Source organism: Canis lupus, chromosome 10 (assembly GCF_048164855.1).
Source record: "Canis lupus baileyi chromosome 10, mCanLup2.hap1, whole genome shotgun sequence".
Classification (NCBI taxonomy): domain Eukaryota; kingdom Metazoa; phylum Chordata; class Mammalia; order Carnivora; family Canidae; genus Canis; species Canis lupus.
In genome coordinates, this window is record NC_132847.1 from 69,227,090 (window position 1) to 69,286,552 (window position 59,463).

Below are 59,463 nucleotides of genomic sequence, written 5' to 3' on the forward strand. Positions count from 1 at the left end.
GGAGTAATAACAGCAAACACTTTTGGTAGTACTTACTGTCAGGCACTGTTCTAAATGCTTTGCAATGTTCACTAATCTTTACAACAACCTACTATTTAGGTGTTACTATTCCTAGTCCACTTTTATAGATGAAGAAATACATGGATTCTTGTTATATTCCTTGCATTAGGGCTGAGATGAAAAAAGTACAGAGAAGGTGAATGGAGAATGGCACCTCAAAGGTGAGAAAGCTTGCTGCACGTCTTGTCCTGGCCTTCGGGAAATGTGGACATGTGGGCACCGCTGTCAGTCTGAGGAAGAGGCATAGCAATATATATATCGCACGAGATGACCGCTAATGTAGTAATCTCTTTGTTTTCGTTGAGCCGAGGTTCATATATTTAGGTACTGCTAGAGTCTGAGTCACACCAGCCAAGCTGATTTGAGGGAACAGGAGACTGTACGGCACAGGTAAAGGCTGCCCCTAAGCTCCCCATGTACTCAGTCCTACCTTTTCTTCTGAACCCTGCAAAGCTGCTCTTAGATTTTTGTCTGTAGATATAGAGACCTCTGGTGCCCTCAGACTCTGAAGACTGGATCACATTTCAGAAACATCCATCTCCTTCCATCTGGCCAAGTCTGTGCCTACCATGTCACTAATTTCTTGAATCTTAACTTCTTTCAAGCACCCCCGCCCCCAGGAGTCTGGACAGAAATGTCAGTGAGGTAGCACTGGGGCCAGAGTTGTAGGAGGTGGGGAGGCGGGTCATGAATCGATTTCCTTGTTCTTCTTTCAGGGGTTGATTGTTAGGCCTGCTCTTCTTAGGTGTGTGAGGGACAGCCACGCCCTGTTCCAAGAGCCCAGTGTTTTACATAGAGATTTGTTTTTGTTTTTGTTTTTAAGACTTTATTTATTTATTTATTTATTTATTTATTATTTGTTTGTTTGTCTGTTTATTTGACAGAGAGAGCACAAGCAGGGGGAGCAGCAGACTGAAGGAGGAGGAGAAGCAGGCTCCCCATTGAGCAAGAAGCCCAATGTGGGATTTGATCCCAGGACCCTGAGATCCCAGGACCTGAGCCCACAGCAGATGCTTAACCGACTGAGCCACCCAGGCATCCCTGAAGAGGTTTTATGAAGCAATCTCTCTCCCATCTCTCTGATTCCCTCAATGGGCAAGATTCTGAAGGTCCCACATTCTTCAGTCTAGCTGAGACCCTCTCCTGAAAATATTAGGACAAGACAAAGGAGAAAGAAGATGGGTTCTCCAATCCTTCCTGTGAAGGTCAGGGAAGCCCAATTATTAAGGCAATAACCTGAGGTACCTGTGACATGCTAAGCACTCTTTAAGGTGTTGGTTAATGTGATGAACAAAATATATTCCTTGACTTCATTGTACTTACATTCTTGAGGGAATGGGTCCAGGCAATAAACAAATACATAGGAGAGGCCCGTCAAAGAAGGTGGAGCAAGAGCACTGCTTGATACTTGGGGTTTGGAGGAGTCCTCTGGAGGGATGACACACAGGTGCCAGAAGGTGGTAGGGGAGTGGGCCACACAGATACCTGGGGCATGAGTATTTCAGACAAAGGGAACAGCAAGGACAAGAGTCCAGAGATGGATTGCTCATGGGGTGTTTGAAGGAAATTGTATGTAACTAATTCAGGCTTAACAGAAACATGGAACATGAAGGTAGTGGTGTCAGGCTGTGGGAATCCTGGCGGCTGGATAATCGTCATCTGTGCTGCTGACTAGATCTTCTCTCCCAGGCCAGGCTCTCCTGAACAACCTGGCACCCCAGTTCTCCGTCTTTACCAAGAGGTTAGCCAGTAATTGTCTATTATTCCAATAACCTAAATAGATCCATCATAAATTTTTTGAAACCAACAGAACAGTGTTTCTGAAATGCTAATTTTTAAGAACAACAGCTAGTATCTCGATGGGCTTGCTTCCAGGAGCATGGTTTGCACAGAAGTTCTGTCCTGGGATGAGAGAATCAGATGAAAAAGTCCTCTGAGCCAAGAGAAGAGATTTGGAATCTTCATCCTTGTCCTTGAAACCCCAAAATAACCTCAGGGTGTCCTGGTTTGATATTTACTCTGGAAGTTTATTTGACATTTATCTAAATTTCCTCCTTTCATGTTCAAGTTAGTCATGATATTTGAAGGACAGCAGTAACAGGACAGCTTGAAAATATCTCCTTAATCCCACAATCATGTGATCAAATGCCCATTTTACTGAAGGCACTTAGCAGGGTTCAGTTAGACAAACTTGTTTATTTGGGGGAAAGGCAGCACGAATAACTATAGTAAATAACAGGGGAGAGGCCATGTATAGAAAAAGGGGCTGGGAAACTGCTTTTCTTAAGAATCAGATGATAAATATTTTAGGCTTTGCAGGCCAAGAGGCAAAATCGAAGACATTATGTAAGTACTAATATAATAATACAGAAGGCACATGTTCACATTTTTGGGTGAAATATAAAAATAAAAAAATAAAAAAAAATAAAAAAAGAAATATAAAAATCTATGGAGTACAATTTATTTTTAATATAGGTCTATTAGAAGAATGGAATGGGGGGCAGATAACATTTTGCTTAATTGAGGTTGAAATTTAGTGTTCTTAATATATTCTTGGCTCATGGGCTATACAAAAAATAGGCAGCAGGAAGGATTTGGCCTTATGGGCCATGGTTTGCCAACCACTGGTATAGAAAGTATGGTTTCAATGTTTAAAGTAGTTCTGAGGTTCTGGCTAACATTATACAGAAGGAAGAGAGAAAAAAAGGGAGAGAGAGCAAGAGATATGTTAGGATTTGTAAAAATACATTGACATTATTTGCAGATAATATGACCATACACCTATAAAACCAACAGAATCCATAAAGTATTAGAAGTGACTTTATTGTAACTAATAAAAATGTCATCAGGGTTGTTAAAGAGATCAGTATTCAAAAGTCAGTAACATTACTCTATAACCATAAAAACTTGTGATAATAACTAATGGTTACAAAAATAAAGAAAAAACAAAACAGACAGCCAAAGTATTCAGAATCAACAGCCAAGAATACACAAGAAGATTACTAAGGAGAAGACTTTAAAACTCTAAGAAAGGACGTAGAAGATGATCTGAATAAATTTACAGACTTGGGGCTCACTTTGTTTTGGCCCACTGGGCCGTGTCAGTCCTCTGACCTTCAAAACCTGCGTTGTTTTAAGCCACTAAACCTGTGGCTATTTGTTACAGCAAAACAGAAAATCAATCCGGGACCCCTTTCTCCTGTCCAACTGGAAGACAAAATAGAGTTTCCTCACTGTATTTTGATGCACAGTTTCTTTGCATGTATTTTTAACTCCTGGAAGGAAACGTGGCACAGATGATCTACTGAGTAATCCTGCTTTGTACTTGTCTGCATTTATATTGTTCTCTGGGCTCTTTGCAGCAGATTTATTTCTCCTCCTTAATTCAATTTGTTTTCAGACCCTAAGAAGGTGTTAAGTGGGCAGTGAGATGATAGTAGGCTCATAAGAAACTAATAAAAAAACAACTTAGAATTTAAATATCATGGTGGAGAATCCCTGGAGGGACATGGCTGTGAGCTCGGCCCTCCAGTTCCTGAACAAAGTTACCAAGAAGCAGTAGCGTAGCTTCTGGTGGTGGCGGATTCCACCCTCCTTCATATATGATTCCTGATTCCATTAGATATTCTAGAAAATTTTTAAATAGGTTTGAAAACTTGATGTCTTTCTCTCTGTGTGTCTTTTCGGTGAAATAATCTGGGTCTACAGCAGCAAGATGATGGAATAGGTGGTCCGAGCCTTCATACCCTAACAAAAACACCTATTTTAGCAACCACTCATGGGAAAGAATATGTTCATGGGAGTTGGGAACTACAACCGGGAGGTTCCAGCATGCAGGTGGAGCAAAATAATCCATGACTAGAAGCCCTGAAGAAATTAAAATGAATAGTTTCACTTCACCTGTCTCATCCCTCACCCCACATGGCACAGCACTGGCATCTCTAGGAGCTCATTAGAAAGCAGAATCTCAGTGAGGGTCACTGTCTCTTTACCTCAAAGTGAAGTGGTTGTAAGTGGCGGCTGTAAAGTGGAAGTATAGTCTTAGGAGGACATAACGCTGTGCTGTAAAAGGTTGCAAGCCGGCTGGCAAAGAAGAAGGCTTTAAGGGCCCACTCCAAACAAGCAAATCCATTGTTTCAGATTGGCTCAAATCAGCCTTCTTTAAATTAAAAAAAGGAGATAGGGTGGGCCACACATAAGTGCCAGTCAGGAAAACCCAGCGTTTCCAAGCTTAAATCTATGCCTAAATAAGATTTTGGGGATCTCGTTATCTATGCAGGAGAAGTCAAGAGCCAAATACAACAGAAGCCTACTAAGTCTTTGAAGAATTTGCATTGCCAAAAAAAAAATATATATATAATCTGGCCTGTAGCAAAAGCATGTGACTCTTTAATCCTCAAATAATTTCTCCAAGCTTTCACAAGCAGAACGTGGGTATGGCTGGGGGATACAGTGGACAAGAAAGAACTTCCCAGAGCCAGGGGCCACAGAGGACAGTGAGCATAAGACCATGTTTCATTCTCTTTGCCTTTACTTATCATAACTCAGCTTAACCACATGGATAAGGACGATGTCCTAGGGCTGAAGACACAAGTTAGGAAGAACAGAATTGCCAGCCAACTTGGAATGCTCACTTCAGATTGTTCATGGGAGAACAAAATTAATTCTGTCTTCATTAAACCATACTGGATTATGGTACGGTCTTTTTTTTTTTTGAACAGTAGGCAAGCTGAATAAACTAATGAAATGTCCCTACCTGAGATATTTATCCTTCCCCACTGCATTGGTTCCTCCAGTGGACTGGAGAAAATGGCAATTCCATCCTCCTAGTTGCTCAAGCCACATTCCTTGGAAGCATCCTGTGTCCTAGTCCCTAAGGAGGCACAGCATTAAACCAGACCCTGCATTTGTGATTTATCTTGGTGCCTCCCAGAATTCTAGGCAGCGCATGCACGGAGTGGATCTGGGTTCTAATCCTAAAATAGGGTAATACTCTTCAACCAAAGATCACCAGGAACATACTTGGAGTTGAACAACCTAGGTTTATTATTGCAGGGAGGAAGAACATGCGCCATGGGGAACCATGAGTGTCTCAGCAAGAGTGTTAGGAAGAGCCCACTACAGGATTTGGGAGGACCTGGGGAAGCTCTAGATTGGATACTGTCAGAAAGTAGGGGCAAGACTGGTAGCTTATCTTAGTAAATCTTATCTATAAGGAGTGGAGATGAGCATGAGGATAAAGGAGTAGAATTCACTCATTTTAGCAGAGAGAGGGGCACGTTTGCAGATTGCGCAATGACCTTGTTTTTATGATCTCGGAGTGACCTTGTCTGATGTTGATGTTTTATGAGATTGTTTATGTCTAACATAACCATCATGGTCTAGCTGTGAGGATCAATCCAGCCTGTGACAAAATTGAAGCCTAGTGGTGGGAGTCAGGCTGGTTCCAGAATAGCAGGGGCTGTCGTTTGTTGTGTGGGTTTTTTTTTTTTCCTTCTCAAATGGATGATGGTATCTCCTTTGTAGGCCTCAAGCAGACAGCTTCTTCCTGTGACCCCATTGGCCATTGTGACCCTTGCTCCCAACCCTGTGTGAGTGACCCAGTTCTGTACTCAGAATCCAGAGGAAAGGGCTGCTCTGGCCTATTTGCTTACATTGTTCCTTTCTTTCCCTTTCCTTCCTTTTCCTTAATTTTCCTTCCCTTTCCAGAAAGACTGCTCTGCTTCTGATCTACAGGCATCTTCACTCCTTGATTTACAGTATTCTTAACATTTATTGATTCATTGGCATAAACTGTCTGGGTTGGAGGGTAGGTTCCAGTGGGAGCTCAAGCTGCCATCTTGACCTGAGAACAGCAGAGGGTCTTTTTGTGCCTTCCTCTTGGCTGACATGTGGCACTACCCAGCCATCTCCCGTAATCATTGTGGCGCTCCTTGCATTGTTATTATTGGCAATGTCTTAAGCATTCTGAAAGGTACGTTAAGCCATGCCCATCTGGGTGTCAGCTGTTCTATCCCTGACAGTGCAAACATTTAAAAGTGAGAGGTCCTAGATTTTCCTTGAGTTCTGGTATCAGGGAGATGGCTACTCCATTTTGGTAGATTTGTTAAATCGCTGTGTTGTACACCTGAAACTAATGTAACATTGTCAACTATATCTTCAATTTTTAAAAAAAATTAGCATGACTGGTTGACATTCTACATACCCTTTTGTCATATTTCAGGCAACCAGACCAGGTGCTTAAGGCTGAGCAATAAGTCTGAACCTAACTTATTCTTCTGACCCGGAGGTAGAGTAAGATGCGGGGAGTTGAATCACATGCCTATAAAGCCTTCCCTCATTAATCTTATGTCCATAATGATGGAGTCATTCTTTTTGTAGGATAACCCAACACTCATATGTAACTTGAACACTCTTGTAAAAGGATTGTAAGTGGAGGAAGATCTTTCATTTTCTTTTCCCCAAAGCCAGTAAGCTCCCCAAAGAAGAAGGTAATAGTATTTGCCTCCTTGATGCCTCCTAACTGTACTAAGTACAGATTGCTCATACTTAACGGAATTTTACTCATTATGTTCGCAGTGGATAACAGCAGTGATTGAAGAATCTCCCCTAAGTGTAGGGAAGGACACTGACCATCTCACAGGATGAATGACATAAAAGAGCTGAAATATGGGGACGTGTCCTGAAACACGTTGAGCTGGTACCAGGCTCAGAAGCACCTCTCGGCACTCCATTGAAAAAGATAATTCTAGGATGGGGCAAACGATGGGCAGGTCACTAAGAACTAGGCAAATCAAAGGGCAAGCAGTACTCATGGGGACAGAGAATTACTATAGAGGAGGGAGAAACTCAGGGACGATTCTGAGAAGCTAAAGAAGGATTATGGGTTCAGAGCCAAGGAGGTCCCCCCCCATTCCTTAACTTGTTGGGGGCCCTGTATCTCTCATATACACAAAGACAAACCACAGGACTGCAGGGCTAATCATTTATTGACCAGGTAGAGGAAAATCTTATTCATGGTGGGGTTCTCCTGTGTTATGACAAGGAGAATCAAAAATTTGTAGAAAATCTTTCATTCTTGGTTGGTTGATGAGTTTTCCTAGACAATTAGGAAAGATCCTGAAGATGCAGACAGAGATAATGTTTTCATAAGTGATAATGATGGAAGTCAGGTAGGAACTGTTACTGGATGGCGTGGGGCCATGGAAGGGAAGATCCTGGAGCCCAAACGAGGAAGCATTCACTCAGCACTAAATAAGCAAATGAAAAAGAGAACACAGAAACATATTAAGCATTTCTTGGATTGAATTGAGGGCAAAAAGAATTTCTATTTCAGAGACAAATGTGAAGAAGGAGATGTCAACCTGTCTTTTAACCTAGGTTACTTGCCAAAATAGCAGAGGGAGGGCAATGAGTAAATGCTTTTTCTCCTGTTGCTGATCTCATCTTAATTTTCCCCAACCTGAATCTATGGGAAAAAAAAGAAAAGAAGCAAGGAAGGATCCTAGGCGTGTTTCTACCATCTTCAGCACAAGGAGTTTTGAAGAGTTTTTGATAAATTGAGAGAGAATGGCAAAGCCAGAGTGGCGCTCCACAATAAATCTAAGGTAGGAAACCAATGAGAAAATTCAGTATATTTTCCAGTTTAGAAGACAGTGGAAGTTCAGACAGCTCTATTCTCAGGTGAGAAGTTAAGGATGTGCAGAGATCAAAGGAAGAAATGTTTGTCATAAACTGGAGCGTAAGATGGCCTCCTGGGCTTGGCGGATAGACCAATAGGTGTGAGTTTCATACTCATGCCCTATTACTCTTTCCCCATTTCAAATTTTAAGCCTTTTAAAAAATTATTTATTTATTTATTTGAGAGAGAGAGAGAGAGAGAGAACAAGTGGGAGGAGGGGCAGAGGGAGAGAGAGAGAGAGAGAGAGAGAGAGAGAGAGGCAGACTCCCTGCTGAGCACAGAGCCTGACGCAGGGCTTGATCCCAGGACTCTAAGATTATGACCTGAACCGAAGGCAGAGGCTTAACCACCCAGTGCCCCTCATATTTTAAGTCTTAATGATTTCTAGCACATTACCAATTACTGAGGCCTCTCACCAGCATTATGTCCACACAGTAACTCTATAGGGTAAACATCATTGTTCCCCTTGTAATTGCTTAGGTTGTTTGTTCAAAAGCTCATGGTAGGGGCCCTTAGGTGGCTCAGTCAGTTAAGCGTCTGCCTTCAGCTCAGGTTATGATCTCAGGGTCCTGGGATTGAGCCCATGTTAGACTCTCTGCTCAGCAGGGAGCCTGCTTCTCCCTCTCCTTCTGTCTGTTACTCTGCTTACTTGTGCTCTCTTTCTGTCAAATAAATAAGTAAAATCTTTAAAACAACAACAACAACAACAACAAAGCTCATGATAGGAATGAGTCCTACACCTAGTTCCTCCAACTCCACATCTCATGTTCTCCCCACAAGTTTCCTCACCAAATTATTTTTATTGCCATCTTTGGATACAAATCCCTAATGCTTTTGGAAGTCATGGATCCCTGGGCCACCCTCTTCACCAGAGATCACCAACCTGGAGACCTGGGCTGCTTCGCTCTGTCGGGCCTGGAGACAGCGATCTGTGGAGGCAGAGCACATGAAGACACTGACCCCGGTTTATTTTCCAGAGAGAAACCAAATGATTTTTCAGGGTAAAACAAAGGGGACTGACTGATCGGGGGTATTGCCTTCTCTTGATTTTTTTTTATCTCAGTAAATGTAGGAATTTAGGAAGGGAAAACCAGAAAGAGCTAAACTTACCAACTTGGGTCAGGTCAAGTATGTTTTCCTTAGGAATTTCCATTCCTTGGCAATATCTCACAAACTTTTCCTTGACTTTTGGACTCACATCTGGTTTTCGGCCTGTGGGAAGAGCAACAGGAACTGCTGTGTCTTGTGTATGTCACTGAGGTTTATGAGGGGTGGCTCCAGATGGATGGGAAAACGGACAGCACTGGTTGGGTGCTTAGGCAGAAGTCTTGGGGATGGGTTATAACCTGTCTTGAATTTGACATCTTGAAGCTAGGCTATAGCTTATGGGACAATGAGAGATGTTATCATTTTCCCATCACCAAGCCTGGGGGATTACCAAAAGTGAACATCTGTCTTCAGGGGAGGAGAGACATTCCAGGATAAAATTGGGAGAACTGCTTGCCTTCCTTCCTTTCCCTCCCTACCCCGTGATGAGTGTCAGCATGAAAATACTCTACCATAGAGCTCCATCAGTTGGAATTCCTGTTCCTGGTTGACATTATTAAGATGAAATATAATATAGTCCTCATAGGCTGTTTCAATTATTCTAAATAAATTGTATCCATCATCTGTGAAGGAAACAGAACACAACTCAGCTTGCTTGGTCTACAAGAAGCAGAGGAAACCCTTTACCTATTCTCACTCACAAAACAAATTCAAGTGTATATCATGGAAGAGATAGAGAGTGATATCTAATGCCTTCATTTACATCTCCCAGGGCTTCATGGGGCAACATCCAAGGGATACTGGTACAATGACTACTGGTGGTAGAAAAATTTAGCTATAGTAGCAATTTTTGCTCTATCATCCTCCCTGAGACCATCTCTGCCAATTATGTGTCTCTGTCCTCTCTATAAACCCCACTGGCATTACATACCCAGTACTATACTCTAAGCAATGTGCTATGTCAATGGCCACTAGACATCATCAGAAAGTGGGCAGGGAACGAGAAGCTGTCTCGTCATTTGTCTTTTGTTTGTCTGTCTATTTTCTTTCCTTGCTGGAGGTACATATAATCAAACTGCCTTCTTTATCTGACGGTATGATGTGCCAGGCTTTGGCTTGTATGCCCAAGATTCTTCCAGATTCGGGATATTATCTATTACATGGCCCCCATTATATCATGTGAGTAAACATTGGTCAGAAATTGGTCAAGATCCTGAAGATATTGGGGTTTAGTAAATTCTTGAAGTTGGAAGTAGAATTTAGAAAGACTTTTTAAATATACTTACGCACAACATCATATTCACCATCCTTTTCTGTTTTGTTACAAATCAGAGAAATTTTAGTACACTTCCCATTCACTCTGTAAAACAGAATAAGCTGATGTCCAAGAGATATTGATGGGCTAGCTCCTTCACCCTCTACCCATGAGTTTCTGATTCCACTTAAGTGTTGAACATTTTGGAGATACAGTTTCCAAAGAGCTTTTATTTACATTATTTCACTTTATGTGATACTTTAAGAAGGGGCCAACTGCTTCTATTACTGTTATTCTGCTAGTACTTCCCACTATTACTATTACTACAACTGTCTAGATAATTAGCTGAGTGCTCACATGTGCCAGCCTCTCACATAAGTGCTCTACAAACATTACCTCACAGGGTCCTTGGAAAAAAAAAAAAAAACCATGAGGGAATTAGTATCATTCTTTTTACCCAAGGGAAAATTGAGGTGGAAACAGATGAAATTTCTTGGTCACACAGCTAGTAAGAGAGAGATTAAAGAGAGAGGCTGTCAATTCCAAATCCAGTGCTCCAAATTTATGCTGTACTGCCATACTACCTACGACTCTGATACCTTCTACTTACCTCCTCTACTCCTATTTTAATTTATTTCTGTCATGATTCTTATCTCTGAATCTGGAAAAGGCCTGGGTTCTCCACGTCCAATTAGTATCAGATAGTGGACTCTGATTTTGAATAGAGACCCAGAATGTATGGGTACACCCTTACGTGTGTGCACACATGCTCATGCACACAGAGTTCCAACACAATATTCAGACTCTCCTTTCCCAAGTGAAGAAGGCCATACTTACTTTGTATGCATTGTAAAGATCAGAGAAGAGTTGCTCAGGACTTCAATGTCTTTCACAAAAACCCTCATGCTGCCATTTTCTTCTATCTTTTCCTTGATATCTGAGGCCAAGAGAATGGAATACCAATCTCCCGAAATCTGCGATAAATCAGCAAAATAATTGGGTAAGAAAAGAGGAGAAGGAACACCACAGGATCACTTGTCTCCTTGAACTTTGCCCTGTAGGTGACCTCATAATGGTGACGTGAACATAGAATTAGAACTCAGGTCAATTGGTACCACATCTAGGGCTCTTTCCACTATCCCTCCAGGGAGAATAGAGGTCCCCAAATGTTGTCGTCTTTTAACATGGTACAATTGCTCTTAGTTAAGAGTCTGAAACCACCCTTTTTGTCTAATATGTCAAGGGACTCCTGCTCTCCAGTAGGGCCATGTTGCTTCAGAATCCTCCAAGCCATCCCCAAGGTCTGAAGTTACTATACCATGCCAACTCTACCTTTGAAATATCGAAGTTTCCTTTCACAACATCGTTTTCTTCCTCGTGGGCATGGACTAGAATCAGCCCCAGACACAGCAACAGCAGCTTCATGTTGCAGGAGATAGCTAGCACCGTTGTCCCCACAGCCACTGGGAGCAAGCCTCTCCCTGACAGGGCTTCATTCCCCAGCTCCTCTGTTTTTATATCTGTTCTGGGTCTAGGGTTTTTTTGTTTTGTTTTATTTTTTTGCAGGGAACACCACTTTTACTCCTCCCATTCCATTAAACAGTTTGTCATTCATTGGTGTGAGGCCAAGGATTGTTCCTGCCCTTTTGAAACTTGGCAATCTCATCTCTCTTTAGATCTACTTAGTGGCCTTAAATTTCCCAAAACATATACTCAAGAAAAATAGTGGGAAAAAAACAGCTGCCTTTTGGAACCAGATTTAACTGAGGGTCTGGCTTGGAATCAGAAAGCCAATTATGCATGGTAGGAATGGACTATCACTGGGAAGTGGAATGTGTAGGGAATCTATGTTCCACCACTCACACAGTGTGCAGAATTGGGCATGCCACTCCATTGTTATTAATTTCTGAAACAAAAGAAACTCTCTACCAAGGTGACAGTACCTTTCACAAAACATTAAAATAGAGTCAGTTAAAATAGGGTGAATAAAATAATGAAGTATGGTTTCTGGTTTTCAGTATATTTTCATTTTTTTCCTTATTCTCTGAACTCGACCAGTGTGGTTTCCCCCTCCCCACAATGAATAGACAGTGTTGAGTCACAGTGTATACCCCACTATACCAGAGGCCCCGTAAGACAGGTGGAGAGGTACAAGATGTCATCTCTTCCTTCAAGTAACCTTCAATGGAGTTGGGGAAATGCTGCATCAACTCATTTCATATGACTCTACAAGCATATGAAATAACCCAACTGAGTCGGACTAAGTTCAAACCACTGTAGGCCAGAAAAGGAGTGATTCTGGGGAGATGGTATCATAGAGAAAGCGCTTAAGAACATGACTTTGGAGTTATGTAGATATGAGCTTCCTTCCTATCTCTGCCATTTTGAAGCCATGGGGACAGATTTAACTTCTCTGAGCCTTAGTTTCCTTTAAAGAGGGATAATTATATGTGCATCATAGATTACTGTAGGGATTCGATAAGATGATACGTGCAGAACCCTCAGCATAATGTCTGGCACATATTGGTCAGAGAATTATTCCTGGATAAGGTGGGACTTGGCCTAGGTCTTGAAAGTCAGGGAGGGTATGAAGATGTGGAGGGCATGTGGGAAGAGCATTCAGGTGAGTAGGATCACATGCCCCCAGCTGGAGCTTGTTAAAAGCTATAGTTCATTTCTGCCTTGTGCCTTGTCCCCTTCTGCATCACCCTGGAAAAAAAAAAAAAAAGAGGTTGGTGACATGGAAGGAGCTGAGCATAAGGCAGTGAACCTAGGAATTGTGGCATTCTACCTATGGCTCGATTTAGAAAAGTCATTCCAAGAGCGCCTGGGTGGGATAGTTGGTAAAGTGTCTTACTCTTGGTTTCTCAGATTATGATCTCAGGGTCCTGATATTGAGCCCTGCATCAGGCTCTGCGCTCAGCTCGGAGTCTGCTTGAAATTCTCTCTCCCTCTCCCTTTACCCCTTCTGCTGTTCTCTCTCTCTCTCTCTCTCAAACAAATAAATATTTTTTTTTTAAAAAAAGCCACTCCAGCCCCTGTGACCATTCCTAATTTATGCTCAACCAATATCCAGGCACTGGTATTTTGAGATCTATATAACTTTAGTCATTATGGGCTGGCTATGGGTTTTCCTGTTCCTGAGATGGAAGAACTGACCTTGAATTGTTGACAAAGGCTGTGTACTTTTCCCCTTCCATTTAATTAACCACAATCAATATCCCAGTAGGCGCTTCTCACTAGAAATTGGCAAATAGATTTTTAAACTTATATGAAAATGCGAAGAGTCTAGAATAGCCAAAACAAATTTGAAAATGATGAACATGTTGGAAAACTAGCATTATTTTATTTCAAGATTTTTTTAATAAAGCTACCATAATAAAGACCATGTTGTATTAGCATGATCAGTACATATGTGAATGACTGATCTTTGACAAAGGATATGATATTTTCAACAAATGGTGCTAGAACAAGCAGCTACCCACGCAGTGAGATGAATTTCAATCCTTATATCATATACAAAAATTAACTCAAAACGGATCATAGACATAAATCTGAAAACCTAAAACCACAAAACTTTGCAAATAAAACAGACAAGAAAATCTCTGTGACCCTACATTTGACAAAGATTTTCTAGATACAACACCAAAGGCATGAGTCATAAAATGGCAATTTCAAAAATAAGATATCATCAAAATTACAGTTGTGTTCTTCAAAAGTCACAAAAGAATGCAAGACAAAGCACAGATTGAGAGAAAATACTTGCAGGGAGAAGAAAGAAAAAATATATATGAAAACAGAAACCAATAGTTATGAAGATGAATAAAAGGAGAAAATACGTGATTTGATTCTATTAAAGACTGACCACTTGGGGCACCTGGGTGGCTCAGCAATTGAGCATCTGCCTTCAGCTCAGGGTGTGATCCCTGGGGTCCTGGGATCGAGTCCCACATTGGGCTTCCCACAGGGAGCCTGCTTCTCCCTCGCCTGTGTCTCTGCCTCTCTCTGTGTATGTCTCTCATGAATAAATAAAATCTTTTTTAAAAGAGAAGATCCTCAATGCAAATAGACATTGAAAAAAAATAAAGATTGACCACTTAATTCTAGGTACAGTGCCAGAATATTTTCCCTCCAGATGAGTGGAGTTTTACCTAAAGAATGCAAGCTTTAATAGACTTCAGTCGTCTCTCAGTCCAGTGGAGAGGGAAAGAGACAGTCCCTGGGAAATAAAGGCTTTATGGGGAAAGAGCTGAGAATTGACTTGTCTGCCAGCCTACGGGCCCCAAGGAAATGGACCCCTTCCTTTCTGCTTAGGGGGCAAATAGCACCTCTGAGGAGCCTCTCTGAGTCAGCACAACAGCAGCAGACAGGCTACGTGTACACCCTGGCCTCTGCCGCTGTACTGGGGAGCTAGCTTTTGCACCTTCTCTTTTATGTGGCCAGCTGAGTACGGTCCTGATTCTAAGGGTATCCAGTCATTCCAGGGCTGAACTGCCAAGGCCCCAAATACCCAATGTACCAATCTTTTAAGACCAGAGAGCTAATATTTAATCATACGGCCACATTTCAAACATGACATCTGGATCCAAACTGCTCTATTACAGTCAGGTTGCTTGAGCAACTTTTATATTTAAGGCTTTTAGACGTCATCAAACTTAGGAACAATCTGGTAAGCAAAGAAAGAAGGTCTTGTTCAAAGTTACATTTGTTCAAGGATGGGATTGTGTCAGAATCCATTTACCAAGGCAAATGGTTATAAGGAGGATGTGGCAGTACAAATATCATCTGTCCAAAGGCTTGATAGATAAAAATAATATTTTAATGTTGGAAATAGAGTAAGAACTCAGTATTAGAGAAGTGCTTTACAAATATTCTTTCATATAATCTTCATAATAGCTCTATATGATAGGTATAGAGAGGTGTGAACAGAGGTGTGAACTAAGATTCAGAGAGCTTAAGTAAATGGACCCAGATCACACAGCCAGTCTGTGGGAGAATCTGTATTTGAACCCCAAGACTGTCTGACCCCGGGGCCCCTGCTTCCATGGCTTCACTTGTTAAAGATGGAAGCTTGATGTTTCTGACATGGAAGACGAATAGAACAGGAACGAGCAATGCTTTAGACCCTCAGGGGTGCCTGCCTGGTAGTTCCTACTGAAGAAGCTGCATGCAGGTTTCTCAGAAATGTGGCACTGTGGGTGTAGCTGCCAAGAGTCTGGCCAAGTGGAGGGCGAGTAGCAACGCTTTTCAGTAAACCAAAAACTTGATAGTCAAATGGGTGGATGGATGATTTGGAAAGACTGTTCTTCCCATAAGGAATTAGGAGACACTTCCATGCCAAAAAGGAAAACTATCCCCTTCCGTTCGTGGCTTCAAGTTAAGAACTGGTCACCAACCACATTAGGACTTCCTCACTCAACACCAAATATAGGGCATTTTTCAAGTGACCCAAGAGAAGTGTGACAGTCTACCAGGTGGTTGAGAAGTGATTGGCCTACATTATGACTCAGTGTGTGGGTAAGAGGCTTATGGAATCCATATATGAATGGATAATAGTCCGCTTATGGCCAGGCAACTTGACTGAAACTAATTGGCTGGCTGGAAATGGATTTAGTGACCTTGTCTTCATCATACTCTTAATTAACTGAACAGGTCACTCATTGAGAAAGCCAGTGGGAACATTCAAGCCATGTTATATAATACCAAGACAACTGGCAATTATCAGTGCCAAGAAGAATAGGAAGAAACACAAGCTGATTTAATTCGTGTGGCAGACTGGGAAGTATTTCTTGGTCCCTGGCACCCAGGGTGGTTATACATTCTGCTGGTACCAACCCAAATCCAGTTCTAAAATATCCATTCCCTTTACGGATGAAAGGTCTCTTGGACCTAACAACATACCATCTGTGTCAGCTGAGTCCTCTGGAAAGCAGATACTGAGACAGATACAGGGGTGTGGAAGGCTTATCAGGGAGTAACATTTGTGAAAGGAAAAAGGAGGAGGCAGGATTACAGGAGGATTAGGAAAAGATGATGTAGATCTGACAAAGTCTCTGTCAGCCCAGTGGGGAGGTCTGAAGGATGTTAGAAGAATCCCGCGTCAGGCAGAAATGAAGGGGATCTGGGGACACCTGGGTGGCTCAGGGGTTGAGCGTTTGCCATCGGCCCAGGGCATGACCTCGGGGTCCCAGGATCGAGTCCCGCATCGGGCTCCCTGCAGGGAGCCTGCTTTTCCCTCTGCCTGAGTCTCTGCCCCTCTCTCTCTGGGTCTCTCATGACTAAATAAATAAAATCTTTAAAAGAAAAAAAAAAGGAATAGGATATTGTACCACATGTTGAGTCATCGACTGGGGTCACTCCAAGAAAACCAGGACCTCAGTTCAAGATCGGAGGCAAATCTGATCAGTGGAGGCTGTCAGCTAACCACACTCCTGCCATGAGCCCTTTCTCGGAGGGGGAATCTGAGCAGTTCATGTCTACGTCTGGCATACGATCCTAATATCCAGAAATAACTAGCTTCCTCAAAAGAGATCCATAGTTCTCTCAGCATCCGGGTGCTGGAACCTATGGGGTGCCTTGGCATCACCTCGTCTGACTACGGTGACCTCCAGAGAGTAATGGCCATTGCTTGACTTGTGCCTTCCAAATTTTAATGCATACTCTTCTTTTAGCCAACTCTCACTGGAACTATACAGGGAAAGCACTGGTAGGAAACACAGTTCTTCAGTCTAACCCAGCTGACACAACACAACCACTATGTGGTCAAGGAGACCACTCTTAGGAGCTGAGTCCTGAGCTGAGACCTGAAGGATGGGACTGTGCCAACCACAGGAAGCATCTATGCAGAAGCGCCTGGCAGGTTCCAGTTTGTACTTGACCTCCTGGCCCTCACCTGGCCACATCTGGCTCTTCTTTCCCCAACCTGCCCTGCATCATTGGGTCACAGCCTGCAGGCTCACCCTGCAGCAAGGCTGAGGGAGGCAAAAATCCGCCCCTCACTTAGGCACATGGAAGGAAGGCTTGTGAAATAGGAAACCTAGAGGGATCCTGAGTGCTTCTCCCCACCCTACCCCCAACACACACTGGGGCAAGTTGTCTGTGATGGTTCCCAGTCAGAGGAGAGAAGACTGGATACCCAGAAATTACCCAATCTGAATCATCTGGGGGAGAGTGTATTAATAATCTTTCTGTTACTTTCAATATGTAAGTATCTGAGGTCTTTGATTAGCTGTTTTCCTCTTTTAAGTTGGTAAAATATTCTACTGAGAGGATGCTAAAAGATTCCTAAAAGCAAAAGCTCTGTCTCTCCAGTTCCCTGAACTGACTCATTTTGTCATTGGTGTGATTTATTCTAATTACGTATCTCCAGAATCGAGATGGAAGTAGATCTTGTCTTATTCTCCTAGTGCTTTTGGCTTGTTTTTAGAAATTAAACAAACAAACAAAAACACTCGGGCATGAACCGTCCAAAGCTGGATTTTTGCCATGCCACATAGCCAGTGTCTTATTTATTCTTTATTCTTTATTTGTCACATTTAGCTCCTGCTTTGTGCTAGGTACTGACCTGGGCATTATGACACAGCAGGGAACCAGCAGAGAAAATCCCTATCCTAATGAACACATAATTGCCCTCTAAAAACCCTGCACAGGTTTACACTTTCAGTCTGGTTTCCAAGTTCCTCAACCAAAAAAAGGATATTACTACCCTCTTTGGCAGAAGAGAGAAGGTGGATCTAAATGATGTTTTGATATTTTGGTTGTTTATATTTTAAAATCAAAGCTACCGTGACATATTTCCAGATACCAACGCAAATGGCAAGAACAAAAAACAAACCAAACATCTGACAACGACAAACACTGGAAGAATTGTCATACGTTGTTGGTGGTGTAAAATGATACAATGGACGTATAGGACGGTGAACGACAAGATGCAAAATTAAGGAACATCACACTTAAATCTGAGAATACGGGAAGAAAAAAAAGGGAACCTAAGAGTCACACACACACACACACACACACACACAAACACACGAAAAGTCACATGCAAAATCAGATGGCATTCTTTTTTTTTTTTTTTCAGATGGCATTCTTAAACAGAAATGCTAGAAGCTCAAAAATGATGGCAAAATCACTTCACACTGATGAAAGTGATTTTTAACCCAGAGTTTACAAAATCCAGCCAAACTATCAGTCAAATGTAGGAATAGGATAAACACCGTCTCACATAAGAGAAGTCGGCCTGGGTTCCAAATTAAAACGAGAGGCAAAATCTCCTTTATTGGGGGGAACCGATCAACCGGCGCAGAAAGGGCAGGGCCCGGGCGGTTGCCGTTGAGGCTGGTGGCCGCCAGGCGGAGACCAAGCACGCGGGAGCGCGGCCCTGACCCCCGCGGCCCTGCCCCCCGCGGCCCTGTCCCCGCGGCCTGCGGAGCGAGGGCAGCGGCCGCCCGCTCCTCTCCGTCCCTCTCCCCGCGGGCCCTCGCCGAGCCCGGGAATCCTCTGCGGGAGCCGGAGGAAGATGCGGATCCAGAAAGGAGCGCGGGGCGCACGACGTGGCGAACGTGCCCAGCCCCGGGGAGACTGACTCCCGCTGGGCGGGGCCGCAGCACGGCCTGCGCGCGACCTGGTGGGAGCGCGCGTGCGTGGGAATGCGCCTGCATGGGAGCGGGAGTGCGTGGGAGCGCGCGTGCGTGGGAACGCCGCCTGGTGGGAGCGCGCGTGCGTGGGAATGCGCCTGCATGGGAGCGGGAGTGCGTGGGAGCGCGCGTGCGTGGGAACGCCGCCTGGTGGGAGCGCGCATGCGTGGGAGCGCGGTGTGCGTGGGAGCGCACCTGCCTGGGAGCACGGCCTGGCGGGAGCGCACCTGCCTGGGAGCGCGCGTGTTCACCTGCGGGGCGCTCCGTCCGAGGCCGAGCCCAGGCGCGACGGTTTCACGGCTTAAGTGAAGCGCTCAGGGCCCGGCCCAGGTGCCGACGGAGCGGGGAAGGAGCTAGAGCCCGGGTCAAAGAGGAAATCACAAGAAAATCAGAAAATGTTCGGGTCAGTGAAATGACAATGAAGATGCGTTCCATGGAGATCTGTGGGATGCAGCTAATGCGGGGTTTAGAAGAAAATTTGTAATTTTAAATACTTTTCTTTTTGAAAAAGAAGGCTAACAATCCGTGACCTACCGTTTCGCTGTGTGAGCTTGTAGAAGAGCCAAGTAGGGCGGCCCCGGTGGCGCAGCGGTGTGGCGCGGCCTGCAGCCTGGGCTGTGACCCTGGAGTCCCGGGATCGAGTCCCACGTCGGGCTCCCTGCATGGAGCCTGCTTCTCCCTCTGCCTGGGTCTCCGCCTCTCTCTCTCTCTCTCTCTCTCTGTGGGTCTATGAATAAATAAATAAAATCTTAAAAATTATGTAGAAGAGCAAAGTAAACTGGAAATAAATTAGAGGAGGAGGGTGCGGCCTGCAGCGCTCCGCTGCCCCCTTCTTTGGCCCCCTGGTGCCCCGCAGCGTTAGTGCGCGGCCCTGGCACCTCCTCCCCGGAGGGAGGCCGGGGTGGGTGGGCGCGCGGCAAGCTGGTGGGTGAGAGGGGGCCTGCCTGGGCGCACTGCGATGGTTCAGTTAAAGCCCCAGCCCCACAGCGTGAGGTTTCTACCAAAATGGCTCTTTTCCACGGGCTGTTTTCACTGTAAGGGAAGGAGTAGGACTGAGGAAGCGCCCAGAGGAACTCCTGAACCCCCCTAGCCCAGCCCTTCTTCGCTAATTTCTCCTACTGCTGTTAAAAACTGATTTAAAAAGACGACTTAGGTGAGACACACAAGCTTTAACACTTCATCAAGTAGCCAGTCTCCTTTTGGAGAACTGCAAAAAGAGCCAAAAAGCAAAAAGCTTTTACAGACTAAAGAACAAGCAAGAAACAAATAAAAATATGATTGGCTGGGGCCGCACAGACAAACTTGTTTGGGGTAAGAAGGCCCAGAGGTGGCTCAGCGTGGGGGGACTGGCTGACCGAATATACTGCACTTCTGTCAAGTGGAGCATTTACAGGGACACCGACATTATCTAAATTTTGGTTTGCTAAAAAAAAATAATAAATTTTGGTTTGCTGAGGAGCCCCCAGGAGCAGCTCCGTGCTGGATCTAGAGAGTTATTTCCACAGTGCTCCAAAGGAGAATGCTGAAGGGAAGGTTCTCGGGGCACACCGCTCTGATTCAGATACAACTGAAAATAACAAGACCATAGTGTTCCACAAACTCTAGAAAATGAAAGAAAAGCAAGAATATCATATTTCAAGAATCAAACAGGAATACCTTATATTGATTTATCTTCTGCTGGTGACCATGTCTCCTTAAATCGCACCAGTACAGTTAAGAGACAAAATTCACAAAGACACAGTGGTTATAGTTTCAGAGTCACCTAGAGACAAAGGGTGCCAGTGCCCTCCTACCAGAGCAAGTAGAAATTATTTTTCAGGATTGGAAGTTCAGTGTTTGATGAAATGGGGAAATTCCTCCAAAAAGACAACCTAGCAAGTCTTTCACAGTATTAAACAAAAAACCTGAATTTGAATGATCTATTAAAGTGCTGGGTGACCATGGGTGAATCAGATAACTTTAGCCTCTTAATTTCTTATACTGTTTCATTGAGCAACCCAGAAATGTTTGCTCTCCTCCCTGTGAATCTAATCTAAAAAAGGGACCTTCACTGCTATAATAGTTACACTTAATCCTGTTACTATGTTTTAGGTTTATGCTCTTACAATCCTCTTTTTTTCTTTTTTTCAAAACTTCTTAAATTTGTGTTTACCCAATTGTGGTCGCGGAAGGATCTGAAGAAAACTTCAGACTTGTGTGCCCGGGTCCTGTCTCACGGAAAAAGAAACTACCACAAAATGGTATTCACTTACTCCCTTCTGGGATTAAATGTTGTGTATGCCAGGAAGTAATTATTTTCCCAGATAAAGAGCCAATCATCCCAATATCATTTAACAACTAGTGCATTCTTTCTCTACCGTTTTGGGATGCGACTGTAATCACAAACTAAATTCTCATATATACCTATTTTTCTGTTTTCTATTCTGCAGATCCAATGGTTTCATCTGTGGTGCACTAAGTATTTTGTTTCCTACAGGCCACTGTTTGAATTGCTTGGAGCACAAGCCCCATTTGTTGTTCCTAATTTTTAACACTATTTTAGTTATTCAAATATATTTAGTGTGCTAAATTTACTTTTAAAATCCCATTGAATGACAAAGATGCTGAGACAGTTAAACGTGGGAAATAGTCTTTTCAACAAAGATGCTGGGATAATTGAATATCCACATGCAGAAGAATGATGTTGGATCCCTACCCCACACCATATACAAAAGAAGTTAATTCAAAATGGATCATAGACCTAACAGTAAGCACTAAAACTATTAAATTCCTAGAAGAAAATATATAACTCTTCAACTTTGGGCTACACCAAAGGGACAAACAATAAAAGAAAAAAAGGTAAGCTGGGGGCACCTGGGTGACTCAGTTGGTTAAGCATCTGCCTTTGGCTCCAGCTGTGATCACAGGGTCCTGGGATGGAGCCTGAAGTCAGGCTCCCTGCTCAGCAAGGAATCTGCTTCTCCTTCTGCCCCCCCCACCCCCACCTGCTCATGCTTTCTCTTTCACTTGTTCTCCCTCCCTCTCTCAAATTAATAAATCTTTTTAAAAATAGGTAAGCTGGACTACATAAAAATTAAGACCTTTTCTGCTTCAAAGAACATCATCAAGAAAACCCACAGAATGGGAAAAATATTTGCAAATTATATATAGAATATATAAAGAATCTCTTGCAACTCAACAATAAAAAGTCTAATTTAAAAAGGCAAAGGATCTGAACAGACATTTCTCCAAAGAAATACACATGTATGTGTACTTATAAAAATACTTCTGAAAATATACATGTATCTTTTACAGAGAAAACAAGTGTTGAGGAGGATGTGGAAAAATAAGAACCTTCACATTTTGCTGGTGGGCTTGTAAATGGTGCAACTGCTTTAAAATAAAACCTAGCATTTCCTCAAAAAGATAAACAGAGTTAATTTGTAACTCAACAGTTACACTCCCAGGTATATACCCAAGAGAAATGAAAACATGTCCACACAAAAATTTACACACGAGTGTTCCCAGCAGCATTATTCACAATAACCAAAAAGTGGAAACAACTGAAATATCCATTAACTGATGAATGGAAAAAAATATGGTAGATCCATACAACAGAATTTTATTTAACCAAAAAGAGAAATGAAATATTGATACTTGTTACAACATGGATGGAACCTTGAAAATATGCTAAGTGAAAGAAGCCAGCCATAAAAGGCCACAAAATCTGTTATTTCACTGATATGAAAAGGCCAGAGCAGATAAATCCACATAAAAAGATAGTAGATGAGTGGTCATCAGAGGCTAGAGGGAGAAGGGCAATAGGGAATTACTGCTGATGGGTATGGGGTTTCTTTTTGGGGTGATGAAAATATTCTGAAATTAGACAGTGGTGATAGTACCACAACTCTGAATATACTAACCACTGACTTGTACTTGAAAAGAGCAAATCGTGTGGTGTGAAAATTATATTTCAATAAAACTTAGTTTTAAAAACTCCATTGATTTGATTTAAATTTACAAATCAAAGATAAATTTGGAACTGACATCTTTATGCTATTTTTCCAAATATGTTTTTTTCATTTATTACATTTTTCTATGTTCTTCTGGAGGCTTATCCTATAACATCTCTTGGATTTTTTCCTATTCCTGGTATTTTTAGATTCTTCGTCAATATTGTGACCATCATTATTTTCCACCACATTTTCTATTTCTTCTATTTGAAATAGCTTTTTACTTATGCATTATTGATACCTTATGTATCTCCACCCTACTAGTTCTACTAGTTGGATTCTCTAGTCACCAAATACATCATCTCAAATGGTATCAGAAAAAAAAATGGTATCAGTTCTTTCAAATATTATTTCTTTCTCTTATTAAATTATCTGGGACCTGCAGAACAATGTCCGTAATATCGATATCAAACATCATTTCTCATTCCTGTTTCTGGTAAGAATGCTTCTGGCTATTCAAAATGTTTACATAGGTTTCTGATAAATATCCTTTATCAACTTAAGTTTCCTTCTATCCCTAACTAAAAAAAACCCCAATGCCTGTAAAATTTTGCCAAATGCTTTAACATCATCTAAGTGTACTCTCTTTATTAATGTACATTTTTACTTTTTGAACTAGTTTGGAAGTCCTATGATAAATCTCAGTATTGATTTACAAAACTGCTTTGACTTGTTAATCACTGAATTAGAAAATTTAACTTCCTTTGTATTTATATTTACATTTCTTTTCTTACAGATGTTGTTTTTTATTTTTTCCCATTATCCTACTTGCTAGAGTTTGATTTATCAAACATATATTTGTACCTATTTCATTAATATGTACTTTTTTTTACTAATGTGTACTTTTATATGAATACATTCCTTTTATTTTCTTTAGTTTTATGTCATTATTATAGTTCTTTTTTGTCATTGAATACTTAAATTATGCCCTAATTTTATTATTTTCTAATAACTATATTTTTTCTGTTTGGATTTAACATTTAACACAAAAGTTACTTACAAAATTATCCTGTAATTTCTAAATAGTTTGGTGGTGCTATTTTAACTTGTTCATGTCTACTTTTATCACACTGTGGTTTTTTAAAAAAATGGGAAGGAAAAAAAATGGGAAGGGCTTGAATATTTCCCTTGGGGAGAATTTGTTGAGATTTTCTTTGAAAAAATATGTTTTTATATAAACATATAAAACAAAAAACATTCCATGAGTACTGGAAAATAATGCATATTTCTCTGTGGGGGAAAGCATTCCCTTATATGGCTATTAGACAAACTTGTTAATTTAAAAAACTCCAACTCACTATAAATGTGTTTCTTTAACACTGAAAAATAACATGAGGACTACTAAAAGGATAAATGATATATAAACAATTTTCATGATCCCACTAAAATTTTTGTGTATCTGAATAGCCTTCTATTATAAATAAATATATATATTTGTAGTAAATTATTTCTAAAAATAATTTTCTGTTTTTAAAAACAAACCAGTTTAGGGATAATTCCATTATAAGTTTTTATCCCAATGATAACACATTTTCAGGATTAATGGCAAGAACACTGTTTTTTCTCAGTACAAACAAAATGAGCATTTTGCCCAAAGCTTTTCTTTTGCATAACAATCCTAGAATTTCTTACCACTGAGTGTTTAGGTAGGTATAGCAGGCTTCCCCACATTCATTACTCTGATAGGATTCCATTTCTAAAATGAGTTCTTTGATGTTGGATTAAAGATGTACTATGATAGAAAACATCACTACATTTACTACATCAATAAGGTTTCTCCCCTGTGTGTGTTTGCTTATGTTTAGTAAGGGTGGAGCTTAAGCTAAAGATTTCCCACATTCATTACATTGGTAGGGTTTCTCTCCTGTATGAGTTCTCTGATGTCGAATTAGTGATGTTCTATAGCAAAATAGTTTTTGACACAGATTACATCAATAAGGTTTCTCACCAGAATGAATTTTTAGATGTTCAGTAAGGTGTGTGCTCCGGCTGAAGGTTTTCCCACATACCTTACAAACATACGGTTTTTCTCCAGTATGAGTTCTCTGGTGTTCAGTAAGATGTGTGCTCCGATTGAAGGCCTTTCCACATTCATTACATTCATAGGGTTTCTCTCCAGTATGATTCTCTGATGTTGAATGAAGGCTGGGGTATGACTGAAGGCTTTTCCACATTCATTACATTTATAGGGTTTTTCTCTGGTATGAGTTCTCTGATGTCGGATCAGGGATGTGCTATGGGAAAAAACTTTCCAACATCCCTTACACTGGTAGGACTTCTCCCCAGAATGAATTCCCTGATGTTCAATAAGATGTGTGCTCCGGCTGAAGGTTTTCCCACATTCAATACATGCATATGGTTTCTTTCCAGTATGAATTCTGTGATGTTGAGTAAGGGCTGAAATATGGCTGAAAGCCCTCCCACATTCATTACAAGGATAGAGTTTTTCTCCAGTATGAATTCACTCATGATTTCTAAGGGATGACCTATGAGTAAAGGTTTTTTTCACATTCATTACATTCATAAGGTTTCTCCCCCGTATGGACTCTTTGATGTTGAATAAAATTAGTGCTCTGACTAAAAACTTTTTCACATTCATTACATCCATAAGGTTTCTCCCCATTATGTATTCTTTGATGCTGAATAAGATTAGTGTTCTGGCTGAAGGATTTACCACATAGTTTACATTCCTGCTTCTCTCTCATACCAATTTTCTCAGGTTCCATTAGTACTGAACTATGGCTTTATATTTAAATTGTTTCCAGAATAAGTAAGTTCTTAGATAAAAATGCATCCTTTCTTATATGTAATAAGTTATCTTCCACTTATGAGCTGCCTTTTAAAAAAAATCAACTGACACAGAACTATGCTTTAAGCCTCTATCATTTATGTCATAGTTGTCTTTAGAAACTGCTAGTTGTTTAAAAAGAATTGAGCTCAGGTTAAATACTTCCTCAAAATTATTAATGATCTTCTTCTTTAATTGAGTGTCCTTTTAATAGCATTCTCAAGCTTGTTATCAAATTCCAATTCTTCTAATGCAAAGTTTTAGGAATCGTCATTTAGAAAAATGTCTACCATCAAGCCATGACATTATCCTTTTTCAGAAGATTTCTGTTTTGGAGTTGATGTTTTGACTTTGGATATAGTATCCAGGATTAAGGAGAAGACAATATTTCTTCCCTCTGGAATATAAAAGGAAAAACACAAAGCCCGCTCATCAATTACAGAGAAAAAATATAATAAAAATAAAAATGAACCAGTGTTATAATGAAACAAAAGATGATACAGTATAGGTCCTGATTAATATGGAAGTTTAAAGAAGGGAAGAATTAATACAAATAGGCAGAGTAAAAGAAATGGAAGCATTGAGACAAAATGCATAGCATAATAAAAAAAATAAAGGCACAGAAAAGTACATGACATGACAAAAAGTCAATGACATTAACAATCTCTGGAACTAGAGGTAAAAAAAATAAAGGAAAAGTGAAATGTGATTGTTAATAAAAACTCTGACAAACATATTCAATGCCATATAGTAGGAGATAGGAAAACTAAAGTTTTCTGTCATAGCAATAACATGATGAATATGAAACATTTTAGATGAAGATGCTTGCTAATTTCATCTATAGTGGAAAATGAAAGAATAAGGCTATTGAATTCAGCAAAAAGTTTAATATTAATGATATGAGTCTGGACTAGGATAAAGTAATAATTTAATGTATGAGCAAACCTAAAACATAAAAAGGAAGAAAGAAATTTTTTAAAATACTGACACTGATTATGGGGAGTTTTTCAAAATGAAGTTAATAAACATACAATAATTTCTAGCCAATAAGTTTGGAATGAACAGTCTTACTTATGGTCCTATTAACAGAGGAAATAATAGCACCCTAATAGTGTTACTAATTCTAGAAATATTGAAGGAAAAGGAGGCACCTTAGGGAAAGTTGGTGAAGGGAACTTAGGGAAGTTTCATTTTTCACCATATTGAGTTTAAAGTGAAGTGGGACATCTAAGTGGAGACAGGCTCCAAGCAGGAGAAACTAAGGGGACAGAACACAAGTGAAATATCTAGACTGACAGAGACATTTCAGGGAGTTAATGACAAAAGGGGACTATGAAGATATCAGAATGCATGGATTCTTTAAGATAAAAATAAATAAGTAGAAAATAAACCTTAAAAGCACATGCATTTGTGTTAGGGCAAAAGTGAAGCTAATTAAAAAGCATTTGGAAAGGGATTAGAACAAAAAAATCTACTGATGCCACAAAAACAAAGAAAAAACATCAAACACAGCAGAAAGTCTGACTACAAAAAGGACTAAGAACAGGGTGCTATCAAGAAGGAAGTCGGGATTCAGGAGTGTCTTCCAAATGATGTTAGTATAAAAATAGAAGAATCTACTTCAAAGACTACCGCAGAAGAGAAACTGAGGCTGTTAGCTACTATTATGGCAGGTCTGGTAATTAAAGGAGAGAAGAAAATTGAAAGGTGGATAAAAATTAAACTATGTCATGCAAGAATTCTTTTAAGAGAAAAACTTTTGTGAGTTCTAACTGGGAATGACTGAATCGTTAATTAGTAAACCAAGGTATTAAAACCTTGATGAATGGAAAAGAGTGGAGTCTGGGGATAGATGGAGAGATTAATTAGCAATAGAAGAGTGCTCCTTCTCTGAGATCACAGAGTTAATGCTGATGTTCACTCAGATTAACTCAGTTTTTGACACGGATAAAAGGGTTCTGTGCAGTGGGCACTAACCAACATTTCCAAATCTGCCTCCTCCTAGTACCAATATTGTTACTACCACCACCACAACAGACAGACGGACTGGTACTTACAAGGATTTCTAGTTATTCGGTTGCTACTTAGCTATCTGATTTTTTTCTTGATTAAGTAATTTGGGACATTTCTCCTTTTTTCCTGTTATTTGTAAATACAGATCTACTACTTGAAAGATAACATCCTTAAAGTGCTGATATCCCATTCTTGGTTGAGGATATAGGCTTGGTGTTTAGGATGGATCTCATAAGTGTGTCCTACGTTGTCTTCGGGAACTCTGAGATATAGAGATATAGATGCTGCTAAGGTGGCACAATAAGCTATCCATTTGCAATGTGCTGAAGAAAGACATATCACACGTTTAGTAGGAAAAGAAATATCTCTGTGCACAAATAAAATTTAAAAAAAATCTCTGGTCCCAAAACAAGCCCAGTCTTGGATAAGCACTTATAAAATATATTTGGACGTTTTGGGGGAAAGTCACTGTAATCTGTAGTAATTACAAAGCTTTACATATCCAAGGGCAAAAGGTTCCTACAATTATCATCACCTCCCTTACAGTGTCTGATGGTGACCTGGTTCTTTTCATTCCTACAAGATAAAGTCCATTGGCACATCCTCCAGTGCCACTGGTTCCTAACACATCAAATACGTACTCACTAGGGGACCACTTATGCAACCAGTGCTGAAAGAAAGAGTAAAGCTAAGATCTGAAGATAACAAAGTGGAGGGCTAGCAAGTTGTTCAAAGAGGATCCAGGGTGGGGGACCTGGGCGGCTCAGTGGTTGATCGTCTGCCTTCAGCTCAGGGTGTGATCCTAGGGTCCTGGGATCAAGTCCTACATCAGGCTCCCTGCGGGGATCCTCCTTCTCCCTCTGCCTATGTCTCTGCCTCGCTGTGTGTGTGTCTCATGAATAAACAAAAAAAATCTTAAAAGAAAAAAAAGAGGATCCAGGGTTCTAAGTTAAAGAGTGATTTAAAGTACATTATTTGGCACCACTCTGTATCCATTGAGAGTACAGAGAAGTAAAACAAGAGAAGAGAATGAGAACATTGAATTATGTGAAGGAATAAGGATAGATTTTTCCAACTGATAACTCTTATATTCAAGAAGTTGCGAGCCACAGGCAAGCTAAATACAAAGAAAAGCATGTCCAAAGATCTCATAGTCAAACTTCTGAAAATCAGGGCCAAATAGAACAATCCCGTAAACAGTGTAAGAAACAGGCACAGCAACTTCAAAACAGCAATACTCTACTACCTCTCAGCAGCTAAAGACAACTGAAAATGCATGTTTCTGGATGAAAACACTCAATATTTTAAAGATGCCAGTTCTCTAAGTTGAAGGAACCGCCCCCACCTCCAACCTGCCAAATATGTGAAGGTCTTGACCCCCAGTACCTCAGAATGTGACCTCACTTGGAAAGAGTCAATGCAGATATATAGATGAGGTCACGCTAGAGTAGGGTAAGCCTCTAATCCAGTATGACTGGTGTCTTTGTAAGAAGATGGTCATGGGGCGGGATCCCCGGGTGGCGCAGCAGTTTAGCGCCTGCCTTTGGCCCAGGGCGTGATCCTGGAGACCCGGAATCGAATCCCACGTCGGCTCTCGGTGCATGGAGCCTGCTTCTCCCTCTGCCTGTGTCTCTGCCTCTCTCTCTCTCTCTCTCTCTCTCTCTCTGTGTGTGTGTGACTATCATAAATTAAAAAAAAAAAAAAAAGAAGATGGTCATGGGAAGACACAGACACGTGGGGAGTACACCACATGACAATGAAAGCAAAGATTACAGTTATGCAGCTGTGAGCCAGAAATGCCAAAGACAGCAAGCCACCAGAAGCTAGGAAGGATTCCCCTACAGGTTTCAGAGGCAGCATGGCCCTGCTGTCACCTGGATTTTGGACTTCCAGCTTCCAGAACTATAAGAGAATAAATTTCTCTTGTTTTAAGCCACTCAGTTTGTGGTACTTTGTTATAGAAGCCCCACAAAACTAATAGGCATCCCAATTTTACTTACAGAATATGTATTTTTGAAAAACAAAATGAGGCTGAAGGGGGATTTGTCCATATTACACAGCAAAACATACAGCTATGTTCATTAAAACAGGGCAGTACTGACATAAGGACAGAAAAAAAAAAAAACAGAATAAAGAACCTAGAAATAGGCCCATTCTTTTTTAGGGATTTAATACATGGATAAATGTGGCATTTCAAATATTTGGGGGAAGATGGAGATTCAATAGGGTCTTGGGATAAGTGGCCTACTATCCATTTAGGGAAAAAATAAACTTAACACTATTGCCTTATATAAAAATAAATTATTGGTGAACCAGGGTGAAACATTACAAATAAAACTATAAAATAACTAGAAAACATCCAATAAGTATTTACTGAATAAGTGAAGAATTCTCTGGATTCCCAATCCAGTGGTCTTTGAACTACAGCATCCTGCCAGTAAACCTACTACCTTAAGAAGTGTAATTTAAGACACTATTTTTCTCTACATCTCAACAGTCAATCAAAGTGTACAGGATGTATTATGACCCTACCGTAAACAATTCAGAATTGAACAGGATTAGGATCCTAAAATATCATCTAATCTGTCTCCCTTCTTCTATGCAGACCTACCTACAGCTAAACCATTACTAATTACATTTTTCAATCCAGCATTTATGGAACATTGTCTAACTGCAAAGGAAGTTTAGAGTTAATGTTCTTGTGGTCAACTTTCATATTTGTAAGCAAGGACCATAATTACCGATTTTTTTAAAGCCCCATGTACTTGGTAGGGTGTGCCTTGCATTTTAGAGGTTTCAATGAGTACTTGGTTGCTTTTCTACAAACTGATATTTTTCCTTTGTCATCTTAGTCTCTGGAAGCCTGCAGCTCACAATTCTAAACTATACCTCTGATGTTGTTGCTGACTCTGTGACATTTCTCAGTCTTGGTAGCCAGACAGAACCACGACAACCCCTCAAAAATGTCATCATAGATCCTGTCTTTCTTACTTCCTAGTATAGTGGTGACCTGACATCTGTCATTAAAACCCCTGGTGGTTACTATTCTCTCATCTTAGAACCATCCCCACAATCAGCCAGGCAAAGATGTGGGACTGTCCTAATATTTGCCATGTTCCTCAGACCATCTAACTGTGAATTCTGCTTTTTTTTTTTTTTTTTTTTTTCAGGGCTGACTGATGTTAGAGCAGTAAAGACAAGAAGATGAACACAAGGACCAGATGCAAAAGGCTTTCTGAACCTCACAAATGATCATGTCAGGCATTTGAGCTAAAAAGTGGCTCAGGAAACCTGAAGACTAATTCCCTAGTTTGCCCAAGACACAATTCAAGCCAGCAGGAATTAAGTCACTTGCCTAAGGTCACACAGCCCCTGGCAGGGCTAGCATTACAGCCTCTCTCCTATTCTCAACTTCAGTAGTATTTCCCTCCACTTAAAAATAGTCCACACAGGGATCCCTGGGTGGGCACAGCGGTTTGGCGCCTGCCTTTGGCCCAGGGCGCGATTCTGGAGACCCGGGATCGAATCCCACGTCAGGCTCCCAGTGCATGGAGCCTGCTTCTCCCTCTGCCTATGTCTCTGCCTCTCTTTCTGTATGACTATCATAAATAAATTTGAAAAAAAAAATAGTCCACACACTACTTATGAAAAGAAAATGACAAGTATGATGAAAAAAGTATTTTGAATTATCCAATTCATAGAGATAAAATTTTTTAAAAATCAGTGGTTTAGAAGTGTAGCGATGGCTATTCAAGTTTCTCTGAGTCTTTCTAAAGACACAAATACATTATAAATTGTTTAAATGATGATCATAACAATGTATCCATTTTTAATCAAATAGGTCGATAGCTGTAAACATTTTAAATGGACAGCCTCCTGGTTGACACTGAATGCCTGTAAAGCAAATTCTCCTTTCACGAATGCACACAACTGAATTGAAATCAATATGCATTTCAATGGTCTAAGCCCAAGCTGAATATAAGGATAGCAAAGCTTTGAGAACTGGCTAAGATGTCTTATCTTTTCTATTTGAAATAAACTAAACTAAAACTGAGACACACTTGGAAGAGAAGGAAATCCTATGCATTTAGTTCTGTTCCAATATGGCTACAGTTAAACTCTTCAAACAGAAGTCCCTTGTAAATCAAGAATGACAGAAGCAGCATGAAATAACTGTAGCGATTTCTTCCAGGGCATATCAGTGTTGATGAATATTATGTCATTTATAATTTTTTTAAATCTGCATTTGAACTTTTCAGGAGAAATTACTGTTGTCAATATATCCAAATACAAAATATACATGAACAACAAAACTATCAGCAATTTTGCCCAGTGATTATCCCAGACCCTGGCCTGGTTACACGAGAGGAAGTGGCATCTAATGTACCAGTAGAGGGGTTGGCCATAAATTAGAGCACAGACCTTTTCTCTATAGTAACAAAGGACAGACTACATGGGAATACTTCCAGAAAGGTTGGTAGATGTGAGGGTGAGACCCTTTGGAAGTTCTTTTCTGGTTGTTTTCAGTGAAATAGGAAGCAGGATCATCAGTCGATGGTGAACATGGGCAAGGAGCTGGAGTAACATGTCACATGGCTGGTAGGAATGGGAGAGTAAAGAAAACAGGGGAATCATCTTTCATGGGGATCACTACCTTAGTTCCTAACTAAATGCCCTATATCTGCTCTTACTCCCATACAGTCTATTCTCCACAGAGCACCCAAATGGGTTCCTTTAACAATAAGTCAAATCATGTCCTTCTAAAATCCTCCTATAAAAATCGATAAATTTCATGTAAATTATACCTCAACAGAGCTGATTAAACAATAACTACCACAGCCACCTTCATATGGCTTCTCTTCTCACTCCGGATAAAAGCCAAACTCCTACACAGCCCTGTGTGATCTGGACCCTCTTAGCTCTCTCATCTCAACATCTGCTATGTTGTTACGCACTCTTCTGTCCACAATGGCCTCCTCCATACAGGCTCAGCACATTTGAGCCTCTGGACCTTTGCATTTGCTGTTGCCTCTGCCTCGGAACTCCCCACCCCAACCTCAGATATGTGCAAGGCTTACCCCCTCATTTCCTTCAAGTCTCTACTCAACATCACACTACATGAAATAACAGCTGTCCCAGGCCCTCCCTAAGCCCGTGTCTCTAATGCAGTTTCTTCTGCTAGTCACTATCTGACATATTTACTTGTTTATTGTCTGAGTGCCCACCCTAGCCCATCAGTTCCGTCTACGCAGGGACTTGGTTTTGTTCACCTGCTGTATCCCCAATGCCTCAAACATTACTGGGGGGAAAAAAAAAAAAAAAAGCAGGCCCTCAACAATGTATTCAGCGAATGAAAGAAAGATCTTTCCTCCTTCTGGGCACAGAGACGATATTTCAGGAAAGAAAAAGTAAAACCGAGTTGCATTACAGACTCACCTGCACCTGCAAGTTTCTTGTGTACAGAGTTGCCAATTAGGCTCAAGAAAGTATATGGCTAGGAGTGAAGTGTGAAATGGAAGATTCTGCATTTCCTCAGTTTCGGTATTCACATGCCTCTCACAAGTGATCATCTTGCCATGCTAGGAATTATTTCAATGTGTAAAGAACATATGTACATATGTATATATGTAAAGAACACTCGTACAAATATTGCTGCATAACTGCATACATATAACGTACATATAAGTTACGAGCAATCTAAGAAAAATTCAAAGGATATTTACACGTGATTTTTCAAACTTCAGATGGGAACTTTAGAAATTAAAACCAGCTGAAGGTATAAATTGGCATTGAAAAATTTTACTCACTGGGGACGCCTGGGTGGCTCAGGAGGTTGAGCATCGGCCTTTGGCTCAGGGCGTGATCCTGGGGTCCCAGGATCGAGTCCCACATGGGGCTCCCTGCGAGGAAGCACTCTGCCTGTGTCTGTCTCTAATGAATAAATAAATAAAATCGTAAAAAAAGAAAAAGAAAAGAAAAATTTTGCTCACCAAAGACAATGTAGTCAGGTCTTCTTAATGCCATCTTGTCTAGTACACGAGGGGCCTGAGAAGGCAGAGCTGAAAGACAGGGGCCCTGAGGAGTCAAGACGGTCTTTATGGGAATCCTGTCTGACCAGCTGGAGGTGCTCTTCAGAGCCCACAGGGCTCGGGAAGCAATTGCACAGCTCCTTAGAGAACACGCTTCAGAAAACGTACCTGCAAAATAAAAAAGCCTCTGGGGAAACTGCATTTCAGAGGAGAGAGCAAGCAAAGAAGTGGATGTCAGGAGACCTACATTCCAGAGCGGGGTGGGGTTGGGGAAGGGGTGCGGGGAAGTTCCTGGAGCGGCCGTTCCCTCCCGGTTGAGGGTCTGACCCCACCACAGCCCCCCGCTCCAACTCCCAACCCACAAGTGAGAGCCCAAACCCTGCCCCTTAAGCCTGGGGTGCCCGCCCAGCCAGGGCTCTCCCTCCCCCTTAACCCAGAGACACCGCCGTAGTCCCGCTAAAACCCGAGGCGGCCTCCCGCCGACAGCTTCGCGCAGAGCTCGGACGCGAACCCCGGCCGCCAAGTCTCCGCCTTCTCCCTCGGCCCCTCGGCCCCGCCCCATCCCCCGGGTCACGAGGAGTCCTGGGCGGAGGTCCCTCCCCGTCCTCCTCCGGGTGCGAGCGGCAGGGAAAGACCTGGCTCGGGGATCCCTGGCTGGCGCAGCGGTTTAGCGCCTGCCTTTTATGGGCCGGGGCGTGGTCCTGGGGTCCTGGGTTCGAGTCCCGCGTCGGGCTCCTGGCATGGAGCTTGCTTCTCCCAATGCCTGTGTCTCTGCCTCTATCTTCCTCTTTCTCTATCATGAATAAATTTTTAAAATTTAAAAAAAAAAAAAAAAAAAAAGAACTGGCTCACTACCAGATCCAAGGAGAAACCAACACCCTCCGGCTTTCCCGAGCCCCCACCTCTGCCTCCCCCTCGCAAGCCAGGAAGTGCGCCTGCGCATGTGGCCTCCTGGAACTACATTTCCCAGCATGCTTGGCAAAGGCCAGGCACCCGCCGGCAGCGTCCCCTACCGGCTGCAGAGTTACCTTTCCACCTCCAGGCGACTTTGCTGGGGGGTGCGGTGGGGGGCGGGGCGCTGGCTTTCTTTCGTTATTCGAATAAAAAGAAAAAAGGGACGAAGGAAAGCTTTTCCTTTCGCAATAGGCAAATATGAATCCGAAGGGATGCAGGTTTTTCGTTAACACAGAAAAGGAACAGCTTTTTCATTATATTAGTAGATGAATATAACCTTTTATTCAACAAGGTTAGGGAAAAAGGGCGGGAAAAAAACCGAACCCCAAACTAGATGTAATTCCTTAACAAAGAGATAATTACTGTTTAACACTGTAGGATAGATAGATAGATAGATAGATAGATAGATAGAATTCAAAAAATAAGTCACAGCCACATTCTTCCTGTGTGGGGAAGTGGTCTTCCCTGTGAAAGAAGGAATTGATTCCAACCAAGAAGGAAGTAAAACTAACTTTTGAGGGTAGTACTTTTTTTCTAGTTTTTTTTTTTTTTTTTGTCTTCCTGTTATGTATTCAGGTTATGTTCACCTTAATGCCACCCAAAACAGTGCTTTGATGAATCCTTGTAAATTGTGCCCTCCTCCACATCTCTTCTTGAGCCCAATAAATGCATTTCATTAAAAGGGAATGTACATACCTTACCTTTTTTTCTATACAAAGAATATTAGGTGAATTGTAGAGAATAAAAAAACAACAACAAAATTAAAATAAAAGCCCATTCTAAGATACCCACTATTATATAAATATTATAGGCTATTTCTCTATGTGTGTGCATCTATATGGTTAAATATGTACTTATTTATACTTCTGAAATTAAAAAGAGAAAAGTGTCGGGGCACCTGGGTGGCTTAGTCAGTTAAGCCTTCGACTCTTGGATTTCAGCTCGGGTCCTGATCTTAGGGTCCAGAGTCAAGACCCTTGTTGAGGACCAAGCTGTCTGTGGAGTCTAACTTTAAAAAAAACCAGGGGTGCCTGGGTGGTTCATTAGATGGGCGTCAGACTCTTGGTTTCACCTCAAGTCTGATCTCCTGGTTGTGAGATGGAGCCGCCACCCCCACCCCCCGAATCTCTCTTTAAAATAAATGAATTTTTTTAATCTACAAAATTTTTTAAATATAGCCATGCAATAAATGGAAAGTGCTTTTAAAATTTAATTTCTTGTAAACATTTCTTCATGTCTTTTTTTTTCTTCTTCATGTCTTTAAATATTATTCTACACTAATGTTAGCACAGTTTTCCATCAAACTGAGTCTAAATATTTTAGTAGCATACTATTTCCAATTTTTCCTATTATAAGCAAATATGAAATAAATATGCCTATAGCTAGATCTTTAGCCACACTCTTATTAGAACAAAATCACAGAGAATTAAATAAATTTTAAATATCATCAAACTATCTTTCTAAAAGGCTGTAATGATTCATACTTTCACCATCAATACACGTCTTTTAATCCATTTGGGCTGCTATAACAGGACACATACCATGGACTGGGTAGCTTATAAACAACAGAAATTTCTCAGAGTTTTGAAGGATGGGAAGTCTAAAACCAAATACCATGACTGTGACGATTAGGTTTCAACATATGAATATGAGTAGCTATTGCTGCTACTCTCTGGTGTGTCTCATCCCCTTTTAGCATTTTTAGGTATTCTTATAACTTTGTAACAACTTCCCTGTATTAAAGTACCTCTATTGAACTATCTAGGTTTTTCCTGACTGGAATCTGCCTTATATATCAACCTTAAAAATTACTTCCCCTATTTGATGTTTTCTTGATTTTACTTTGTTTCCTTGATTAGGAAAGTTAGGTATGATTTATATGTTTATTTATCATTTGAAATTTTTCCTTTTTCTTCTTCCTTGGCACTGCCTGCTACAGTTTTTTGTTTTGAGGGACAATTTACAAAAAAAGCCTGAAAAGTACTCTTCAAAAAGGACAAGATCATGAAAAACAGGAAAGAGTAAGGAGGTCAGTTGTGTGACTTTTGTTAACATTTGTTAAGTACAGTCCTGGGGTGTCAGATGTCAAGTCAAGGTTCAACAAAGACTGCAAGGGTAAGTGAAATAAAGAAGCTTATTACTCACAGGTCCTGGAGGAGGCACATGGCACTCAGGGGCACATGGGGCGGTTTAGGCGGGGTACAGGCAGAGAGTGAGCAGCAAGATTTGGAGCATATGGCTTTACTAGGGCTTGAGGGGGGTAGGGCTTTGGGATTCTTGGGCTAAGGCCAGAATGGTCCATTCAAACTAAAAAAAATGAGCTTTTGGTAAGTTTTGAGGGGTCTTATTAAGGTTCACATAAGGGAAGGATGCACAGTCTCAGGAGACACTTTACCACAAAGACTACTTACTTGTGATTCCGCAGGCTATTATCTGAGGCATGCACATGAGGGAAGAGCTAGTGTCGATTCAAGTTCCTTAACCACACAAAATGGAGGACAAGGAGGCACTTTATGGAGTAATTTAGCTCACCTATCAATAGTCACAGGCCAGAGGAGACAAAAGAGACACAATGACTAAATCCTATGTGATGTCCTGCATTGAATTCTGGAACAAAAAAGAATAGTGGAATTCAAATAAAGCCTGGAATATGATTAATATTAACGTTTATGTGTTAGTTTTCTAGTTTTCACAAATGTACAATGGTAATGTAAGAAGTGAAATATCAGTAGAAACCAGATGACGGGCATATGGGAACCCTCTCTATCTTTGTAACTTTTGTAAATCTAAAATTATTTTCAAACAAAAAATTTACTTAAAAAGTCCATTGATTATGTTTATATGTATGTTTCTGGACATTCTCGTCTTTCTATTCTGTTGATTTAGGTTTATGCTCAGCCAATATCACACTTTCTTTATACTTACCCTTAGGACAATACCTACACTGACTTGAAATCAGATAGTGTAAGTCCTCCAATGTTAACTTTCCAAATTATTTTGGTTCTTGTACTTCCATACAAGTTTCTGTGTAATTTCTTTAGAAAAAAAAAAAAGGCCCGTTGGGCTTTTGATTGAGTAGATCAATGTGGGGACAAATGACATATTAACATCACTGAGTATTCCAATCCATAGAAGATGATCAGCCTCTCCATTTACTTAGTTTTAAGTTTCTGTCAGCAATATTTTGGAATCTTCAATGCCTAGCTTTGGTTGATTTATTCCTATTTTATGGTTTATGACGTTATGGTAAATGGATTCTTAAACTTTATTTTTCTATATTTGGTTGTTAATATGTACAAATACAATTATTTTTTGCATATTGGTCTTTTATCCTAAGAACTTCTGAAATTCACTTATAAGATTTAATCTTTGGGGTGCCTGGATGGCTCAGTTGTTAAGCATCTAACTTTGGCTCAGGTCATGATCTCAGGGGCCTGGGATAGAGCCCCATGTCTGGCTCTGCACACAGCAGGGAATCTGTTTGTCCCTCTGATCCTCCCCCTACTCATGTTCTCTCTCTTTCCTTCTCAAATAAAATCTTAAAAAAAAAAATTTAATCTTTGTAGATTCCTTAGGATTTTAAATGTGTAAGATCATGTTATGAATAAAGATTTACTTCATCCTTCCTAATTTGTATGCTTTTTTTTTTTTTTTTTTTTTACTAAACTGGCCAGGACTTCTATCACACTGTTGAATAAAAATGAGGGGGCACCTGAACAGCTCAGTCAAGCATCTGACTCTTGATTTCATCTCAGGTCATGATTTGAGGGTCCTGGAATCAAGCCCCATGGGGGTTCCACACTCAGTATGGCATCTGCTTGTCTCTCTCCCTTTGCTCCTTTCCTCCCCACCCCCACCCCACTCTCTCTTTCTCTCTGGAATATCTTTTTTAAAAAATGAGGACAGACATTTTTGCTTTATTTCTAATCTTATGTGGAAAGAAGTAACCATAAAACTGGTTGAGGTAGTTATCATCTGTTGTTTATTTGTTGAGAGTTTTCATCACTAATGTTGAATTTTGTCAAATGCTTTTTCTGCATCTATGGAGATGTATTTTCACTCATTAAAAAAAAAATTGTTTTGGTGGGGTGCCCAGGTGGCTCAGTTGGTTAAGCGTCTGCCTTTGGCTCAAGTCATGGTCCTGGAGTCCTGGGATCCAGCCCCACATTGGCCTCCCTGCTCAGGAGGGGGTCTGCTTCTCATTCTTCTGCTGCTCCTCAATTGTGTTCACTCTCTCAAATAAAGACCTTTTTAAAAAATGTGTGAATTACATAGATGGATACATTTCACTTATTATTTATTGTTGTATTCAAAATATTTTTTTTTAAGTAGGCTCCACCCTGGGCATGAACTCACTACCTGAGGCCTGAACACAAGACCCTGAGATCAAGACCTGAGCTGAGATCAAGAGTTGGATTTTTTTTTTAAGAGTTGGATTTTTAACCAACTGAGCCACCCAGGTGGCCCTCAAAATATTAACTTTAAAAGAATTTTCACGTTTACACTTATCAGGGATATCAGCTTACAATTTCCTTTATTATGTCTTCAACAGGCTTTGGTTTCAGGGTAATACTGATCCAATACAATGGGTTGAAGAATGTTAATCCTCCACTATTTTCTAAAGTTTTTGTAGAATTAGTATTATTTCGTCCTTAAATAATGATAGAATGCCCCAGTGAAGCCTCTAGACCTGGAGTTTTCTTTTAGGGAACATTTTAAATTACAAATTCAATATCTTTATTCAGTACAGGCCTAATTCAGTATTCTAATTCTTCTTCACTCAGTTTTGGTAACTTAACATTATTTCAAGAAAATATTCCATTATACCTAAGTTGTCAAATTTCTGAAATAAATTCATTAATAACTATCAACTTTTCAACTCTGAAATAATGGTGTCACCTCCTTTATTCCTATTGGTAATTTTTGTCTTCTCTTTCTCTTAAATCTATTCAAGATTTATGAATTGTATTATTTCAGTGAACCACTTTTTGTTCTCATCGATTTTTCTGTTTGCATACACTCCAGTTTAGGGATTGAACATTTTCTGTAAAGGGCCAGATAGGAGATATTTTAGGTTTTGTGGGCCACCTATGGTTTCTGCTGTGTAGTCTCTCTTTTATTATTTTTTCTTTTCTTTTTGTTTAGTTTGTGTTTTTTTTTTAAAGATTTATTCATGAGAGACACACACAGAGAGAGAAAGACAGAGAGAGAGAGGGAGAGAGAGAGAGAGGCAGAGACATAGGCAGAGGGAGAAGCAGGCTCCCTGCAGGGAGCCTGATGTGAGACTCAATCCCGGATCCCGGGACCATACCCTGAGCCAAAGGCAGATGCTCAACCACTGAGCCACTCAGGAGCCCCTAGTTGGTGTGTTTTAAAACTTGTTAAAATATGAAAATGATTCTTACTTTAGGGGCTATATGAAACATGCCACTAACTAGATTTGGCATGTAGTCTGATCCCCTGTTCTAGGTCATTGATTTGTGCTCTTCCATTTATTACTTTCATCTTCCTACTTATTTGGGGTGTCATTTGTTCATATCTTTCTATCTTCATAAGATGGAATTTTAAAAAATTTATTTTACATATTTCTTCTTTTCTAATAAAACACTTAAAATTATAAATTTTATTTTAAGTTCTGGTCTAGTGACATCCCTGATACTTTGACATATTTTATTTTCATTTCAATATTATCTAAACATTTTCTAATTTCTCTTGTGCCTCATCTCTACCTAAGCTAACAAGTGGAAATTGAGTTTTTTTTCCACCTTTTCAGAAAAAAGTCATGGTGTGCTTCCCTCCCATCCTACCCACACACATACTCATATACTGCCATTTTGTTCTGTTATACTCTAAGAATGTCTGAAACTGTGAAGTGTGTAACTGTGATGACAACCTGAAGTTGAAATAAACATAATACCATCAGCTTGTAAAACTTCAAGTGAACATTAGCATCTTGATGACAAGCATATTAACATTGTAATTATTTAATTCCCAAAGCATTTAAAACCATATTTTCAGCATTATTAAGGTAGTTCCATTTGTTTTAACTTTTAACTCTGCCTGAAAACTCTGAAATACCTGTGAGTTTATGTACACTGTAATGTTTCACAGTCCCTAGGTATGAGTCATGGTGTCTTGTGTAATCTCTTAAATTCCAGTTGTTTAAGGAGACTAGCACCTAATTCATTGTGCCCCCAGAAATACCTATTAGTAATACTGCTGAAGTAGAAAGGAAGTAGTATGAAATATCCTTTTAAAGAGAATACAAGTACATACACTTAGGTGACAACATATTAGGAAGCAAGTTGAAACACACACACTGGGAGCACCTGGGTGGCTCAGTCAGCTTAACAACTGACTCTTGATTTTGGCTCAGGAAGTGATCTCAGGGCCATGGGATCAAGCCCAGAGTCGGACTTCACACTCAGTGTAGAGTCTGCTTGTCCCTCTCCCCTGCTCCTCCCCCCATCCATCCCCCTACTCATGCTCTCTTTCGAAATAAATAAATAAAACCTTTTTAAAAAAACAATACTGGAAGAATTCCTACCTATTTTAATTCATGGCGATATTAGCTATGTATAGGAAACCATTAAATAGAAGACAAAACATTGAATATTGAGATGTTGAATCTCCTAAAGGACCTGAGACTTGAAATGACTACAGAAGGGGCATGAGCTTTCTTCTTGCTTAAGTCATGCACAGAATTAATAGAATGATAGGAAGGATAAAGGGCTAGAAAAACAATGAATTCTAATGATGGAAGGCTCTCTTAAAATATTACATAGTCTTATATGAGGCCTGACAGGCAAGCTGGATCTGAAAGAACTTCTAAGAGACAGAGTTCCACAAATTATTGGCTGCACAAACGGCATTATCATATAGTTTCCAAGATGACAACACTGAAGGGCATGATACATATGAGTAGTTTAGTTTCTGACATGTTCGTTTAGAAGATCAATCTCATACATTTACATCCCAGCTCAATATTTATCTTCAAAAGTGACTAAAAAATTACCAATAAAAGAATTACATGACTGCAATTCAATATTTAGTTTAAAATCATCATTTGTGGGGCACCTGGGTGGCTCAGACAGTTAAGTGTCCAACTTTTTTGATTTTGGCTTGGATCATGATCTCAGGGTCATGAGATTAAGCCCCAAGTTGGGCTCCATCCTCAGCACAGTTTGCTTGAGATTCTCTCCTTTCCTCTTCCTTTGTCCCTTCTCCAGCCCACACTCTTTTTCTCTATCAATAAAATCTTTAAGAAATAATTATTTGAAAGTTAAAATTTACAGTAAAAATCATGGCTGGTGTTAACCATTTTTAATTTTAAAATGTTATTTGTAATTTAAAATCTAAGAAAAAATATTTGATTCAAAATTTAGGATCCAGCTCATTATGATGTATCAGCTTCACCTTTTATTTCAAGGGAAGGCTAAAAAAGTTTTCTGACATCAGTCACTCTTTTCATAATATTACCTGACAATTAATATTTACAACTTATATAAGGTTAGGTTATTGTGCTTGAAAAGTAAAGGATGCCTTGGATAACAGAATTTGTATGAAAAATTATTTTTGGGACGCCTGGGTGGCTCAGTGGTTGAGTGTCTGCCTTCAGCTTAGGGGGTGATTCCCAGATCCCAGGATCGAGTCCCACATTGGGCTCCTTGCTGGAAAGCTGCTTTTCCCCTCTGCCTGTGTCTCTGCCTCTCTCTCTCTCTCATGAATAAATAAAATCTAAAAATAAAAAAATGATTATTTGTGATGATACAATGACTGCTCTACAAAACAAAGCTTAATTTTTTCAAACACATCATAAAATAACAGTGTAACTTCTATGTTCAAACTGATCACAAGAAAATTTATAGGGCAGCAAAACAGGTATCCCTGAACCAATAACTCAAAAAATATATCTCCAAGAGCTTCTGCATGTAAGAAACTAAAGTTTAATACTTCCTTTTAGAATGCATGTTTCTTCTTGTTTAACATAATGTATGGACATGATACAGAATACTATATGATGTCCAGTCAAATTCAATTCAATTCTGTCTGGAGCTGAAGTGACATTACACCCATTCCTTGTCTTCAGTGTGACAGAATCCTGTGGAGGCTAAGAGACTGATCTGAATCTCAACCCTCCACTTACTAGGCACATGAATTTAGCCAGATCAGAGAACCTCTCTGGGCTCCACTTGCCTCATCTATAAAATGGTAATAATTTTAGTTTCATACATTTGCTCTAAGGATTAAATAAGAAAGTACACTGTCAAATGTGGTGGCAGGAATATCCAATAAAGGGAGTTTTAAAAAAATTCAATTCTGATAATCACAAGGATATAAAGATCCCAAGCTATGCCTAACAGTAATCACATAAGTGCTATGAGTTGAAACAGGATGATGAACAGGAATTTCTTTGTGAAGAACTATTTTTGTTACATGTTGAATATGCCAACATTGTCTACAGCTGCATTACCACCTATTTTGCCTATTGTTTGATGGCTCTCTTAACTCTGTATGCTTTACATCAAGCAATATTTTTAAAAGTCTACTACTTTCTTTAAAATTTATTGAGAGAGAGGGAGATAGTGCATAAAAGTGAAGGGCAGAGGGAGATAGAATCTCAAACAGACTCCCTGCTGGGCATGGATTCCAGCATGTGGCTGAATCCCACGACTCTGAGATCATGACCTGAGCTGAAATCAAGAGTCAGATACTTCACCTACTGAGCCACCGAGGTGCTCCCTACCACTAACTTTTGATGTCTCTATAAATGCATTGGTTTCATCTTCTCTTGATTCTATACAACTCAAGAAAGAATGAGGAAGAGTTATTTGTAATTTAGTTATAATTTATCCTTTTATATTTTTTAAGATGTGGGGGGAAATGGTGTCATTTAGTGTGGAAAGGCAGGTGTAAAAAAAATAGGCAGGTGTAAATATCAATATTCAATTCCAAATGACAGATAATTTGGGTTATGAATGTCATTCCTACATCACTTGTAGAATGATCACCTATAATTGTCATTTTGTTGTCCTGATTAATCAATTTGCAATTCATCTTTGAACAACACAGGTTTCAACTGTGCAGGTCCATGGATTTTTTAAAAATAAATAAGTACAATACTGTAAATGTATTTTCTCTTCCTTATGACATTCTTAAAAACATCTTTTCTCTATCTTACTTAATTGTAAGAATACAGTATGTAATACAGTATTGTAATACACAATGTGTTGATTGTTTATATTACCAATAAGGCTTCCAGTCAATAATAGGCTATTAGTAGGTAACCTTTTGAATAGTTAAAAGTTATTCATGAATTTTCAACTGCACAAGGGGACCTTCACCTATGTTGTCCAAGGGTCAACTGTACTCATTTAAAAAAAAATCTATACCACACAGTGATCAAGTCAATCACAGGCAGTTGAGATTTTTCTGTCATACCATAAAAAAACTTTTACTATCAGGCCTGAATCAAGATGTCCAATGTAATTTTTTTTTGAAACATGATTTTTCAAAATTGCTTCTCAGTATGAATTTTCTGGTGCTTAATAGTTTGGGAGCTATTGTTGAAAGCTTCTCATGTTTAATACATTCATAGAGTTTTTAGATTTTATGAATTCTATGATGTGTGATGAAATTTTGATCACTGAATTAAAGTTTCCTCATTCCATTAAAAGGGTTTATGTTCCATATGAATTCTCTGATGAACAATGAGAGTAGATTTCTTACTGAAAGCTTTTCTACAATTACTACATTCATAGGGTTTTTCTCCAGTATGTATTCTATGATGTACAGTGAGGTGTGACTTCTTACTAAAGGCTTTTCCACACTCAATGCATTCATACGGCTTCATTCCAGTATGGATTCTTTGATGCACAATGAGTTGTGATTTCTGGATAAAAGCTTTTCTGCATTCACTGCATTCATAGGGTTTCTCCCCAGTATGAATTCTCTGATGTTCAATGAACTGTGAGCTCCGGATAAAGGCTTTCCCACACTCACAACATTTGTACCTTTTGTCCCCACTGTGAGTTCTTTGATGTACAATGAGATCTGACTTTTGAATGAAGGCTTTTTTACATTCATTACACTCAAAAGGTTTCTCCCCAGTGTGAATTCTGTGATGTACACTGAGTTCTGACTTCCTGTTGAAGGCTTTTCCACATTCATTACATCCATGAGGTTTCTCCCCAGTATGAATCCTCTGATGTATAATTAGCTGTGACCACCAGATGAAGGCTTTCCCACAGTCACTGCATTCATATGGTTTCTCCCCAATATGAGCTCTTTGATGAACACTAAGTGTTGACTTCTTGATGAAAGCTTTTCCACATTCATTGCATTCATAAGGTTTTTCCCCTGTGTGAACCCTCTGATGAATAATGAGGTTTGACTTCTGGGTGAATGCTTTCCCACATTCACTACATTCATAGGGTTTCTCTCCTGTATGAGTTCTCTGATGCACAGTGAGTTGTGACTTCTGAATAAAGGCTTTTTCACATTCATTACATTTGTATGGTTTCTCCCCAGTATGAATTCTCTCATGTACAATGAGTCCTGACTTTCCACTGAAGGCTTTCCCACACTGAATACATTTAAATGATTTCGTACTGGTTAGAATTTTCGGTTGTATAAAGGGGTGTGACTTCTCCATGAAGGCTCTGATGCATTCATCAGATGTTCTGTTCAGATGAATTATTTTTCCCAGCACATCGTTACATTCATGATCTATCTCCTCAGTCAGTGGCTTATTGTTAATGAATGCAATGTGGTTCAAAAACTTGTCTTGGTTTTCCTGGTGATTTATCTCATTTCCAAGTCTCCAGTCTTCAAAACTTGAGTATACAATCATGTTATGGAGTATCACTTGTTCAGAAATGCTCCTCCATGGTGTTAATTCTTTCATCTTGGTTATAATATCAAAGTCTGAAAAAAGCCCAAATGTAAATGATGTTACTTCACTCTTGAGCTCTGAAGAGTACAAAAATTAATTAATTAATTAATTAAAAATAAAGCTCTTAATTTTCACATAGATAGAAATCTGATAATGAGTGTAGTCAGCTTTAAAATGGAAGAATATGACCTTAAAACCCAAAGATAGAAGAAGAAAGATATAAAAGAAAAAGAAGGGAATAATGGAAAGAGAAGTCAATGAACTCAGTGTTGCAGTTCCACAGGGCACCACTGTCAAGTAGATCCAAGCAGAAGTAGATCAAAAATCATTTCAGAAAAGACAAAGTAAAGATACTAGCAAAGGAGACTGAAGGTGAATTGAAGTGACCAGCAGAAAGACTAAATCCACACTAAATATAAAAATATTCAAAAATATTTTTTAGGTAACCAGACAGAAGCACAACTACAGGGTAGGGATTTCCAAGTATATGCATCTTCAAGAGTCAGATGACACAAAAAGCATGGGATAGGAGAGGTTTTATTTAAAAGGGGGAAATTCTGAGTTAGAAGAACAGGCATTTTTAGGGGGAGAAAAAAAGGCAAAAAAGGAAGAAATACCTACTCATAACTGGGTGGTGGTAATGGGGAAATAAGAAAAAAGGAAACTCAGAGTCCTAGAACACAAAGAGAACCACAAAACCAGAAAAGCCAAAACTCCTCTTCAATCCCAAAAGAAAGAGGGGAAAAGGCTTTGCTATATTAACAAGGACTCCATAGTATTTAAAAATCTTATTAAAATACTGTAGAGTAATAAAAGTGAACAAAAAAATACAGTCCATAGAGTACTACAGAAAATCAGGAAATGGGGCAGCCCAGGTGGCTCAGCAGTTTAGCCTTCTGCCCAGGGCCTGATCCTGGAGACCCGGGATAGAGTCCCATGTCGGGCTCCCTGCATGGAGCCTGCTTCTCCCTCTGCCTGGGTCTCTGCCTCTTTCTCTCTGTGTGTCTCTCATGAATAAATAAACAAAATCTTTTTTAAAAATCAGGAAATGAATTTGTGCAGATATCAACAGAGGAAATTGTCCCTTGCAAAAAGCAAAAGCAAAACCAAAAACAACAATGACAAAAACACTAGCCATAAAGCAGAAGAAAATGTTGTCTAAACTCCAAACAGAATCAAATATACTCAAACAAGCATTTGAGGACATGGAAGACCACCATGAATCAGAACTTATTAAAAAGAAGAAGAAGAAATAAGTAAACAAAAAAATGAAAAGATGAAAAAGAATTGGTTAAACTCAAGGGAAAAATGAAAGATTAAATTACAAGTGCAGGCAGGGGTATAAGGAGAATATAATAAGCAGCACTGAAAAACACAGGAAAATAACCAAGTTAATAAAAATAACATAAAGAAGCCAGTAAAAACTGTCACAGAGAAAGGAGAAAAAGAAGGCAAAGACAGGCAAAGAAGGAATATTTGTATTATTGGAGTAAATGAAAAACTTAAAAACACAAAAGATTGTACTTCAAGACATATTACACTGAAAGGAAGGTGAGAAAAACAAGATAATTAGAAAGGATATGAATATCATTCAGTAAGTTACTTTGGTAGAGGGTATATCTAAGACTGGGTGAATACATAAAGAAAGGAGTATAAGCCCATTTTGGAAGAATAGGTGCTGAAGATATTAGCCAAAGGGAGGTTAACTAATTAAGAAATGTCCTAAACAACATGGGCATGAAGAAGATCCAAGATACAGATAAGGAGGTTACCTTTCTCTCTAAAATTTAAGCAAAGAAAATGGATTACATGGCTGTTAGATATGTAGCAATGTTATTTAGGTATCTGACAATCCCACACTGTCATCAGCCCCTTCTAGAGATCTATGGCCTTAAAGAAGATTTCCTAAAAAAATATTTCAAAGATAAATGTCTCATTAATCAATATTAATCTTACATCCCTGTCTCCCATATGCCAGGTTCTCACTTACCTGAATAGGCCCAACTTGAGATTTCTTCCTCCTCCATCCATGGTTCTCCTTGGTTCAGTAACATTACATCTGATTTCAGATACTGACACCCTGTTTATGGGAATGACACAGGACTTGGGCATTAGCGGACATCCAACCATCCTAAAACTCAAGCCCACTACATATACACCAGAATAGCTAAAATAAAAAGACTAACATTACCAGATGTTGATGGAACTCTCATATGTTGCTAGTAGGAAATAAATCAGTATAATCTCTAAGAAAAACTGTCTGGTAAAAAGACAAAAAGACAAAAACAAAGAACAACAAGATTAAAATAAAAAAAAAAAGAATGTTCAGAACAGCTTTATTCAATGACCCAAATCTGAAACAAGTCAAATAACTGTCAACAGTAGAATGGGTAAGTTGATGAATTACCCTATACTCATTAAACAGAACATGATGCAACAATAAGGAGAAACAAATATTGTCATGCGCAACAACATGGGTGAATTTTATAGACACTATGTTAAATGAAAGCTGCCAGACAATTATAGTGATTACACTTACATGAAGTTCAAGAACAGACAAAACTAATCTATGGTGATAGAAGCCACAGGTTGTTATCTCTGAGGAGATAAATGGCAAGGGGTCAGAGGGGGCCTACTAGGGTGCTTGAAATGTTCTATGCCTTGATCTGGGCAGTTAAGTAACATAGGAAAAAGACTCATCAATCTGTATATGTAAGATTTGAGCACTTTACTATATACATTCTATTTCAATTAATCTATAAAAACTAAGAACTTGGACATAGCCCATCGTCTTTAACCCTCAAAGAATGAGCAGGATGCAGCACCCATTTTCTTTTCATCAAAGTCCACTGGACAAAGTTATGATCATCAAGACAGTATGGTACTGGCACAAAAACAGACACATAGATCAATGGAACAGAATAGAGAATCCAGAAATGGGCCCTCAATATTCGACAGAGCAGGAAAGACTATCACTGGAAAAAGGACAGGATCTTCAATAAATGGTGCTGGGAAAATTAGACAGCCAGCCACGTGCGGAAGAATGAAACTAGACCATTCTCTTACACCAAACACAAAGATAAACTCAAAAGGGATGAAAGATCTAAATGTGAGACAAGAATCCATCAAAATCCTAGAGGAGAACACAGGCAACTTCTTGCAAGATACATATATGAAGGCAAGGGAAAGAAAACCAAAAATGAATTATTGGGACTTCATCAAGATAAAAAGCTTCTGCACAGCAAAAGAAACAGTCAACAAAACTAAAAGACAACCTACAGAATGGGAGAAGATATTTGCAAATGACCTATCAGATAAAGGGCTGGTATCCAAGATCTATAAAGAACTTATTAAACTCAACAGCAAAGAAACAATCCAATCATAAAATGGACAAAAGACATGAACAGAAATCTCACAGAGGAAGAACACAGACATGGCGACCAAGCACATGAAAAAATGCTCCGCATCACTGACCATCAGGAAAATACAAATCAAAACCACAATGAGATCCCACCTCACACCAGTGAGAATGGGGGAAATTAACAAGACAGGAAACCACAAATGTTGGAGAGGATGTGGAGAAAGGGGAACCCTCTTGCACTGTTGGTGGGAATGTGAACCAGTGCAGCCACTCTGGAAAAACTGTGTGGAGGTTCCTCAAAGAGTTAAAAATAGAACTGCCCTATGACCCAGCAATTGCACTGCTGGGGATTTATCCCAAAGATGCAGTGAAATGGCAGGACACCTGAACCCCAATGTTTATAGCAGCAATGTCCACAATAGCCAAACTGTGGAAGGAGCCTCGGTGTCCAACCGAGGATAAAGAAGATGTGGTATATACATATACAATGAAATATTCCTCAGCCATTAGAAATGACAAATACCCACCATTTGCTTCGAGGTGGATGGAACTGGAGGGTATTATGCTGAGTGAAGTAAGTCAATTGGAGAAGGACAAACATTATATGGTCTCATTCATTTGAGGAATATAAATAATGGTGAAAGGGATTAAAGGGGAAAGGAGAGAAAATGAGCGGAAAATATCAGCGAGAGAGACAGAACATGAGAGGCTCCTAACTCTGGGAAACGAACAAGGGGTGGTGGAAAGGGAGGTGGGCAGGGGGTGGGGGTGACTGGGTGACAGGCACTGAGGGGGGCACTTGATGGGATGAGCACTGGATGATATGCTATATGTTGGCAGATTGAACTCCCATTAAAAAAAAAAAAAAGTCCAGGGCAGCCCCAGTGGCGCAGCGGTTTAGCGCTGCCTGCAGCCCAGGGCGTGATCCTGGAGACTGGGGATCGAGTCCCACGTCAGGCTCTCTGTATGGTGCCTGCTTCTCCCTCTGCCTGTGTCTCTGCCTCTCTCTCTCTCTCTCTCTCTCTCTGTCTCTATGAATAAATAAAATCTTAAAAAAAAAAAGTCCACTGGAGTATCTAGTACTCAGAATCAATATTGTTTTGACTTTGTAACTTGAAAGAAGCTCATTACATATTCAGAGACCCAGAAGCTTTTAGTAAATAAAAAAGGAAAGGCAGTCAATTGGGTACTACGGTGGTCTTAATATACGTTCCTAAATTCTTCGGCACTCTTTCCTTCAAGAGGTTCTCTCCTCCCCTTACTCATGGGCTGGGCTTAGTAACGATTTCTAATTAACACAAGGTAGAGGTGATGGTATGTGATTTCAGAGACCTGGTCAAAAAGGCACTGTGACTTCCTCCTGGCTCTCTTGGATCACTCTATCTGGAGAAGTCTGTCATGTCATGAGAACAGGCGTCTAGGGCAGTCCGGGTGGCTCAGCGGTTTATCACCGCCTTTCGCCCAGGACCTGATCCTGGAGACCCAGGATCCAGTCCCATGTCGGGCTCTCTGCATGGAGCCTGCTTCTTCCTCTGCCTGTTTCTCTGCCTCTCTTTCTCTCTCTCTTTGTGCGTGTGTGTGTCTCATAAATAATAAAAATAAATAAATAAATAAATAAATAAATATATATATAATTTTTTTTTTAAAGGAACAGGCCTTTATGTTGAGGAATTGAGATCTCTTGCCAATGGACAGCAAGGAGCTGAAGGCTCCTGTCAACAGCCATGTGAGTGAGTTGTTATCTTAGAAATGGATCCCCCACTCTCAGTCAAGCCTTCAGATGACCGCAGCCCCTGCTAACATCTGATTACAACCACACGAGAGACCACAGCCAGAACCACCGAGCTAAGCCCTTCCAAACTCCTGACCTATGGAAATTGTTAGTTAAAAATATCTGTTTTAAGCTACTAAATTTTGAAGTGCTCATTATGCAGCAGCAAATAACTAATAGCTTGTACCCTCTGAGAGAAGTTCTTACCCACTGAAACAAGGTTGCTATAGTTCTCCAGCATCACGTCCCTGTACAGGTTTCTTTGAGCACAGTCCAGCTGCTGCCACTCTTCCCAAGTGAAGTCCACAGTCACATCCTTGAATGACACAAATCCCTGTAACAGGACATTCTTGATCAATCTAAAGTGAAAAACACTGGGTAATGTGTAAAACATGTGTGAGAAATTATTGCTGTTTTAATCATGCAGAGTTCATCATAATAAGTTAAAGAACATGTTTACTACAAGGCCAGTTTTACTATGTGGGAGAAACAGAACTCCTATTTGAAAAACTTTCCATCAATAAAACACATATTAGGCCACAACACAACCAGCATTATTTGTGTTGAATACTAACACAGAATACTGTGTAATACTAACTCAAAATACTAATATGAATAAAACACAGGAAGTTTATGGACTGGTAGATGGAGACAAACAAGTAAATATATAAATGCTATGGGGTGTTAAATGGGTTATAATAGAAATAGGAAAGAAGAAATAATTCTATTTTGGGAGGGTGAGTTGGGTTTTGTAGAGGACGCATAGTTATGAATAATGAAAAATGTAAAAATATGTTTTAAAAGTAACTTTTTTTGAAATGTTAAAAATGAATAGTGTAAACTCCAGTAAGTTATGGAGGAGGGGATAAGATCATTATAAATGGAGGAAGGAGTAAGAAAAAAGCCATGGAGACATGAAAAGGAACATGGCAAATTCAAGGAACTTTTCATACCTTTGGAATAATGCTCAGACATTATTTATTCATCTACCATTTCCACAATTTTTACATATCTGCATGTCATTCACACTATTTTTGACTTAACAATTTTAACAACTCTTTTATTTAAATAAATGATTTTAAAAGGAAACCACTAAAGGGAAAGCCAGTATCAATTCCTGAAATGAAGATAGCGAAAATCTGCAAAACAAGCATATACTGATGAAATGTCATGTATGAGGTTTACTTTAAAATACTCTAGAGACTCCTAACTCTAAGGAAACAAACAAGAGGTAGTGTAAAAGGAGGTGGGGGGGGATAGTTGACAGGCACTGAGGGGGGCACTTGATGGGATGAGCACTGGGTATTATGCTATATGTTGGCAAATTGAACTCCAATAAAAAAATATACAAAAAAAAATACTCTAGAAAACAGGGGCACCTGGGTGGCTCAGTTGGTTAAGCATCTGACTCTTGATCTCAGCTCAGGTCTTGATCTTAGGATCCACACAGTGTGGAGCCTACTTAAAAATAAAAACATATAAACCAAAAAGCTCTAGAAAACAAATAAAGGAAGAAAGAGGGGAAAGATGTAAGATTGGAAAAACATTGATAATTGTTGAAAATATATGAAGAAGTATAGGGGTTTATTAAACTGTTCTCTAAATTTTTGTGTGTTTGCATTTTCCATTAAAGAACTTATAAAAATTAAATACAACAAAACCATTGTTTTTAAAGTTTAAGTGAAAATAAAAACAATAACATAAGAGCAATATTTAATTGGGTCAAATTTATTTTTTAAAATGCCTATTTAGAAACAATGAGAAGAATAGAATAATTTATGATTAGTTAGTAGTAAAGTACTACTTTGTTTTTACTTATTTTTCAAACCATGATAAGGTTCCACCTCAATAAGAGAATTAAATTTTTTTTTAAATTTTTTTTAAATTTTTTTATTTATTTATGATAGTCACAGAGAGAGAAAGAGAGAGAGGCAGAGACATAGGCAGAGGGAGAAGCAGGCTCCATGCACCGGGAGCCTGATGTGGGATTCGATCCCGGGTCTCCAGGATCGCGCCCTGGGCCAAAGGCAGGCGCTAAACCGCTGCGCCACCCAGGGATCCCGAGAATTAAATTTTTAAATTTGATGTTAATCAAATCCAACCAAGATATATCTGAAAGACAGTGGGAAGATGAGGGAAGGAGAGCAGTCAACTAAACGTGCTTGGGTTTTGGGCTAAGCAACTTGCATCTCACTAAAGTCCAGAAAGCAAGGAAGAGCAGGTTTGGGTGGAAGGGAGAGGTAGAATCAAGAATTCTATTTGTCCAACAATAAAAGGACAAATGATTCAGTTTAAAAATGGGCAAAGGACTTCAATAAACATTTCTCCAAAGAAGATATGCAAACGGAAATAAGCACAGGTAAAGATGCTCAACCTTATTAGTCATGAAGGAAATGCAAGTCAAAACCACAATGATACAACTTTACACCTAAGAGGATGGTCATAATCAACAAAATGGAAAATACAAGAGTTAGCGAGGATGTGGAGAAATTGGAACCCTCATACATTCCTGGTGGGAATGTAAAATGGTACAGCTGCTGTACAAAACACTGGGGCAGTTCCTCCAAAAGTTAAATGTAGAATTACCATATAACCCAGAAATTCCACTACTAGGTGAGAACAAAAGACCCCAATAATTAGAGAGCACAAGCTGAAAGATAAGACAGATTCCCTCATGTCAAGGGAGAGAAACTATCCTTTTAACCAGCCCAAATAACCATGGGAATCAAAACTAGTTAGTGTAGCCTGAAGTGACAAACCTGCACAAAAGAAAACAATATTCACAAAACCCCCTGCAAAACATCTTATCATGTTCTCCAGTGGCTGGCCCACCCTGAAGCTACCACCAGCTACAGCGAGCTGTATCCTGTCTGGCATTCTGCTCCTGAAGTTACAGCTTAGGACCTGAGTCTGACCAACTGAACTTGCAGGTTTTTCCTACCTTCCCCTTCCAAGCACATTTTTGGTTGTAGCTGAAGGCTGCCATCCCCCAGTTCACACACTGTATGACAATAAAGCTTTCTCTTGCCTGATTAAATCTTTCATTCCAGGAATTTTGGTTGACATAGGTATATACCCAAGATTTGAAAACAGATACTCAGAAAGATACTTGTGTGCCAGTACTCATAGCAGCTTTACTTACATAAAGCCAAAAGGTAGAGATAACCCAAGTGTCCATCAGTAGATGAATAGATACACAAAATGTGTTTATATGAAAGAATTTACTCAGCCCTAAAAAAGAAGGAAGTTCTGATACATGCTACAGCATAGATAAACCTTGAAAACATGCTAATTGAAATAAGTTAGATACAAAAGCACAAATTTCATATGATTTCACCTCTGTGAAATATCTAGAATAAGCAAATTCATAGAGGCCAGAAAGCAAGTTATGAGATTACCAAGGGCTGTTGGGAGAATTGGGAGTTATGGCTCAGTGGGCATAGTTTTTACTTGATGTGATAAAAAAAAAGTCTACAAAACAGACAGTGGGATGGATTCACAAATTGTGAACATAATTAATACCATTGAACCGCACACTTAAAAATGGTTCAGATGGCAAATTTTATGTTATAGTTTACCACAAAAATTCTATTGGCAAAAGATTTTATTTATTTACTCATGAGAGATACAGAAAGAGAGGCAGAGACACAGGCAGAGGAAGAAGCAGACTCCATGCAGAGAGACTGACCCGGGACTCGGACTCTATCCTAGAAATCCAGGATCAGGCCCTGAGCCAAAGGCAGATGCTCAACTGCTGAGCCACCCAGGCGTCCCTCTATTGGTCCAAATTAACTTTGTTTCCCTTGTGAGATAACTGTCCCTGGCGTAGTTTCTATCTGTGACTCGACAAGGAGTAAACTTACATTAGTTCCGTTACCGACAGTACTGATAATATGATTTATAATAAACATATATATTTGGTCTTTGTAGTTCCTAGCACTGAGCTCCTAAAACCCTTGGAATTTTCAATGATGAAAGGGATGATGGTGTCTTTTGTTAGGTTAATGAGGTGGCTTCTAGAAAGCACCTAAGGTGGGAAGGCTGGTCACCAGGGGAACCAAAAGAGAATAGACAGTTGGAACTTTCTGTCCCATTCCTGATTTGGGAGGAGGGAGGGAGGGCTGGAGGTTCAATCCATCGGGAGGGAGGGCTGGAGGTTCAATCCATCAACAATGGCAAATAATTTAATCAATCATGCCCACATAATGAAGCCTCCAAAAAGATGCTAGAGAGTTCAGAATGCTTCCAAGTGCCAGGTGCCAAGCCTTGAATTCCACGCTTCTTTGTTCAGGACATTGTCTTATGAATCTCTTCATCTGATTGTTGATTTGTATCTTCTAATATCCTTTGCAATAAACTGGCAATCTAGTGGGTAAATTGGTTTCCTGACTCCTATGAGCCACCCTAGCAAATTAATAGAACCGAAGGAGGAGGTTGTGGGAACCTCTGATTCATAGTTAGTCAGTCAGAAGCATAGGGCTTGTGACTGGCATCTAAAGTGAAGGACAGAGTACTTGACCTATAGGATCTGACATTATCTCTAGGTGAGTAGCGTCAAAATTGAGCTGAAATGTAGGACAGACAGCTGGTGTCAGAGATTGCCTGGTGGTATAAGGAAGAAACCCCACACATTGGAATTGGGTGCAGAATTATAGGTACATAATCCAGTATTCCCTGAACTTTTAAAATCAGAGACTGGATATTGTGATATGACAAGAAACACATATTTTGGTCTTCATCCCTGGCTCCTAGTCAGAATTTTTAAAACCTTTGTAATTTCCTAAGCAATAAAGGTGTGAGGAGCATCTTTTGTTCTAATATTTGTCTCTGACCCTGGTTCCTAAACCTAGAACTCCTCTAAAATCCTTAGAATTTCCTAGATGACAAGAGTGTCTTTTGTTCTAATGAGAACACACACACACTAATATATAACTTTAAAAAAACATAAATTATATATAAACGCCTCAATCAATACTGAGATATTATGGCCATTAAAAAGATATGTATGTAAGAGTGCCTGGATGGCTCAGTCAGTGGATCATCCAACTCTTGATTTCAGCTCAGGTCATGATCTCAGGGTTGTGGGATCAAGCCTTGCATCAGGCTCTGTGCTTAGCATGGAGTCTGTTTGAGATTCTTTCTTTCTCACCCTCTGCCCCTCCTCCCAGTCACGTTCTCTCTCTTGTCTCTCTCTAAAATTAAAAAAAAAAAAAAAGATATGTAGGTGGTTCTCATCTATTCTCCCCATACCCCAGGGGATCACCTTGCACATTCCCTAAGGAATGGATGCTCCCTACTTTGAAGACAACTATACTGAAACTGTGTGCTACACAGTGGGTATAACCAAAGGAACATTATAGATAAAAATTAGACATATACCTTCAAATAAAAACATCTAAAACCATAAGACAATCACAACCATTAAGACGTTTGCTAGCAGCGTTTAGCTAAGTGATAAACCAACAGAAATGAGCAAATTCACTTCATCCCCACTATCCATGAAGCATACTCACTTGATATACACTTTAAGTCTCTCAACCTATTGCATTTTAAAGGAAAAATATTTGATTATTTATTGGTTAAAAGCTGCAAATTAAAATTGATACTATTATAACCTTTAATAATATTAACTCCTTGGAATAATTTCACAAACTTTTATTCACGGATCAAGGCAGACTTTTTTTGAAAGCTATGTACTTAGGCCCCATGATTTTACCACCTAGAAATTGAATTCTGCTTTGATATTATGCCCTATGGTTATTTGGAGAAGTGGTTTAAGAAAGAGCTATGGAGGAGCCTCCTATGGAATTTATCACGGGTTGGTAAATGTAAAGGACACTGCCTACTATATTATATGTATGCATCAAGAGAATAATTTCAAACCTAAATGCCAAAAATTCTTTACTTCCCTCAAGAAAATATCACATTAATAAAAAATTAATTTATTAAAAAAAAAGAAAATATCACATTTACTATAAATCCTATCATTGCAGATGATATGCTCAACTTCAATGAACTATGAAAGATCCTATAACTTATATGACTATTTCACATTTCCTTGGTCTAGATCATCTATTTTATTTTCCCTGATCTCTATTTACATTTTTTTCATTTAATCGAATTAATTCTTTTAAACTGCCTCAAATACAATTGAAAGTAATATGGGGTATAAATAACTCACTTACCTGAGACTTGGTCATTTTCTGTTGCTCTTCAGAAGGCCCAGATATCTGTGAAGACAGAGCCAGGATGAGCAGGGAGGGATAAAAGGAGACCACCTTGAGTCTGGACCTGCCCTGTGATTCCCAGAATCATGAGCCTAGAAATTCCTATAACCAACTACATAGAGGACTCCTCTTCAGAAAATTCCCCTTTCAAAGGTTCCTTTGAGAGACCACAAAAAAAATTATGCTGTGATAACATCAACTTACTTACAGTTCTGAAAGGGTCAGGCCATGGTATGTTTTACTTTTGTGGATGTGTATCCCATTATATATTTAAGAAGTTCCTCCTCCTTTGACTCCATTATATATTTAAGAAGTTCCTCCTCCTTTGACCCCATAATTCTATAATTAGATATTTATCCTAAAAAAAAGGTACACATGGGTGTACATAAAGATATATCTGCAGGGATATTCTTTTTTTCTTTTCCTCTGCAGGGATATTCATCACGATGCTGCTTGATTACTTAAAAAGTAGAAAAAACCCCTAGGTGTTCAACAACAGGGGTTGGTTAAATCAGTCATCGAAGGTTAGAATTCTAGTCATTAAAATATCTTAGAAAAATATTTACAGATTTGGAAAAATCTTCTTGTTGTATTACAAAGCAAGAAAAATAGGTTATAAAACACTAAATATGTTGAAATGTATTTGAAAGACCAAACAAGCATCTGAAAGGACATACATCAAAATGTGCCACTGACCTCGTAACCCAAATTCATACCAAGGAAGTTCTAAGGGATACAATTCACTAGCTCAGTACATTCAATGAGCTCTAACAGTCACCCTCATCCATTGACTTCTAGGACCATCTAAAATGTATAGGATCAGTTCAAATGTCATCTCCTCTAGAGAGACTTTCCAAACGCCTCCTGGACAGACTCAGTCATTCCTTCCTCGGACTTTCCCACAGTGCCCAACACTCTACAGGATACAGGGTTTTCCTGATGGAGGCTCAAGGCAAGGGATGACGAAGCCTGAACTAAGACTGTGGCAGTGGGAATGGGGAGGACAAACTGCAGGGATGCCGGGGAGGCAAAATCACCGGGATCGGAAGATTGTTGGGACGTGGGGAGAAAACCACATGCCACCAGGATTTGTACTATGGGCATCTGGAGGAAGAGTGATGAGAAGGTGAATTATGGAGAAGGAAGATGATGTACTCTATTTCCACCCTGTTAAGACTGAAGTTCTGTGAGCAAACCTCACGGAGCAGTGTCGGGGACGGGGGGGCTACCGTGAATCTGGAGCTTGTTAGAAATGTCTGGGGTGGTGCTGTAGATTGGCAGGTCATGGCTTAAAAGGAGGAAGCTGACACAGTGAGCGGGCTTGAAATTGTCCGGGGATTGAAAGGCAGGCAAGGGTTTTTGAGAGGCTCTGGCTTCACGTACTTAGCTGGCTACAAGACAGTAGTGGAGAATGGAAACTGCCTGAAGCCCATTCACCAGATGGGTGCAAGGATGGAGACCCCTGGGGAAGGACGGGAACTGTCCCCCGGACCCCCACATCCTTACAGGCATAAACCCGTACGAGAAAACCCAGCACACAGTATGTGTGCAGTGCAGCCCGCGTGCAAACTGCCAGGACTCGGGGCTTGGAGCGCCCACCACTGGTCTCGAGCCACCTGCTCCCCCAAGCTACCCCCCAGGCTGCCAGCAGTTGCCCCCTACAGCCCCACACGCTGACCCCAAAAGAGCTCTAGAAACCGACATCGGTCTTCAGGGCCCAGGACCCGAGCAGGGGCTCTGAGGGCCTCCGAATCACCGACTCCCACCCGGTCGCTGACCCTCCTCGGAGCCCAGTCCCAGCAGCGCCACGAAACACCGACCTCCAGCGGGCGGCGGTCGCTCTTTGGACCGAGCCTGCACCACCACGGACCGCTAGAGATGCTCATTCGCGGATCAAACATGATGCCCTGACTCCCAGCACCGCAGCCAGCGACTGACACCCCTCAACTCCCAGCCTCGCCTGCAGGGCCCCCGGCAGAGCGTTAGCCGCGTCCCCGCCGCGTCCGGGCTCAGTCCCCATCCCGCGGCTGGGGCTGCGGACTCTCGGGTATTAACCGCGGAACCAGGCGCCGCCCGCTACCTGCTTCTATCGCGAGACTTTCCGAGTGTCTAGTCGGTCCGAGCCCCGAGATTAATATGGCGGCGCCCAGTGAGCGGAACGTGTGACGGAGTGGGAGCCGCCATATTCTGAGTAGGTGTTGGTGCCGTACAGGAGAGAACCCTTAATGCTAGGGAAGGTAGAACTGAGATACGGAAGCCACGGAAAGGATGTACTGGGACAATGTGGGAGCAAAATCATAAAGTAGGCGGCAGCCTGGGTGGCTCAGCGGTTTAGCGCCTGCCTTCGGCCCAGGGCGTGATCCTGTGGTCGCGGGATCGAGTCCCGGCGTCGGGCTCCCTGCATGGAGCCCGCTTCTCCCTCTGCCTGTGCCTCTGCCTCTCTCTCTGTGTGTGTGTCTCTCATGAATAAATAAATAAAATCTTAAAAAAAAAAAAAACCATAAAGTAGGAAAGCATCCCAGGTCTCTGAGGATGGAGTCCGGGAACCTCTCCCGCTAGAAAGCAGCGCAAGGTGCAAGTGAAGATGGAGCAGGAGGCTGGGGACACAGGGGAAGCCACTCCCGTTACTGTGAGCCCCCGCCCAAGTCCGTTGATCTACAACACATTGCCTCGCTTTCCCAATATCAGGTATATTAATGATAACAGCCTGCTTACTGCGGTAGGTTATTTAATTTAGGCTCTAACTGAGGTGGAA

The 59,463-nt window shown here is 40.3% G+C and overlaps 2 protein-coding genes across 6 annotated transcripts; both read right to left on the minus strand.

The window, feature by feature from the left end:
• Positions 1-7,031: 7,031 nt before the first annotated feature.
• LOC140641895 (lipocalin Can f 6.0101) lies at positions 7,032-33,664 on the minus strand. The gene is made up of 10 exons (XM_072842382.1): positions 33,463-33,664; positions 24,681-25,856; positions 19,214-19,406; positions 11,376-12,752; positions 10,881-11,017; positions 10,075-10,148; positions 9,301-9,411; positions 8,852-8,953; positions 8,625-8,670; positions 7,032-7,310 (listed from the first exon to the last, which is right to left on the minus strand). The coding sequence occupies exons 4-10, from the start codon at positions 11,466-11,468 to the stop codon at positions 7,301-7,303; spliced, it is 573 nt and encodes a 190-aa protein (XP_072698483.1). The 5' UTR covers positions 11,469-12,752; positions 19,214-19,406; positions 24,681-25,856; positions 33,463-33,664; the 3' UTR covers positions 7,032-7,300.
• A 7,700-nt stretch (positions 33,665-41,364) lies between these two features.
• On the minus strand, positions 41,365-58,778 carry LOC140641894 (uncharacterized). 5 transcript variants are annotated; one of them, XM_072842381.1, is made up of 7 exons: positions 58,529-58,778; positions 56,667-56,711; positions 55,995-56,020; positions 50,689-50,815; positions 47,541-47,609; positions 47,340-47,429; positions 41,365-45,381 (listed from the first exon to the last, which is right to left on the minus strand). In XM_072842381.1, exons 5-7 carry the CDS (start codon positions 47,560-47,562, stop codon positions 44,126-44,128), a joined length of 1,368 nt encoding a protein of 455 aa, XP_072698482.1. In that variant the 5' UTR covers positions 47,563-47,609; positions 50,689-50,815; positions 55,995-56,020; positions 56,667-56,711; positions 58,529-58,778; the 3' UTR covers positions 41,365-44,125. The 5 variants fall into 5 exon arrangements, with proteins under 5 accessions (XP_072698482.1, XP_072698481.1, XP_072698480.1 ...); XM_072842380.1 differs by lacking the exon at positions 55,995-56,020 and having other exon boundaries at positions 47,541-47,605; XM_072842379.1 differs by lacking the exon at positions 55,995-56,020.
• Between the last annotated feature and the right edge of the window lie 685 nt (positions 58,779-59,463).

Bases quoted from the DNA above. Each gene is read 5' to 3' on its own strand.
- LOC140641895 (XM_072842382.1), bottom strand. From the start codon at position 11,468: ATGAAGCTGCTGTTGCTGTGTCTGGGGCTGATTCTAGTCCATGCCCAC. The intron at 10,149-10,880 runs GTAAGTATGGCC...TCTGTTTTACAG, and splicing joins ATCTTTACAATGCATACAAA to AGTGAATGGGAAGTGTACTA. The intron at 8,954-9,300 runs GTAGAGTATTTT...CTCTTCCCACAG, and splicing joins CCAACTGATGGAGCTCTATG to GCCGAAAACCAGATGTGAGT.
- LOC140641894 (XM_072842377.1), bottom strand. From the start codon at position 58,609: ATGTTTGATCCGCGAATGAGCATCTCTAGCGGTCCGTGGTGGTGCAGG. The intron at 50,816-56,666 runs GTAAGTGAGTTA...GTCCTGTTACAG, and splicing joins AGAAAATGACCAAGTCTCAG to GGATTTGTGTCATTCAAGGA. The intron at 45,382-47,339 runs GTAAGTGAGAAC...GGCTTTTTTCAG, and splicing joins CTCAAGTTGGGCCTATTCAG to ACTTTGATATTATAACCAAG.